Source organism: Pinus tabuliformis, chromosome 5_2 (genome assembly GCF_031772625.1).
Source record: "Pinus tabuliformis cultivar Carrire ecotype Pingquan chromosome 5_2, CPIR1, whole genome shotgun sequence".
Classification (NCBI taxonomy): domain Eukaryota; kingdom Viridiplantae; phylum Streptophyta; class Pinopsida; order Pinales; family Pinaceae; genus Pinus; species Pinus tabuliformis.
Window position 1 is genome coordinate 116,417,576 of NC_142306.1, and position 72,089 is coordinate 116,489,664.

Genomic DNA, 72,089 nt, shown 5'->3' on the forward strand with positions numbered 1-72,089 from the left:
AGTTTTGTGATTCTGTTATGAGCCCTGTGTTTCATGGTGGACTTGTGAAAGAATATGGTATTTCTCTCCCCTTCCTTAATCCAATTTACTCTAGATTTCTGTCTCCAGAAGATTTCCTCCTGCTGACATCTATTGTCCCATTCTTGTTGCAGAGAGTCTGCCTGTATTTTCCTTTCCTCTGTGAATCCTTCCTTGATGAGAATTTGATTAGTTTCTTGTAATTTTCTTTCTACTTCTCTTTTGGCTTCAAAAATGTTGCCAAACTCATTTCTGTTCCATTCTTTGAGCCTATGTTTGATATGTTTGAGTCTCTGATGCAGGAGGAACATTTTCATGCCCTGGGTGGGCATGTCTTCCACCCACCAATTTCTAATATTAGTGATGAAATTAGGGTGAGTGAGCCATGCATTTTCGAACCTGAAAGGTTTGTTTCTTGGGGTTCCAATAAAAGAAGCTTCCAACTGGACGGGCCAGTGGTCTGAGCCTCCAAAAGGAAGGATCCAAGTTGTCATAGTGTGACCGGAAAGAAGGAGATCCTTCGAGATTATGAATCTGTCTAATTTCGAGGCAACTTGGGTGGCTTCCCCTCTCCTGTTATTCCATGTGAAGGTGCCATTTATTGTTTCCATGCTTACTAGTCTCATGTTGTATAGGAAGTATTGGAATGCAAGTGAGTCTCGTCCTAACCTTCTGCTTCCCCCTTTTTTCTCAGAGAGGGATCTGATCATGTTGAAGTCCCCTCCCATAATCCAGGGGATAATAGAGTGTCTCTCTCTTAGATATTCTAGAGAAGTGAGAAGCTTTAGTTTTTCTTCTAGTATTTGAGGACCATAAACATTTGTGATAAAGTAGCACTCTTTGTCCCCCAAAGGTTGTATTACCATTGAAAGGTGATTTCTGGATGCTTCTACATCTATGCTTTCAAATTTTTGTGGATTCCATACGGTAAGAATTCCCCCTGCTGTGTTGTTTGCTTTGACTTCAAGAAACTCATATTTGTTGAGCCATTTGCTGTGAAGTACTCTGATCCTGTCTACTGAGCATTTAGTTTCCTGTATAAACACCATGTCTGGGTTTTCCACTTTTATTCTGTTACTGAGATTTCTTTGCTTTCTCTTATTAACTAGCTCCCTAATGTTCCAAGTTGTGAGCTTCATAATGATGTGCTTGTGAAAGAGTAACAGGTAAGATCTTTCATCTTACCTGAATTAATTAGGAGTTTCCCACATTCTGACAGGAGATCATTCTATCTCCTTCTCCCTCTTTTCTTGCCTGGGTTTTTTGTGGAGTGTCCTGATGTAATCTCCATTTGTTTGACCCCTTTATTCTCTTGGCTATCATGGTTCCTTTTGACTCCTACAGCCTTTGATTGGGACCTTCGGAGGAATAGCTGTTGCATTCTATCAAACTCCTCTTGTAGTAGAGAGTCAATCCCTTTGTTGGCCCCTTGTTCTAGAAACTATTCTAGTTCAAGGTTCTCCCTATCAAGAGTCTCCTGTAGGTCTTGGTCCTCTGTTTCTCCTTCACTTGGGGTCATCTCCTTATCTCTTGCAAGCCCTATAGTGCTTAGTGGATCCTCCTTTAGTTCAGTATTTTCCTGTGTGATGTCCATGCTATCATCTTTTCCTTTCTTTGTTGAAATATTCTCCAGGTCCTTAATCCTCTTCCCCCTCTTCTTCTAAAATCTCAAAACTGTTGTGACTTGGTAGCTTGTTCTCACTAAGTTTCTTTTGGTGTTTTCTCCTCCCTCCTTCCCCTTGCCTTCCACTTTGGTGTATCCTTCAGGGTCTTTTCTGATGTTGCTTTTCAGGTTGTCCTCTCTTTTGTTGAGTGGGCATTCTTTGAAGTGGTGCCCATGTTCATGACATTTGCGGCATCTAAATGGGATATGTTCATAGTCGACCACCTGAACCCATTCCTCATCATAAACTTCCAGGATGATTTCATCTGGGAGTGCTCCCGATAAGTCCATTTCTACACATATGCAGGCGAAGGAGGTGTATTTGCCTTGCAGAGTCGCCTCTAATATATTTATAAAATGTCCTAATTTGTTACATATAGCTTTTAAGGATTCCGACAACTAGTAATCTAAAGGTAAGGAATATAATCTAATCCATACTGGGACCGATGTGAAAATTTCTCACTCCGGAACAAAGTTCATCGTCCAAGGTCGCATGTAGAGGCCTGCAACAGCATAGAAGTATGGTCCTCCTTTGAAAATTCTATCTTTATCCTCCAGGTTCGTGAATACCATGGTAAAAAAACCCTTAGACCCAAGATGTATATTTATCTCTCCTTTTGGTTTCCAGGAGTTTTTTATCCAAGTGTATAGTGCTTTCTCCGTGGACCAAATGCCCATAAACTTGCATATGACCGCATAGGTTGCCATGTGATCTATGTGCACCTGCAGAGCAAGATCATTCAGGACCACCCGTGGTTTAATATTAGACTTGGGCTTGTAGGGTCTCGTTGTAGCTCTACCCTCCATCCTCTGACCACTGTCTCCAGCTTTCGTATCCTTTCGAACCTCCTTGTGGGTCTCTTCCTTTTCCTGGGGTTTGCTGCCTTTCGTCTTTTGGGAACCATTAATTTTTGTCTCATTCTCCGAAGAATTTTGGAGCTTGTTTCAAGTTGTCCCTCTGCCTCTGTTAGAAACTACGTTAATGTAGGAGGGAGTGGAGCTCCCTCCTCCTTGCCCCTCCATAGTTACCAACTCGCTTCTGTCGCCCCCTATTTCAAACCCTAGTCTTCCTTGCTCTCCTCCGCTCGATAACATTCCATCACTTCATTATAACATATAGATCCAATACATTCTTACACTCAGGATAGGAATATGAGTTGATCATAAGAATGACATTACAAAAGCATAAAATCCTATTTTCAAATGACATAACAATTGTATCAATACTTAGTCCTTGAACAACCAAGTGAGTAACCACGATTCATAGCCTTCATCACTTACTCATGAATTATTCGTAGTAGTCATTTTTTTGCAATACTAAAAACTATAATGTAACTAACTTAGCTGACTTCGTAAATACAATTCATTACATGATATAATTCGAGGTTGAACTAGGCCACCAAATAGGGAATCTTCCCCATCTTCCACACAACTAAAATTCTCTCCACATTCAGTTATTAGAGTTATCCAAGTGTCATGTTTTGTTTCCCATTTGTCACTTTATACATCATCTAAAAATTAAAGGGGCAACAACATGGCCCACACTTGTTTCCTCGTCCTCTAGTCAATTATTATATGCTTTGTTGCACCATATTCTTATGCATGCCCTTCAACCAAAGCAACCAACTCAAGTACATATGCTAAGGTGTGAGCTCAAAATTATTGAAAGTTTTCAACTTAGTGGTTCATTTACCCAACCGAATTAAACCCCAACAATAAAGGCTTGGACCTTACTATTATCCAAGTTGAGGGGCTACATTTGCAAAATAGTATGCCACTCTATATTTGCAAATGATCCCATCTAGGTGAGCAGTGTACGTAAGTGGATAATATTCTTTGAAAGTATCATTTTCAGTGAGCACAATATCATGTGGAGTTACTGGGTAATCATCAATAACCTATATCTCATTCAACTTTGTTACCCAATTCAAAGAGTTGATGATCATGTGGGCTTCAATGTTCATTTATCAGATCTCCTCCTGTAACTCTTGAATTGGCCTCACATTGCTAGAGGAGCCTCATCCAACACTTAATTATATTATACATCATCTAGCTCTCTTGTATGGCTATCTACAACTAAGCTTGTGCATTCTAACACTCGACTCTAAAGGGAGCTTCCTAGTGCATGAGGCCCCGCAATTGCTAGTCATCGTGACTATGATCAATATTTAATTGTTTCTATTTAGACAATTCTTATTATCATAGTTGCCTCTAAGAAGAATAAACAATATACAATGTTGTAGCTAGTGGACAATTTATACAAAGGCTTTTAGCCTCAAGTCAACCTACTTTAGCTCAAGTCGTAAGTTCTCTAAATAGGCCAACATCATCTCCAACAAATATTTTGAATATTGCATGTCTTCTCACTACTTGTCTCTATCGGAAGTGACCTCAACCAATCAGATGTAGAGTTGCTAGTGAACATGTTGAAGCTCCTCATTGTTGAATTTTGTAGCTACGGTCGGTCTTCATAATTAATATTTTAGCCCTTGAATTATGTAAGACATGTTCTTTGTGTCATTTTTATTTAACCCTTGAAATATAATCAATATAAGACATGTTCTTCATGTCATATTCAAAAGATAAACTTTTGAATTTTGAATATTGAATTTTTGGCTCCAAAGTTGTCAATTCGGCCCTCCCTCAAGTCAAGTCGTCCCTAGTTGAAGAGACACCCATTCAAGCCAACTAGAACACTATATATAAGGCACTTGACCTCCTCATTCCAACACAATTTGATCACACACATAACAAAGTATCTTATGGGCATCCAGACGAAGAAAAGAAGAGGAAGAACAAATACTTTTCTCTCTCTATCTATTTGATCTCACTTGTGTGGTTCTCTTTCCTCCTGCAACTTTGCACGTGTGAACTTCTGGGAATATTTTGGTAGTAGGTCCAAATTTCTGGCAATTTCTGGGAGGCTAAATTTTGTCTTAGACAAATAAGAGAAGGTTGGGTTTGTTGGGTAGGAGATTGACTTCACAAGAGGGAATTTTGACTATGTTTGACCATCATATTTGACTAGTAGAATTAGGTGTATATCTTGTTGAATTGAATAATTTCTCTAAGGGAAAGGTTTTTTTGTTTTCCCCCCAAGTGGGTTTTCCCAAGGTAAATCTTGTGTTATCTTTGTGCATTTTTATCTCTACTATCCTTGTGCATTTATGTTTGAATTTATGAATTGTAATTGCTTAAGGATAAACTAGAAGTGCTAAAAGAATATCTACATCATTAGAAGTAATTATCAATTTTCATAAATTAGTGCTTGTATCCATTGCACTTGAAAATTCAACATGGTATCAAAGATTTGGTGAAGGAAAGGGCATTGAGGGCACTCTGAAAGAGACCTACATCTACAATCTAATTTCTTAAGCTACAAATTTCAGGGCCTGGAAGACAAGGATTGACCTCATTCTTGCGAAGAGTGATGTCTTGATTATTGTGAAGGGTTAGGTCAATAAACCTTCAAATAATGAAGGGAAAACAAAATATGAGAAGGATGACATCATAGCTAGAAGTATTATTGTAGTTTCTATTAGGGATCATTTGATTCCGCATGTCGCAAATCTTGACACCTCAAAGAAGATGTATGATGCCCTTGTTGGATTATACACCATCAACAACATTGGTAAAGCAATGAGTTTGAAGAATGAGCTTCGTGATGTTAAAATGTTAAGAAATGATATTGTGGCCTTATTTCATGAGGATCTCTCCCCAATAGATCAACTTCAAGCAATTGATGGAATTATTTCTTAGAAGGAACTTGTGACTACAACACTTAATAGTTCACTTGATTCATGGGATTCACTTGCATCTAGTATATGTGGCAGAAAAGATACTCCAAGTTTTGAATAACTATGGACCTCATGTACTCAAGAAGAATCTAAACTCATATCAAAAGTAAGGATTCAAAGATCTCAAGCAAGTGACCCTCAAGTATTTGCAACACGATCCAAGAAGGTTGGAGGAAGAATTAAGTTTGGCTTCCAAAAAAGAAATGAAGGTAAAAGACCTGCTCCTCAAGGGAAGAATAATATGCCGAAGATTCAATGTTATCATTGTCACAAATTTGGCCAGTATAGAAGCCAATGTCCTAAAATATCGAATGATAAAAAGAGAAAGGGAAAGCAACATGCTACCACAACAGATATTGATGAACACCCAAAGAAACCCAAGAATGAAATCCAAGTGACAAAGATTTCTTCTATTTTTCTGCCCTTACATTTTCTGTTACAAATAGCAATGACTTGTGGTTAGTATATAGTGGTGCCTCAAGACACATGACAGGGGATTGTGACAATATCACAAGTTTGATGGAAAAGGGACTATCTCAAAAGGTAGAGCTTGTAGATAAAAACAATTATGCAGTCAAAGGCTTTGGGACAACATCCATTGAGATGGAATCGAGTGAAAAAAATCATCTTAACAACATACTATATGTACCAGGTTTGAAAAAGAATTTAGTTTCTATTTCATGTTTGGAACATAAAGGATCTAGAGTAACATTTGTTGATGGTCAAGTCCTTGTATGGGCTAGGGGCTCAAGTATAGACTCTGCTAGAGTAATATGAGTTCATGAAGGAAGGTTGTATAAACTCTTGAAACAACTAGCTTAAGCATTAATGCATAATGATATCAATCCATGTGAACTATGGCATAGAATATATGGTCACCTTCACTATAGAGCTTTGCCAGCTTTAAATTAGATGGTTTTAGGTGTTCCGGAATTACAAATGGAGCATGCACTTGGGAAGAATGCCAAAAAGTATTTTCCAAGCAGTGAAAGTAGGTCAAAGGAAATCTTGGATCTATTTCATTTTGATGTGTGCGGTTTGATGCAAGTAAAATCCCTTGGAGGCTCTCTGTACTATGTAGCTTTTATTCATGACTTCTCTCGAAAGATGTGGATTTACTTTACGAGGACCAAGGATGAAGCCTTTAGAAAATTTCAATAATTCAAGGCTAAAGTAGGGAGCTTATCAAGAAAGAACATCAAGATTCTAAGATCAGATAATGGAGGAGAATACACTTCCAAGGGACTCATTGCCTTTTGTAAAGGAGTTGGGATTAAGAGGGAGTTGATAGTCCTTTACAATCTGTTAACACTCAGGTCGTTCCCTTTGACTCCCAAGGGAATACGGCCGAGGTAACCACTAACCAATCTTTGGACTGCAGGTTCTAGCCCACCTGCAATCAGAGAGGGCTCTCTCTTAATGATTTAGCATTGTTGATGATGATTTTAGGCTAGTTATTGATTTTAAGGGGTTTTGTTTAAGTTTTGGTGGGAAGGATGATGCTTCCAAGTAGAGAGGTAGGTATAGTATGAAGTTTCAAACCATTGGGCATGGAGTCAAGGAGTAGGACTGCTGGTGCGTTTTCTTGGTCACAAGAGGAATATGGAGCAAGATAGCAGCACATGAAACAACATTCAAGCTAAATGGAGATGGATTGAAGGCTAAGGAATGAGAGGTAATTAAGAATCTCTCATTCAGCTTAACAGAGGGAAGGTGAATGAGCTCTATCTAGGAGCAGTAAAGAATCCCTAGATAACTGTCAAACATGGGTGAATTAGGGGAAATATGAGCCAAAGGGAATTCATATTCATTACCAATTCAAATGAAAACATAAAGAAACAACAGAAATTGAGCATAGAGTGTGGTTAAACAAAGTCCAAGCTATTCATTTTTTCTACTATTTTAGATGGTAAACCAGAGATTCTGGGTTCGTTCCCCAGCGGAGTCGCCAAGAGAAATCATAATTCTTCTCCATTAACAGACCATGAAGGTCCAAATCAAGATGATAATGGTTGTAGTAGACAGGCCCTACAGTCACCCTACAGTCAGTTAAAATATCATCACAAACAACAGTTGAAAGCATGAAGGGTGGTGAAGACAAGGATGATATTTCAGGTTCATGGCATGAAAGCTATCCAAAACATTTGCACAGTTGTTTGATTCAGCTCAGGAGTAGTGTATATATTTTGCAAGATCCTTTTGTACAATTTCTAGATTCAGCAAAGGAGATCAGGAGTTTCCTTATCTTCTCAAAGTTCAACAAAGCCAGATTTGATTGTAAGATCTCAGTTTTAAACACCATCAAATACAGGCAGCACAGAGCACTGATGTTTATAATGCTTAAGTGGCTGCATTGGCTATTTCATTTCACCTAACCAGCAAAGAAAGTGCTGATTAGAGTAGGTAGGTAGGATTTCAGTTTTCTGTCTGGATAGCAGCTTCCTGTAGTTGAAGCCCGAAGTGAAGGCCCTAAGCTCTTCAAGTCTGCTGTCATATATATAAATAAAGCAGCCAGCAAAGGGAGGTTCTCAGAGTACAACAACAATTGAAGATCAAGGCAATCTGACCTGCTGTTCTTGACTTTTCACAAGGAAAATCCATCCCCAAGTGGAGCCACTGTTAGCTTCCTATACCAATAGGTTTCATATTTCATGATTGACAGTGGAAGTGCCAAAAATGTTCATCTTTTCCATGCTGCAAAAGTTCCATTTTTGAAAGATTTCACAGTTAAGGGAAGGCCAAACAGCTTAATCTTGGCCTCCCTAGGTTTCAATTTCTTGTTGTAGAATGTAGAGAATGGATATCTGTCCAAACAGCCTAATCTTGGCAGATTTGTAGATAGGTAGAGAAACAAGGGTGCTCAACAACTTAATCTGAGCCCCGACAGAAATAAGGATTGATTTAGATAGGAGGACAGCAAGAAGAAAAGTTGAAAAGCTGGGTATGCTAGTTCAAGTGCACCCAAACCAAAAATAAGAGAAAATGCTAGGTGAATAGCCCGGGTAGGTATCTTTGTGGTTGCAGAATCATGGCTTGTGATCCATTTCATGTTTTCAAGTGTCATATCTGTTCAGATCACAAGTTTGAAGCAGTTGTCCAATGGCAGAACTCTGGTAGCATGTCTAACTCCCTTTCACCCTCCCCCTCAAAAGTTTCTTACTAACACCCCCTTGAGGACCTTGGGATCTCCCCAACAAGTCCTGCTTTCAGTTCATGTTTGTAGAATATCAAGTCAAGTTTTAACTTCCTTCAATGAAAAGAAGCCACATTTCTTGTGCAAAAATCACTCTTCTACTTTTCATTCACTTCCTATGACTAAGCTTCAGTACATAAACTTAGCCTCTCCCCTACTCCTTCACCTCACAAACTCATATTAACCTCTAATTCTATTACATAGCTCCCTAGTCACTTTCCCATCCCTATTACTACAAAAACTATATGAAATTCCAAAAAACATATTAAATATCCCACCCTATGGCATTATAGCCATATAATACAGTCTTGGGGAATAATAGTCCATCTGGGACTACTATTAACCCTTCCGCGTCCTAAAAACCTGGAGTTAGTTTAACCCCTGGTTAAATTAATAACCATCGCCCACCCCTTTACCCTTAAAACCTTACTGTTCTACCATTTCGCGCTCACTGTTTAAGGTTCAGTGTTTAAAAGTTTCAATTAAACATTGAACGTTACCCCCGCATAACACATAAACCCACATTAACCAAGGTTTTGGACCCCCCACGGCATATTATCATTTAATATTCGCGCGGGCCCCGCTCCAAAGTTGCACGCCACCCCAATTAAGCCGCCAGCCGTCCGATGCCCAGCACTTTAGATCCAACGGTGGGCGGGTGTTTTCATATACCGATCCGCCAGAGGTTAACGTCCGGGGGATGGGCGGTTTCCCTGCCGTACCCCCGCCACGTGTCGGCCTCCCGGCGTGTTCGGAGCCCCCTCCCCCAACACCGCCCATGCTCAAAGGTGGTGCAGGGAAAACCGGACACCGCCCTCCGCCGAATGACGTCAGCGCCACGTCTTCATGACATCATCAACCTGCGTCGGCCTCCCGCCATCGTGTCCTGTGCCACGTTGCTGCCACCGTACTGCCACGTAATCACCATGCCGTACTGCCACGTCACCATGCCGTACCGGGACCCATCACTGACGTCATCACCGAAAAAGGCGCGAAAGGCGAAAATCGCAGCAAAGGATGCCCGGAATGAAAAACTGAGGCAATTTTCGAGCATCGCTAAGAAAAATTGGTCAAAATGGAGGACCTCTCGTGGCTTGGCTACCTGCAAAACCCAAAAATTCGCAGTTTGACCAGATTTCTTCATTTATGTTCATATTCAGATCAGCCAGCGCCGATATCATTCCAGAGGCCACGAAAAGCATTTGCAGCAGCCATTTTTGCCTTGAAAGGGCAGAAAAGGGGCGACTTGATAGTTTTAACACAGCAAGGGAGAGAAAGCGGCCCGATTCGATTGTGAAAGAGTATCAGAGGAAAGATGAAGCCCTGATCAAATCAAAGAGTATCAGTGAAGCGGCAAAGAGTATCAGATCGGCAATACCAAAGCAGGTGAACATTAAAGGCCCCCAAGCAAAGTCAAAGAAAGTGGTGAAGCCATTTAAGGCTCTCAAATCATAGTTAATGCACATCAAAACCACTCAAGAGCAGGGGATCAAAACCCAAAGCATAGTTATGGCTAAATGAACAGCGCAGAGCCATAAGGACACCATATTAACTCATTTTGATACAGCTGCCTCCAGCGCAGCTCAAAGATATTTTCTTGCATTAATTTCAGGACAAGATTAGGTTAAAAAACTCGTTTCCCTCAGACCTGTTTAAGGTCTGCTGTAATAGATATTTTTGAAAATTTTCTCTATATAAACCACCCTAATTTACTGTTTAGAGGGTTGGTTGGTTGATTCGCTCCACTAGAGACTCACTCTGTATGTTTGATGATTTCTTTAATCAAAGACTGCTGAAAGTTTGGAAGATGGACTGTCTGCTGTGTTATTAATGTTTTGAAGAGTGAATTATGGAATTCTTGTGCTGCAACATGACTCAATAAGTGTTTCCTACCTCTGTTTTCCATTGATATATGCTCATATCATACATATGTCACCATCTAAAATAACAGAAAAAATGAATAGCTTGGACTTTGTTTAACCACACTCTATGCTCAATTTCTGTTGTTTCTTTATGTTTTCATTTGAATTGGTAATAAATATGAATTCCCTTTAGCTCATATTTCCCCTAATTCACCCATGTTTGACAGTTATCTAGGGATTCTTTACTGCTCCTAGATAGAGCTCATTCACCTTCCCTCTGTTAAGTTGAATGAGAGATTCTTAATTGCCTCTCATTCCTTAGCCTTCAATCCATATCCATTTAGCTTGAATGTTGTTTCATGTGCTGCTATCTTGCTCCATATTCCTCTTGTGACCAAGAAAACGCACCAGCAGTCCTACTCCTTAACTCCATGCCCAATGGTTTGAAACTTCATACTATACCTACCTCTCTACTTGGAAGCATCATCCTTCCCACCAAAACTTAAACAAAACCCCCTAAAATCAATAACTAGCCTAAAATCATCATCAACAATGCTAAATCATTAAGAGAGAGCCCTCTCTGATTGCAGGTGGGCCTGAACCTGCAGTCCAAAGATTGGTTAGTGGTTACCTTGGCCGTATTCCCTTGGGAGTCAAAGGGAACAACCTGAGTGTTAACACAATCCATAACAAAATGGATTTTTTGAAAGAAAGGGGTCCATTGAAGAATTTTTTAAGGCAATGATGCATGATCAAGGCTTGCCCATGTTCTTATGGAGTGAAGCATCCATGACAATAATCCATATTCAAAATAGAAGTCCTCTTCGAATCTTGGAAGATAAGACTCCTGAAGAAGCATTCACCAGACATAAACCAAAGGTTGGAAATTTGAGAATCTTTGGTTGTCTAGTTTACATACATGTACCCTAAGATAAAATGAGAAACTAGAGCCTTGAGGAAAGAAAGGAATATTTTTTGGATATAGCGAGTCATTAAAGGCCAATAGAATTTATGTTCTTGGTCAGCGACAAGTTGAAATTAGCAAGGATGTTATTTTGAGGAGAATGTTGCCTATTAAAATTGTATATAAGTTTTCATGGATACTAATGATGATGAAGAACATGAATCTCCCAATGAAGAGGATTTAGGTCTATCGAAACCTTCAAAACATCTCACACATCATCAAGAAGAGCAAGAATGGCATAGTGAACCAATGGATCCAATTGTTGTTCTAAAAATCAAGAAGAGGCCAGCTTGGCTTAGATCCACATTGCAGGAAGTAGAAGGACACGTAGATTCATGTGGCACCTTCAGGGAAAGCAAGAGACCGAAGAAGTATTTTGGATATGTAACACTGATGACTAATGTCATTGATTATGAACCTTCCAACTATGAGGAGGAAACTACCCATCAAGTTTGGAAGGATGTAATGATGGAAGAATACTAATCTATTATGAAGAATGATGTATGGGATATTATGCCTAGCCCTGAAGGGAAGTTAGTGGCGACTTCCAAATGGATATGCAATATTAAGCATGTAGTGGATGACAGTATTGACAAGTATAAGGTGAGATTTGTGGCTAGAGCATTCTCCCAGAAAGAGGGAGAGGATTACGTTGAGACTTTTTCTCCAATTTCTAGGTACACTACTATTAGATCTATTATTTTTATTGCTTCTTCTATGGGTTGGAATTTACATTAGATGGATGTAAATACTGCTTTCCTCAATGGTGTGATTGAGGAATAAGTGTACATAGAACAACCTTAAGGTTTTAAGGTTCATGGGAAGAAGTCCCACGTTTGCATATTGAAGAAAGCCTTGTATGGACTTAAGCAGGAACCTAGAGCATAGTATTCTCAAATTGATGGCTACTTGGCAAGACTTGGCTTCTCCAAAAGTGATGTTGATCCAAATATATATATATATATATATATATATATATATATATATATATATATATATATATATCAAGGTTAATAAAAATGAAACTGCGATTTTATTATTATATTTTGATGACTTATTTCTAACAGGGGTAGAGCATCTCATTATTTAGTGTAAGATGGAGCTGGCCTCTGAATTTGATATGGAGTATCTTGGCTTGATGCACTACTATTTGGGACTAGAAGTATGGAAAAAGCCTGGTGAAATCTTCCATGGTCAAGGAAAGTATATTGTCAAGATCCTTTAGAAGTTTGGAATGATGGACTGCAAATCTATGGAAACTCCCATGGTGACTAATTCGAGGAAGTTGAAAGACTCTGAGTCAGATTTTGCAGATCCATCCATGTACCAGAAGTTGATTGGCTCCTTATGTATTTGGTTAATACTGCGTTAGAAATTTGCTTTACATTGAACATTCTGAGCCAGTTCCAAGTGGAACCAAGACATGATAATTGGATTACAACAAAGCATGTATTGAGACATTTATGTGGTACAATTGATTATGGTTTGAGATATGTCTTAATTGGTGATATACAACTGCAAGGATATATATATATATATATTCAAATTGCGAAGGGAGTGTTGAAGACAAAAAAGAGTACTTCTGGAGGTTTCTTTAGTTTGGGCTTTGCTATGATTTTGTGGATGAGTATGAAGCAAGCTTCTGTTGCACTCAACATTGTCGAGGCTGAGTATATTGCAACCAGCTTAGCGAGCATGAAGCAATGTGACTTCAAAAGTTACTTGCATGACTATTTGATCAAGTGTTGGAACCGACTGTGATATATTGTGACAATCAAAGTTGTGTGAATCTTTCAGATAATCCAGTTTTCCATGACAGGTCGAAGCACATTGAGATCAAGTATGACTTCATTCGTGATATGGTGCAAAAGGGAGAAGTGAAGCTCCATTACATCTCTATTGACGAGAAAATAATTGATATTCTTACAAAGCCTCTGTCTAGAGTGAATTTTGTATACTTCAGGGGCAAGCTTTTACCTGTTGAGAATGCCTCCATGAGTGAGAGGGAGTGTTAATGAGATAGAATGAGGGACAAACTTTCTTCTTGTGTCAAGTGTGTTGAACGGAATTAGAGAGAATGGCCCGACAGAGGATAGTCATTCTTCTTATGTCAAGTATGTTGACTAGAATTAGGAAGAATGGTCTAAGAGGCCCAAAATCACTCAGTTGAGTGGGTGCCTTTCAACATCAGGCTCAAACTCTCCAGACAGGTTGAATGAGGACATTTAGCATCAGAACCAACATTACTCATGAAGAGTGAGGCCTTTGGAGATTCACCATGAGTCAAAGATATTGACTGGGATGATGACGAACCAAGACTAGTTTGTATACCATGTGTCAGAGGGACCAGAATTATGGTGACTAGTTGATGCTAATGATGTACCATGTGTCAGGATTACCGACTAGGATTATGGTGATGATGCACCATAGTTCAGAGGTACTAACCAGAATTATGGTACCTAGCAATGTTGTAGATTTTACCATGACTTAAAGTTTTTGACCAGGATTATGATAATTGAATGATGTTGATGTTGATTTTGAATCATTATAACCTTTTCTTGGAGAAATTTTCCAACAAGAGAACATCTAATACTCATTATGAATACCTCCCTAGCTAAGAGGGAGTGTTGAATTTTGTAGCTATGGTCGGTCTTCATAATTAGTATTTTAGCCCTTGAATTATGCAAGACATGTTCTTCATGTCATTCTTATTTTAGCCCTTGAAATATAATTAATATAAGACATGTTCTTCATGTCGAATGGAAAAGATAAAAAATTGAATTTTGAGTTAAAAAGACACCCATTCAAGCCAACCATAACACTATATATTAGGCACTCGACCTACTCATTCTAGCATAATTCAATCACATACATAACAAAGTATCTTCTGGGCATCTAAGTGAAGAAAAGAAGAAGAAGGACAAAGAATTCTCTCTCTCTATATCTCTTTGATATTGCATGTGTGGTTCTCTCTCCTCCTACAACTTAGCATGTGTGGTTCTCTCTCCTCTTGCAGCTTCACATGTGTGAACTTTTGGGCAGATTCTAGTAGCAAGTATGAATTTTTGAGTAGTTTTTGGGAGGTTGAGTTTGTTGGGTAGAAGATTGACTTGACAAGAGGGAATTTTGACTAGGTTTGACCATTGTATTATTGGTTAGTTTTACCATCATATTTTACTAACAGGATTAGGTGTATCTCTTGATGTATTGAAGAATTTCTCCGAGGAAAAAGTTTGTTGGGTTTTTCCCCCAAGTGGGTTTTCCCTAGGTAAATCTGGTCTTATCTTTGTGCATCATGATCTCTACTGTCCTTATGCATTTATGGTTGAATTTTTGAAGTGTAATTGCTTAATGATAAACTAGAAGTGCTGAAAGAATATCTATATCATTAGAAGTAATTATCATTTTTCGGGGTAACTCTATGGTTCACAGACTCGAAGAGAGGAGCTCGCGGCGATGGTGGAACCCTAGCTAGGGTTACGGTTCTGGACTCCGATCCATGGCGATAGGCACCTGGAATTACACGGGATCGACAGACCTGACTGTCTGAGCACCGACAGTAGCATTGGTTACCACGAGGTTCCATTTGTCGTTCACTGCAGCGGACCCCCCACTGTTTTTACCTGCCGATAACTACCCACCGCTCATTCCGCTGGACGACTCCGTTTACGAACACGGTTACAGACTACTCCCCGGCTGTTAATATGGGCGAAGAGGATTTATTGGATTATGAGGAGGACCCCATGCCCCGACAGGATATCTGGGCACACACCAGCAGACCGTGCCTTATTCCGAGAAGTGTCGCGCTCAGGGTTGAGACAGGTGCTTCATCGAGGAACCCGCAGTTGCCGCACAAAGGTAAAGAAAAATTTTCTGATTTCAACCTCCCCGAGGCTTCCCCACTGGATTGTCCGCCTCTATCTCCCGCTACTTTACAGCTCCTGGGTCCTTGTCTCCAATCCTCGCCAACTTTCGACGCTCCGCTTCAGACCCACATTAGACCAGAGATCCCCGCGCCCCTACCTCCCCCGCCCCCATCCAGCTCCCACTCCCTCTCTGTCTCCTTTATGCCGCAGACCCAACGGCTCCCCCCCCACTCCTCCATCCCCCAGGGCATTTCTGCCACGGCCCCTCGCTTCCCTATACGGTCAGGTGTTTTCACTCCGCCGTTACCTGCTCGCCCTGTGGGATCTGCTCAACACAGCTCCTCGGACTCGTGCCGCAGACTATTGAAGGAGACCCCATTTGGCAAGCGCACTGAGAGAGTTAAGAAAGGTAGATGCCTACGGGCACTTGATCCTGATATTAGCGTTATTTTTGGGCCGGAACCGCCGATGCCAGACGTGATGGACGCCTCCCGCAAAGTTCTGGTGGGTCGGGTTCGTGGGCGCACCTACACGGCCGAACGATTAAAACTTTGGGTTGAAGAGATTTGGGGTTCATTACTCAAGGACCTTCCAGAAGTCATGGTCCTCACCCGGGGCTGGTTCGCCTTACATTTCAACCGGCCAGACCTCACTCAGTGGATCCTCTCACAATTCTGGCACATTGAGCTAGCTCCTGTCATGCTCAAGCGTTGGGATCCCCTTTTTGATCCGGAAAGAGAGCAATTGGGGGCCGGCCCCATCTGGGTTCGTCTCCCTGGACTGCCATGGCAATTTTGGAACACGTATGCATTTATGAGGATTGGGAACGCTCTTGGCACATATTTGGAGCACGACCGTTCATACGAGAAGACGGGCAATAGATCCATGGCTCGTATACTTGTTCACATGGATATCAAACCGGGCCTTGTGGAGAAGATTACTCTGCATCATGGTCATGTCTCCCGAAAACAGCTACTGGATTACGAGGGCGTCCCTTTCCGCTGTCGTAGATGCCATAAAATTGGTCATCTATACAAGGATTGCCCATTGGTTACAGGGTTGACTTCGGCGGATCCGAATGGCCCTCGACAGCAGACTACAGGGGCCCAAAATGCTGGAGACAACATCCCTACTACTGGAGGACCTGCACCGCCGGAGAGTTCTACTAAGAAGCAGGGAGTTGAACCGAACAAGAGCACTCGAAGAAAGGCTTCATCTACCACAGAGCCGCCGCGTACACGATCCAAGACTGCTGAAGCTGCACCAAAATCGGCGGAGGCTGCATCTACACAATCGGGTATTGATCCATCTCCCCTCTGTAATCCTCTTATTTCTGATGTATTGCAATCTACTATGCACTCATCTTTTCGGTCTTCCTGCACTGATCATGATCCCTTCCCATCCTTACTGTGCACTATTGCCCCGCCTCCACCTAATTTTTCTACCACACCCCCATCCTGCAATCCTATATTGGACTGGCCTGACTCCCCCCCCTCACCGGTGGCATCTGGAGCACATCATTACCATCTACGGTCTCGGGCCCGTACTAATTTGGGACTAGGATCATCCCCTGGACGCCATCGCAAGCTAAAGCGTGGCAGACCATCCCAAATCTCCTCAGCTAAGCTTAATGCGGTTGCAGACGTCGCCATGGGCCGACAAGCTACTATTGAACGGGCACTTAGAGCAAATGAGCCCCTGACCTGTGTTCCCCCATGATCTGGCTCTCCTTCAATTGTAGGGGACTAGCCAACCCCAAAAAGCGTTTGGCGCTGAAGCGGCTTATACATGAATCTAGATGTGACTTTATTCTCCTACAGGAGACCCTATGAACTGCAGAGATGGCGGTGAAATCTCTACAAGCTATGCTTCCTGGATGGATTCTACACGGGTTGGATGCCTGTGGTAGATCTGGAGGGCTTCTTATTGGCATAAACCCTAGAAAATGCAGACTTATCTCGGCATGGGGGGGCTGTGGTTTTCTTGGGATGGATATTATTCTGGGAGAACTCGACATCCCGATCAGATGTATTAATATCTATGGTCCTAATCAGAATCGGTTCACCTTCTGGCAACAATTCCTGTCTGATCACCATATCACTCAGAACACTATCATTGGGGGTGACTTCAATTTCTCTTTGGGGGCTGGGGAAACCTGGGGTCATCAGGCGCAGTACGACCCTCTGACGGATCAGATGAGCATGCTACTCGATGCTCACCACCTTGTGGATATTCCCATGAACAAGAAGTCCCCCACTTGGCACAACCAAAGAACCGGTGAGGCTGCTCTTGGAAGGCGACTTGACAGATATATGATGCATGAAGCATTGATTCAGATGTTTCCCTTATACAGGCAGTGGGTCGGTTCTGGGGGCCTCTCGGATCACCACCCGATTCTTCTACAGATTAGTGATAATAATCCTAAGCCGCGCTCTCCATTTAAATTTTTTGCTGGGTACCTCCAAGACCCGGAATATCACAAGATGGTTATTGACTTCTGGGCAACTCAACCTCCATTGCGTGAGCAGAGGAAAGCGATGGATTTTTGCACTCGATTAAAGAAGCTCAAATCTATGACCGAAACTTGGGCAAGAGCAAAACGGGTCAGAGATGATCAGTCCCTAAAGCAGCTGGAAGAGCAGATTGATAATATGACTGATGAGAGTGGTGTGGGATTTCAATCCGATGCCACAAAAGCACTATTGTGCCAGTTGATGGAGCAGAAATCGAAAATATTACGGGAAAAAGAGGAACTATGGCGACTCAAAAGTAGGGCCATCTGGCTCAAAGCCGGAGACAATAATACAAAGTACTTTCATAATCTTGCAAACGGTAGAAAGGCATCCAATACCATTTGGAAACTACCAACGGAACCAGATGGGTGGGCAACTACTCATCATCAACTTGCTAGATTGGGGGTTGATCACTTCAAGAGACTCTTCACGGCCCCAAATAATGTCAATCTGCCTGACATCATTAGACTTGCCGGAAAGTTCCCTCGTTTTGTTGGGGAGGAAGACAGAGAAGATCTTGATTTACCAGTCTCGTCGCAAGAGTTAGAAAGTACTCTCAAATGGTTCAAGAAGGATAAGAGTCCTGGGCCTGATGGATGGCCTGTGGAATTTTATCTGGCTTTCTACGACCAGATTGGAGCGGACCTATTGGCTGTCGTCGAGGAGAGCAGAATCACAGGGCACATACATCCTCCTATGAACCATACCTTCATCGCCTTGATACCCAAATCAGACGACCCCACATCCTTTAATGACTTTCGGCCTATTTCCCTCTGCAATTGCCTATACAAGATTATTGCAAAAATCATAGCAAACCGCATCAAACCTATCCTATCTGCACATATCTCTGCTGAACAATTCGCATTCCTCCGTAACAGACACATCCAAGAGGCCATTGGCACTGCACAGGAAGCCCTTCACTCCATAAAACTGAAGAATCTTAAAGGTATCTCATTAAAGATTGACCTTGCTAAGGCATTCGATAAAGTGAATTGGCTATATCTCAAGATGATCCTTACACATCTGGGATTCCCACACCTTCTTATTAGCTGGATTATGGGATGTGTCTCCTCGGTCTCCTTTGCCATCCTTATCAATGGTGCAGCCTCGGAAAGATTTTCTATCGACAGAGGAATCAGGCAAGGATGCCCCCTCTCTCCTCTGCTTTTCCTCATTGTCATGGAGGGTTTGAGCAGACTCATTGTGGAAGCTAAAAGAAATGGTGATATATGCGGCCTCAAAATCACAGAACAATTTACACTCACCCACCTCTTGTTCGTTGATGACATATTAATATTCCTCAATGGCAGTGTACGCGACATCATTGCTTTGAACGAAATACTACTGCTATTTTGTAAAGCCACGGGTATGGAAATAAACCGGGACAAATCCACCAGATCCCTGATGCGATGCACACAACAGGAATCTTTGCTGGCGGCTCAGCATTTTCCATTCACGGAAAGCCAGCTGATGGATGGTATCAAATACCTTGGTTTCAGATTAAGACCGGATGGATATAAAGTGGCCCACTGGACTTGGCTCATTACCAAAATTGAAAAGAGGATTATTGGCTGGCAACACCGACTACTTTCAAAGGCGGGCAGACTCCTATTAATCAAATCAGTGCTTGAGGCTACACCTGTCTATTGGATGTCTCTCTCTTGGATCCCTAAAGGAATTCTTCAAAAAATTCAACAAATTTGTAATAGATTTTTGTGGAATGGCAACAAAAAGGGCAAGATTTTTGCTTGGGCCAGATGGGCTATTGTTACCATGCCGAAGAGATGGGGAGGATGGGGGATAAAATCCCTGTCGGAATTTGCACAGGCACTATCGGCAAAGCAGGGTTGGTCTCTCATCAAAATGGATAGCTTATGGGCGGAAGTTGTTCACCACAAATACATCTGGCCTTCCAGTATTACGGAATGGCTTCGCAGACCCACCTGGCACCACTCTGGCATATCTGCTATATGGAAGGCTACTCTACAAGCTATGCCCCTAATTCGTGACAACCTGCTATGGAGAATAGGCAATGGCGCACAGGTTCGCATCGGATTGGATCCATGGCCCGGCTCTGGGAACGCTCATCTACTGCCTGAAGGTTTAATCCGACACCTCAATAACAGAGGCATCCAATATTTGGCTCAAGTTGGGGACCCGCACCGATCTACTATTTATTCTCAAGCTTGGGTTACGGGTCGACATTGGCTTCTGACAGAGGAATGGTCCGCACATTGGCATGGCTACATTCGGGCCCTTACCGAATCCCATATCAAGCTTAAGGAGGAGGCGGATGAATTAATTTGGGCCCCGGCCAAATCTGGTACATATGCCCCTAAACTCGGTTACATGAAGCTAATAGAAGCTAAAAAACCAGACATTCTTAACAAATGGTGGAGGGATGTTTGGCAGCTACAGGCTCAGCCCCGTACCAGACTCCATATGTGGAATATCCTAGCGGATAAACTCCCTACAGGTACCACCCTTAAAAAGCGGGCTTTCACAGGTCCAACTTGGTGTGTCCTCTGCAAACATGAGGAGGAATCGACGGCTCATCTTTTCCTTCACTGTGAAGTCACCATGAACATATGGACACAAGTCACACAGATGCTTAATCTTAACACTGTCTGGCAAGGCGCTGATATTCACACTGCTTGGGATCATTGGTGGACTGCGGTGTCCTCTGAAAAGGCCAGGAACCTTCCGCTGGTGGTCTCCTGGTACATTTGGAACAGTCGAAATGCCATTATCTTTGAGGACTATAAAGTCACCTGGCATCTTCTCCCGTCTTCTATCTGTGCGGCCTACACTGAAATACCCTTCGAGCATAAATCTAATACTCCTCGCAACATTCAGCCTGAAATCATAAACAAGGAACAGCCCTGGGCTTATTTTGATGGGGCTGCGCCCCTACAAGGATGTGGGGGGGGTATCGTTCTCCATGTAACTGACACACATTACTATCACTTGAGACTGGGATTGGGAATGGGCTCAAATAATTTTGCTGAGCTGATCACATTGAGACATCTTCTATATTTTGCTCTTACCAAACAGTGCAGACAAATTCAAATATTTGGGGATTCAAAGATTGTTATTGATTGGGCAAACAACATTTCTACTTGTCATGCATATACTTTGAAACATATCTTGGAAGAAATTGTTTTTCTAAAAACACATTTTGACCGGATCACTGTTTCTCACATCTACAGGGAAAGAAATGCGCTTGCTGACCGGCTCTCGAAAGAAGCGGCGGATCGTCACATAGGAGATTGGCAGATTGAAGAGTACACTCCAGAAGGCATGCACAGCTACTACCACCGCCCATATATCGACGGCCTTCAACAGGGGGATCCCCCTGATACATAGAAATTTTTTGATATACATGGGTTTTATTGTATACATCAGTCACCAATCGGCTCTATGTCTATAATTTTCTGTACGAGGATGTATAAGCCTCTGTTACTTGTTATATTTTCCTGGTACATAACTCTGATATATTTCCGGCACTTTGTGATGTGGATACTGTTTCACAGTATCTACCATTTTTGACATTACAGGATGGATTATAAATCCTCGGATCAGTGGTTTATGCCACATTACAGCATATGCTTCGGCATCAACAACATGTAATCTCTGTTATTATCTTTATAATAGAAATTGCGAACTCTATTTCTTCGGAAAAAAAAAAAAAAAGTAATTATCATTTTTCAAAAATTAGTGCTTGTACCTATTGCACTTGAAAAATCAACACTCATGGATTTGCTTAGCCCAAACAAACCATTCTATACTTTCCTCCATCATTAAGTGAGTCAAACATAATAAGTCCAACATAAATAAGTTCTACACATTGATTACTTATCCTCACACACCAAATCAAAGACCCTTAGATGGGCACTAAATAAATGGTAACCAAATAATGATAGACTAGTCAAACCATGCCAGTGTACCTACTTCTAAATATTTGTTGTCTTGCGACCATATAAAGGACTGGTGATTCTTTTCTATGTGACATTAATCAAGTAGGGTGTAAGATTTGTATGCTCATGGGAAACCCTTAGTGTGGCCTAACAATAAGTGGCATCATGTGTCAACTACTTAATATGTTAGAACCAATAAGTGGTTTAGTTGAGGGGGAAATATAATGGTGGTGGTGCTTGGCATGGTCTCTGTAGGTGTAGAGACGACCTCTTTTATGTTGGAAATGTAACTAGTGTCAGTCTTCATAATGTAATTCAAATGTACTATTGATGTATTTATTATATTCATTATTATTATTTTATTTCTAGTCAAAGCATGTTCTTCATGCTTATAGGGTCAATTGAGTCAAAAGAAAATTTATTATGAGTCAAAGAAATGTAATTGAGTCAAAGTCCCATTTGGACTTCTTGTAAGAAAAGGAAAATTATTTTTATCTTGAGTTAAAAAGTCAAAATGTCATCCACAAGACCAAGTCGACCCTCCTTGAACAAGTTGGCCCAGGGGGTAACTATTTGACCCTCCTAGACATGTATAAATAAGACATGCTCGACTTTTTATGTGCATGAAAAGGAAGAAAATCAACAAAAGTCAAAGGAGATAGAAAAAAACTGTTTGTGCCCTAATTATGTCCACACGTGCAAGATTTTATCTGATTTTTGAGGCTGTTACAGGGTAGAAATTTGGCCTTCACTGCAGGTCCGAGACTTTCAGAAATTTGACTAGATTTCAGAGAAGTTTAAATAGCGTTGATTTTTGTTGACTTCAATTTGTTGAGGAGACTTGGAGGAGGGCTGACTTGGGGCATTTGTGGCAGTCTTGGTCTTGGATATCTCACTTTGATATGATTCTATAAGAAGATGATTTCTTGGGTTTCGCCCTTCTCGGGTTTTGTCCTGGCTTGGAACCTAATTTCTGTGTACTTTGTCTCTTTGTGATTGTTGTGGCTAAATCTTGAATCTACAGCACAAGTGCAACAGGAGGCAAGGAAAGCTCCCTAGTGACTGCTTATGGGTTGATTGTAGACCAGCGCCTAGGACATCTTGGGTAGAGGAGTGCTTGTGAGATGTTTTGAAAGGGGTGTGTAACACTCCAATTGTCACGAAATTGAGATGGTGGTCAGAGGGTTTAGTTCTGGTTCTATGTGCCTTTAATGAGGGAATTTCAGGCTAATTTAAGGATTTAAGTGCAGGGGCTGTATGGGACAACTTCAAAGAGGGATGGCTTCTTCTTTTGCTGGCCTACACATGGAAATGGAATAGTTTAAACTGAAGTTGAAATGATGATGGAGAAGAGTAGGAGAAGGAGGAAATCAACTGTAGAAGGCTGAGAAACATAATCTTTAGCCACTAATTTCCAATAGAAAGATGGAAGAATAGGAAGGTGGGATGACAACAACAGAAGGATTTGTTTGAAGGTTTCACTGCATATTAATGGGTATCATATTCTGTTCAATAGTTGAGGCAAGTCTGGGCTACCACAGGTACTGTAAGCTATTTATAAGCACTAGTAAATCTGAAATAAAACAGGTACTAAGTGCATATAAAATAACTGAAGTAAATCTAGAGGTTCGCACAGGTATATTCTCCTATCTATTAGCGCAGATAAATCCATTAGCAACCAAAAAAATGACAACAACCTTGATACTGTTTTGAGGAAGAAATACGTAATGAAACGAAGTTACAAAAAGGGAAAGACTTGCTGGCCATAACAAGTTTGGAATCAACAGAGGAAAAAACTATATGCTTCAAAGCCCAATATCCAGTCCTTCATTTAGTACTCAAATCATTGAAACCCCCATTACAAATAGATAGAATTCAAAGCGGTATTACAGAGATCAGCCATCTCGGGTCTCTGAATCTTCGTAATAGCACTCCCAAACCAACCCACTGAACCAACCCCCCTTCATTACATATCGCTTCGACCCTTTTATAAGAGGAGAAGGGGAGGCTTTCATTAATGTTTACAAAAATCCAAGTTTGAGCCCTCAACTCTCACACAAGACGAGCTATTGTGGCTTTGTCAAGCTCTGCCCCCCGAAAAGTAATTACAACAGGGTTAAATCCCCCTTTAGAAAAATTCAATCATTAATACAAAGAGGAAGAGGATTGAGAAAGGAAGGAGGAGGTGTCTTGCTGATGTTTCAGTGGAAGCCACTTGTTAAGCCACGTTCTTGCTGTTCTGAGCTTCCTTCGGTGGTTTGATGGACGTTGAGTCATTTCAGCAGTGAAAACTCGTTCAGTGCCAACTAATAAGGCATGACAAGCCGTATTTCTCTTGATTATGCCCATACTTCATTAATTTCCAGCGGCCGTCCCCTCGATCCGTGAAAATCTCTCTGTGTAGTGTTTTATCTTGGTCACAGGCTTTTAATTTCGAAACAGGCAGACGGACAACTTTGAACAGGAAAATCGGGGAACAGGGTGATTTTTTCTTTTAAATAAGTCTCAGACCCCCTTTGATAGCCCCTTTTATGAATTTATTCATATGACCATATGCGGAGACCAAGAACCCATTTGTAAAGAGCTTAAGGATCTCCATAACGTGCGGGGAATGATTTTTCCTTATATCACAATGAAACCCTTATTGGTGGATTTCCCAGACCCGAAATATTTATAGATTGCAGCTTATAATTTATCGCATCTTGGAGAAACCTCGCATACCGCAATATCGGCCCCCGTTTCGGTCTTTGAACTCTTATAAGTCGTCGATTGCGAAATGCGGGATCATAAATCGCAATCGGACTTCCTAACCACTGATAAATCTTAATTCTGAACCCTAGGGAATGCTGATATGTGGGATTGCGATATTGTCGATAATCTGGATGTGGGGGCCTTATTAACCAAACTGTGATCTTTTATCGCGTCCGGGGGAAATCTCGCAAATCACAATCAGCCCTAGCATTCACTGATAAACCTTAAGTGTGTGCCTCTTGATTTCGCCGATGGTCGATATGCGATCTCGCTGGTGGAGCGACACATGGAGGAGAGAGAAGGAATGGCCCGGGCCTTGTTTTGCAGTGATTTTTCTTTGTATTTTGGAAATTGGCCTCCCCCGACAGTTTGGTCCATGTTGTAATCAACCTTCGCCTCCACCGATAAGTCTTAAGTGAGTGCATTTTGACTTCGCCGATAGCCGATATGCCGATATGCCTCCATTGTCTCGATTGTGATCTCTCCCTCCAACACTTAGCCATTTTTCTCATTTTCATGCTTTCAGGGCTTTCCAAAGGGATTCTTCAATTGAGTGTATCTTTTGATCCAGGAACCCTTTTATGGACTTCTTTATACCGTTGGAAATCTCTTTTCGAGCACTAGGCATTGGTGGGGGGGGGGGGGGGATGATCAAGCTTTGAAAGCTTCTGAGACTCAGGAATCAAACTCAAACATCACTGCTATTTGACTTTCTAAAGCAACTCGTGACTAAATAGTAGTGAGTGACAACAATGATCTTCATGTTTTGTTCAATTTTGGTAATTTCTTGATGAAGAGAATATCAATTCAATAAGAAGCCAACAAACATTCACAAGTAATTATCAAGTTAAGAGAAATCAGTCCTAAGCTACTAGCATATTGGTTTCTCAACATGGTATCAAAGCTAAGGTGAAGGGCAGGGCAACTTGAAGAAGACATTTTGTTGGCACATTTGAAGATACTTCTACAGCAGTTATATCACTCTTAAGACACACTTACAATAGCTACATTTGAGGACACTTATTGCTACAATTATACTTGAATATATTCCTCTTATTAGTGGTAGAAAGAAGAAGATCAAAATATCATCATTTGTGTAGCAGTCGTGACTCACTTTTTAAGAAGACCATTGTAGCAACAATCTCTCTCTTGACATTATTGACGGATTTTGGAAACTTTGTCAAGATATTTCTCATTCATCACCCATCATTGAAGAAGTCATTATAGCATCTCAAAGACGTTATTGTAGCAACCATCCTTGAAGGCAACATTATAGCAACCACCACTAAAGAACATCTTTGGAGACTCTTGGAAGCATATCAACGTTCTTGGAAGCACTCTTATTAAAAATTATTCTCCTTTGACAAATAAGTACTATTTATACTCTATGTATCAACCTCCTAGTCAAATGGAATCTATTTGTAAGGAAGGAAACAAACTTGATGGAGCCTTTAATTTCAAGGCTTGGAAAAATAGAATTGATTTGGTTCTCATAGAAAATGAAGTCATGGATTTCGTACTAGAAAAAGTTCCAGAACCAGACAAGGATAAGGCTCAAGAAGTGGCCAAGTACAATAAGGGATAAATTAGGGCTCAAAGGATCCACTTTAACTCTATCAAGGATCAACATCTCTTTTGTTTCAAAACTATCCACATCCAAAGAAGTATATGATAAATTGGTCAAACTATATTCCATCAACACTATAAGTTAGAAAATATATTTACGAAATCAAATTTATAGAACAAGGATATCAAAAGACGACTATGTGGCCTCATACCTTATGAAAATCTAAAAATTGAAGGATCAACTTCAAGGGCTTGGAGAAGTCATATCTGATTTTGAATTAATCACTTCATTACTCAATGCCCTACTACCATATTGTAGTGGTTTTGTAAGTAGCATCTATGCAAGAAAAGAAACTACAACATTTGAATAACTTTGGGCATAATGTGTTACAAAAGAAGCAAGGTTAAAATCCAAGAACGACACAAAACCCAATAATGAAAATGCTCAAGCTTTTGTTGCTAGATCAAGGAAGAAGTTTAGAATATTTGGAAGATTTGAACCTCATCGTAGATACAATAACAACAAAAATAATTAGCCACATGGAAACTGAGACATGTCTAAAGTGCAATGCTTTGGTTGCAATGAATATGGACATTATAAAAGAGATTGTCCCAAAGATCCTAAGAACAAGAAGAACAACAAGAGGAAAGAGAGAAGTGAAGCTCACATTGCAGAAGATGAAGAAGTCGAGAAGAAACCGAAGATTGAAGACAACAAGGACCTCTACTATTGAAGAAATTGATAAATACTATGTTTCTAAGCAAATTGTTTTCATTTTTAGGGCATTTAGAGTAGCATTTATAGTTACATTTATAGTTACATTTATGTAAAAGATTCTTGGGATTCACAAATTATAGTGTCATGGAAATTAAATTTTGAAGAAGCATATAACATTGAAAAAAATAGAGTCTACATGGAGTTCTAGAAGGGACACTCAGTTGCATATATTCACAAAGAGTTGAAAGCAGTCATCACATCATTTCGCTAGCCATAATAGAAGATTTTGGGTCATCAAAAGTTATCTACACGCCATTCCACGGTCACAAATATTCTACAACCACTGAAGCAATTAGTTTCATCATGAAGATTTAGAAGCAGTCATCTAGCAAGGAAGAACTACAAGATTCACAATAGAAACAGAACAATAGCAGAGTCAAGGTCATTATGCAACATCATACAAGTCTCTCTAGCATTATATTTTGTTTTGAGTACCAAAACTAATGATACTACCAAAGTTTAGCATTTGAAGATTCAAAGGAACATAGAAAAAATCTATTTATTGAATAACAATCTAGATGCAACATAAATGAGGTTACTCTCATCACAAAGGAGGAATCTCATCATCCTACATTTCATGGATATCACTTTCAAAGAAGTTTGAAGAAGTAAGTTTTGGTCAAAGAAATCAATTAATTGGCAACTTGGAAGGAATAAGTACACTTATCTCGGAGGAAGTTTTTATAAAACATCTTGCAATCAACTATCTCAAAAGAGGAGTCATATCTTTAGAGGTAGCTCAAGGAAGAACATGATGCATTTAGATTAGAAATGTACTTGGGCAGAGAATTAATAGCAAAAGCATGATATGTCTTGGTCAAATAGTTGAAAAGGAAAGTCAAGACTCTTTTAGATGGTTGTTTGACACATGAGAGCCAAATAGATTATTGGCAAAACTTACGTTGACACTACTATTGGTTGTTATTCAATGTGAAGGCAAGTAATACAAAGGAAGACCTTGGAGGGAGTCAATAGCAAGGATTGATGTAAAGAATGCTATTGAATCAAGGATATATATATATATATATACTTTGATAATGAGGAATGACATCAAATATTTTGATATGGTATGGCTTTCAGGAAGAATAAATAACATAAGTATACACACTATAGAGGCAGAAAAGGCAGTGAACTGATATAAGAAGTCAAGAAATAGTTTGTTGATCACTTGATGATATGTTGGATTCAATATTGATCAAGAATAAGTTCACCCACCTCAGTTGGAAAGAGGGTGCTATAATTGGTTCTACATTGATTGGTTTGACAGGTACTATTGTTGATAGAGATATTACTAATGATAATTGGATGTTGATATGATTTCTTGGAAGAACACAAAGTTGAACTTTGTTGCAATATAAAGGAAGAAGATGTGAAGGCTTATGAAGAAGTTTGACTCCACAAGGTGTAGAAATTAGGTTGTAGATTTGCGATTGCTCATGAAGTTTTAATCAAAATCACAAGACAAAAATCTACATTATTGCTTTGCGGACATTAATTCACAATTTAGAACAAAAAATTCAGACATGCAAGAAGGAATAATACACATGCAACAAATATTTTTATCTAGGGAAATAAATATGCTAAAACCCTAATGCCTCTTGCATTAATCATATGAAATAGAGATGTATTGCAATTTCTTTGCTCAATTGAGCTCACCATGCAAGTGCACAACCTATCTCTCTACTCACTGAAGGCCTCTGACCCAGACTTAGTCAAATTTTCCCTCGGCTTGAGCTCTTATTTCCTTGCATTGTTCCTTAAGGAATTAGCAACCATTATTTAGTAAAATTCCCTCAATTGAATTGCACAATTCCTTTAGGATAATCATCTGACTGAATGTAACACTTGTACACTCAAGACTAGTCTACAATTGATGTTACACTACCTTGGAATCTCCACCTCAATTGGGTAGCTCGAATTCTCTGCATGCACTAGCTATTTTGGGATGATTGATCATTTAACTGTATGATCCCTGAGTTTGACTGAAGTCTCACTACTTAACTGACCTTCCACTAGTTCCTCAAAAAGTTGGAATTAGTTTAACTGAAAACATCCTGAGATAATTGATCTTGATTGCTACAAATTAGCAATCACACATGCAAAACTGAACTCTAACTCCTCCAACTCAAATTTACTGAGTAAAATGTGTGACACAAGCCATGTCACACAAGTTAACATCATCCAAGTTGTTTGCTGATGTGGAAATTCAATTTTTCTCAATTTAATCCAGGAAAAATCAACTTGAGAATTTCTTGCTGCATTTTTCAACATAAGACACTTGATGAACTATTTGATGACACGTGGATTTGATATAAATATTTTTAGGAAGGTCGAAGTGCTTTATGATTCAATATTATGATACATATAGGAGTCGAGAAGCTACAACAAGATCTCCACAGAAGAACAAGTAGCTGATGATTTAATGAGTATTTTTGAGACAATTTTAGGCTTGTGGTTATTTCTCCGTGTTTGAGAGGGAGTGAGGATCTCCTCTTTGGTTGAGAGGGAGTGACGGTGGACACCGTATTCTCCATGTGTCATGCAACATGGACAGGACTAACAACTGTAAGCCTAGTGAAGGAACTAGTAGGGAGAATGGTGGATTGGATAAGCATATGGGATCGATATCCTTTAAGGATTTGTATCCAAGATAATAATAGTCCCGAGGATCAATATTATTTAAGGATGTGTATCCAAGATAAGGATATTCTTGTGAGGACATACCTTGTGAACATTCAGATCGGGTATGTGCTTAGAGAGGTGGTAGTGTCCAAAATTTATGCCTCCTAGCACTGTGCTCTGATCTAGTGGAGAGATAGAGCTTGTTAGTAAAGGCCTTGCTATTTTTTCACAATGTTGGTTATGTTGATGCTTATCAATCTAGATCCCTTCTTGTGAGAATATTTCAACTTGAGAGTTTCCTATTGCATCATTATGAATACCCTCCTAGTTAAGTGTTGGAAATGTAACTAGTGTCGGTCTTCATAATGTAATTCAAATGTATTATTAATGTATTATCATATTCACTTATCATATTCATTATTATTATTTTATTTCTAGTCAAAGCATGTTCTTCATGCTTATAGGGTCAATTGAGTCAAAAGAAAATTTGTTATGAGTCAAAGAAATGTAATTGAGTCAAAGTCCCACTTGGACGTCTTGTAAGAAAAGGAAAATTATTTTTGTCTTGAGTAAAAAAGTCAAAATGTCATCCATAAGACCAAGTCGACCCTCCTTGGACAAGTCTGCCCTAGGGGTAGCTATTCAACCCTCCTGGACATGTATAAATAAGACAAGTTTGACCTCATTTGTCACCAATCGAATCACATCAATTCTTGTGCAAGAAAAGGAAGAAAATCAAAGAAAGTCAATGCAGAGAGAAAATGAATTGTTTGTGCCCTAATTCTATCCACACGTGTGATATTTTTTGTGATTTCTGAGGTTGTTACAGGGCCAAAATTCGACCTTCATTGTAGGTCCAAGATTTTCAGAGATTTGAACAGATTTCAAAGAAGTTTGACCAACATTGACTTTTGTTGACTTCGATTTGTTGAGGAGACTTGGAGGAGGGCTGACTTCGGGTATTTGTGGCAGTATTGGTATTAGTCTTGGGTATTGGATACCTCACTTTGATCTGATTCTATAAGAAGGGGATTTCTTGGGTTTTCCCCCTTGTGGGGGTTTTTCCCTGGCTTGGAGCCTAATTTTTGTGTCCTTTGTCTCGTCATATTCATGTTTTGTTCAATTTTGTTAATTGCTTGATGAAGATAACATAAATTTAATAAGGATCCAACAAACATTCACAAGTAATTATCAAGTTCAGAGAAATCAATCCTAATATACTAGCATCTTGGTTTCTTAACATTTTACTTCCTCTTTAATATTCTCCATCAATGTGTCCTCCGCCCATGATGATGCATATATTATAAGAACATTTGAACCCAGGGAATGATGATTTGGATCCTCATTATAGACAGAACCAATATTCCCTTGACATATATTTAGACCTCTAGTGTGTGTCAACACACTCTCTCATAAGTCTCCCTATGACATGTCCATAATGTAATCATATGGTTGTGATTATTCTTAGAGGGGGGAAGGGTTTGTGGTGTTGTACACTTCATGCCCAATGAAGACACCTAGAGTTAAACCAAGGAACATGAAGTATCATTCTCAATATGGATCACTTAAATGGTAGAGCCTTGCATCTCCTCATACTTCTAGAAGGATTTTAATGTACCCTCGATAGAAAAAATCCCTTATTTTGTTGTGAACTATGCCAGTTTAGTATACAAAGGCTTGTCTGCATCTTCTTGTAGTCAACCAGAATTTTGAATGATGGAATTGATAAGAGCTACGACAAGTGCAATGTTACGACATTGTTACCCACAAGATTGTTGTACAAAATAATGGGTTCCTAGAGGTCAACCGCTACTTGGTTTGGCTAGTTCATCTCTATTGAAATGAAAATTGAAAGACCAATAGTAGCGACCCTTTCAAAAGTTGAATTGAAGTGGTTTATGGATAAATTGTATGGGCCAAAGCATGAACAAATGCAAGTTATTTACCTAAAAATGATAACAATCAATCAAGCCTCTTTAATGAAATGGATTATGTCTCCGTGTATCAGAACAATGAAGGAGATAGCATGCTCATTAGAGATGTACCTTGGGAGATGTATATGAATATTGTGAAGAGATTGCTTGTAATGAATAGTTGAAATACTTGTCATCTAGCAAACAAGACCTGTTTTTTCCCAATTATCTAGTGTTATTAGAATTAAGAGACCCTAATACGATTATCTTGTAGTGACACTAATAAGGGAGATGAGCCTAAGGTTCCATTTCTCTAAGAGAATTCATGAGTTCTTGTATCCACATGCATTGTGGACTAAAACTTGAGAGGACTTTTTAGAGTATATATTGGACAAAGGAACAATAGATAAGCATTGTATGATTGAGTTCATTGAGAGATAAGTAATACAAGTTGAGTAAAATAAAACAGAAAATGGTGTAAAGCTAGCTGGTTTACTCTAGTGAGATCTCGTTTCATTTTTCTTGATGTTGATTATACCACCTTATTCAATTATTGGATATTCATGCCTCCATTAAATTATTTTCATTCAAGATATCGTGTTTTGGTCAATGATTCTATGACATTCAAGAGATTCACAATGGTTTAGAAATTTTCATGACTCGAGTGAGAGCCTATAAATGAAGTGCCTTCTAGTTTTGAGGTAGATTGAATATCCAACTATTTTGTTGTGTCTTTAATCATTTCCCCTGAAGTTGAAAATTTTAAAGTGATGAACCTAGAGTTAGAAGGGTGAGCTAGTTGAATTGATGGAATAATGCTTAAAGCATCTAAAATTTTTACAATGTGGTAATTCAAGATTACTAAACAATGTTGTTGATATGATATAAAGATGATGCAGAGACAACACATCTATACTCTATAGTGTGCAAAGAATACGATTTATAGAGCTGAAGGTGAATGAAAGGTGTTGAAAAGTGTGCAACAAGAAATGCTTGTTGAGAATGCAACAAGATGATGGAGCTTAGTGAAAAGAGTCGCCTTCACTAAGTGGGCTCGCAGGCAAATTATGGCGCAAGTTCTATTTTTGATCACAGTGTGGATGATCACAGTGTGGGTGACCACAGTGTGAGTGATCACAGTGTGAGTGATCACAGTGTGGGTGACCACAGTGTGGGTGACCACAGTGTGAGTGATCACAGTGTGAGTGATCAAAGTCTATTTTTAGACTGGCTGTCAAAAATAGAAAAGTCAAATATTATTGTCTCATAATAATATTTGGACTATAAACTTGATCTTATTCTCTTGGAGCACTTCAGGATGAGCTGCGGATGTGGTACATGCAGATCCCAGAAGGAAATACGTGGTTACCTATGGGATGACTAATATTTGCATGCAGGACTTCAGTTAGAACTCAAGTGAGTTGAGTTTAGTGGACTAGAGGTGCAGTTGATGGAGTTGTGTTCAGTTTAGCCTTGTTAAACTGGTTGTATTTAGTCTAACTGATCAATAGACTAGAGATGAGTTGGGTGAATTAGTTATTAATTAATTCACAAGTTATTAACTCATAATGCAACTATAGAATACATCAGTTAACTCAGTTGCATGTCAGTGCATGTTCAGTTCAGCAGGGACAGGTGTTAGAGGATCAGATTGCTATCAGTTGTGACTATAGCTGTGCATGATGATTTGCACAATCAGAGGGATTGAGTATGCCAATGAATTGGCCAATATCAAGAATTGTAGCCTGTGCTCACATCCAACAGAGTGTGAGTGATTATTTGCAGGTCAAATATGAGTTTGGTAAGCCATTCTCATCAATTCTTGAGCAGGTATTGAGCTGTGGAGGCAGGCAAGCAGCGGGGGAGATTTGGAGATCAGATCTGAGCTGTATTGTGTGTAACAGGTGGAGCTGGTACTAGATTGCTTGTGATAAGCATTGTACTTTGAATGTTACATGATTCAATCAATATAATATACAGATAGTTGGGGTTTTTAGCGAGATGCTTTCCCCAGGATACATATTGTGTTAATGAGTTTGATTGATGCTTCTATGTGCACTTGTGAATGTTTCTACTTCTGTAAATTGATGATAAACGTAGAGGAGATTATGTATTATACATGTTCCGCTTATAATTGTATGATCAGGATAATCTCTGTGAATATGTGTTAAATTATTCAAAATTTCTATAAAAGGGCACCAAGAATAGCAAATTATAGTCCTTCCTATATTTACATTCCAGGAGTAACATTTTAAGTCCCTCCTTTAAGGTGGATGACATGCATATATATGGTTTATGCAATGAATTTTTGAAAAGGGATGGTGAGACAACCCATATTAATGTGGAATTGGCATAAACTTATAATTTGAGTTGCTTTCAAGTATGTGTGAAAGATGAGAATCAACCTTTGTTTGTGTTTATCATTAAATTTATAAAATGGTTGTCTCAATGTTGAGGGGTTTCTTGTTGTTTAAAGAATGAGTCTTCAACTTTGGGAGCCCATATCTGCCTCTGAAGAAGCCTAGAAGAACCTTGTGGGTCTTGTTGAAGGCCCAGTTATCTTAGGGCTTCATTTGCACAATTTGTGGAGGATATAAGCTACTTATAAGGGATAATTGTGTGTTAAGACAACCCTTCTTATATTATGCTTTGGATGTTGGTGGGCTTGTGAACCCACATTTGAAGCGATCTTGGAGGATAGTTGATGGTAGGCTTGTTTAAGTATCCATGCATGTTGAAGGGCCTTTGGAGGTTGGATGATATACTTGGAAACCCTTTTTATGATGTGTTTTAACGTTTAGGGTGCATGCCCCTTAGATTTTATATAATTGCCTTAAAAAATCCCCGCATTATAATATTCCAGATTAATTAATTGTACAAAGGGATTTTTATCCCTCCTTAGGTTAGATTAGGGGTTTTCACTTAGGAAATCGATTTTTAATTATAAGAGTAAGTTGAGTCTCTGTTCCTATAAATAGAGAGACACTTCCTCTCATTTTATCGTTGTTGAATTATAGGAGAAATCCCTTAGCAAGTATTAAATTTCTAAGATTTTATATTCTTATAATTTGGCTATGGAAGGATGAATTGAGCAACCTCTTAGAGAGGCCTTATTGATGTGGATTTCACTCTTTTCTAGGATGGTTATTAGTGAAACTTTTATGAATGCATGATAATCCAAGTAAGTGGACTTTCTTTGTCTTAATTATGTTTATGAATGATGGCAATTAAGTATTTAGCTAGTGGACATAGTATTTTAATTTCATTGTCCTTTTTAACCTAACCATTCTTCCTAGAAATTGAGGAAGGAATAGGTTGGCTCCTTCACTTGTCCCATAATTTAAGATTAAAAATTGTAGGGATAATGTGTGGACTCACGCCTAGCCTATTAAACCTAAATCTACTCCAATATTCCTCAAGTACCTTGATCATTGACTCCATATGCCTCGAAACATATGTTGGAAAGCTAAGTAAATGATCTTCTATTCTCCATCACCTTTTACCTTTTAAAATCCTTTAAACCATTTTGTTGGGTTTCACTCTCTAAAATTACCTCGCAATTCCTTAATTGTGTGTGTTTGGGGACCTTCCCTTTGAAATCAAATATAGAAATTACCCTAAAAACCCCAACAATCATATCTTTAAAATCCACCTTAAACCCTAATTATTTGATCCTTTGATTGGTAGTGATAGAAGCAAAAGCCTTAGGGGGCTCTGGACATGGTTTGACTAGGCCATTAGATCCCTAATATTTACTAGGGAGAAGCCCCTTGAACAAGAAGAGGGTTGGCTAGAAGTAAGAAGAACATTGATGAGGTGGCAGTGGCCTCCTATTAATTACACAAGATATTACATTTTAGCTTTGGGACTTTATCTCAAAAAGTGTGAGATTTTGTTGTAACATGTTGGCACCATTGTTGGGAATGAATTCCATTTCTTGGAAAATGACATTGGGCAAGATTTCACATTAATATCTCTTCTTGGTGATACCATTGGAAGAACGAAGGCATTGTTCTTTGAATATTTTGAAGACTTGATGTTTGTGAGGTGAGATAAGCATCATTATGAAGGCATTGAGAACTCACCTTGGTTACTCCATTGTGTAAAAATTATGAAGTCACATTTATGATCAAATTTGAAATTTCATAGAGGAAAACCATATGTGGTTGAGATGGCTTAATGAGAATTCCATGAAGTTTATGAGGCTATTGATATTAAGAGTACTCATGGATACCCTAATCACTACAATGTTGATTTGTTTAAAGAAATTCCAAAACATGATGATGATCCTTCTTCAACTATTCTCCATGCTATAATTTTCTCAAATTTGTATCAAGATTCAATATGGTACATCAGGACATGTTGATGATGCTATTCACCTATTCTCTTGGAGAAAAGCTGAAAAAATGGTTCATGTGCTCATACAGTCAAAGGATCATATCTTCTCTCAAGGATTTATTGAAGAATTTCTCAAATGGAGGGGCCCAATATTTCAAAAGTTTGAAGAAACCTACTAGGACACATTGGTATCTTTACAAGGGGAATATCTTCCTGGTTTTCTTAAAGATATCAAGGGTGACATGGAAGAGAAAAATACCACACATCTGTACCAAACATAGCCCCATGATCCTCTTGATGAACTAGGTTGCAATAAGAATGAAGTATTTTTGGAACAACATAAGATGAAAGATTCGTTGCTCTAGAACAAGTTTTTTTTCCCAAAAATTGAAATTGGCACCCACATAGATGAAATCACTTGTGAGTATAGGGATCCAAATCTGGTTATGGGCAAAGAGTTTAAAGAACGTAATAATTTTATACAATTGAAACCAAGGAGACGCACGATGATGATACAAAGCATCGCCTCCTGCACCACCACAGAGAAACCCTTTGTGTCAGCTACCCCCTGTTTCCTATTCTTCCATCGCTGCAGCCCCTCGCACCAAGGTTCCAAATATCATTTCCAAAGATAGACTAAGACTTGGCCTAAGGGAATCAACTCTGTAGAGGATAGATAGGCCCTCCAAGCCACTGTCGCATCTCTACATGTCACAAGAATTGATGATTTTTTCCTCACGTTATGGCTGAGATGCTTCAGAGAGACCCTAATTTTGGGGTGTCATTGCAATTTAATCAGCAACCTAAGTCTTCTCGCATAGTGATTGATGAAAATTTTGAGCAACTTCTTAAGAGTGTACCGTTGGTTCCTGATTCTTATGTCATTCAGCTAAGGGAAGGTTCTTGTGCTTTTGATGATCAAGGATTCCCAATATTTGTTAAAACCCTATCCGGAAAATCATTGTGCCTCAGGGTCTATGAACAAGAGGCTATATCTTCAATTGCAAATGAAATATTTCACTTGATAGGTATCCCATAGGGGAGTACAAGAATCCTCTGTGAGGGTAGGGAATTAAAATTGACAAATGCTTTGAGGGATTATGGCATTAAGAAGGATGCCTTTGTCTCCCTCACTGCCGCACTGAAAGGAGGTGCCAAAGGTTTTGACGTGGACTGAATATCCACCTATTTTTTTGTTTCCTCAACCATCACCCCTAAAACTAGATGTTTTAATGTGACGAATCCAAGGTTATAAGGGCTAGTTTTTTGAATTGATGGGAGAATGCTCTTGGGAATCAATTATGTGATAATTGAAGAATTACCAAACAATGTTGTTGATATGATATAAAGATGATGTAGAGACAACACATTTGTACTATATAATATGCAAAGAATAAGGTCTACATATTTGAATATGTATGAAAGGGTGCGTGAATGATTTTGGTAGCAACTTATAGTCCTCCATATATTTACATTTTAAGATTAACATTTTAAGTCCCTCCTTCAAGGTGGGTAACATGTGTATATATGGTTTATGAAATGAATTTTGAAAAGGGATAGTGACTTTACCAATATCAATGTGAAATTGACCTAATTTATGATTTTGAGCAAACTTCAAGTGTGTGCAAATGAGGAGGGCCAACCTCTATTTGAGCTCATCATTTAATTTGTAAAATAGATGTATCATTGTTGAGGGGTGTCTTATTTTTTGAAGAGTGAGTAGTCTACATTTGAGAGACCACCTCTACCATAAAAGGATGATTGAAGAACCTTATGGGTTTGGTTGAAGACCTACCTACCTTAAGGTTTCACTTACACAATTTGTGGAGGAGACAAGCTACTTGAAAAAGGGGTACTTGTGTTAATACAACCCTCTTGGATGATGCTTTAGACATTGGTGGGGTTGTGCACCCACATTGAAGTAAGGCTATAGTATGGTTGATGGTAGGTCTATTTAAGGACACGTGCACATTAAAGGACCTTCGGAGGATGGATGTTATTCTTGAAATCCATTTTCATCGTGTGTTTCAACTCTCAAGGATCATGCCCCTTAGATTATGTACACATGTCTAGAAAATCTCGTGCATTGTAATATTTTAAATTAATTAATTGTGTACGAAGGATTTTTACCCCTCCTTATGCTATATTTGGGGCCTTCACTCAGGAAATTAATTTTAATTTTGAGAAGTAGTTGAGTCTCTCTCCCTATAAATAGAGACACACTTCCTCTAATTTTCTCATGGTTGGATTGGGGGAGAAATACCTTAGCAAGTCTGAATTTTTTGCAATTTTATTTTCTTATAATTTGGATGTGGATGGATGAGTTGAGTGACCTACTGGAGAGGCCTGGTTGATGCCAATTTCAGTTTTTTCTTGGATGGATACTAATGAAGCTTGAATGAAAGCATGATAATTTAAGTATGTGTACTTTCTTTGTCTTGGTTATGTTTATGGATGATAACAATAAAATAAGTGGGCATGGTATTTTATTTTCATTATCACTCTTAAACTAACCCTTCTTCCTATACATGGAGGAGGCAGTAGGTGGGCTCATTTCCTTATCTAGTCCTTGAAGGTTAAAATGTCTAGGGATAAAGGGTGGACTTACCCTAGCCTGGTGAATATAATCTACTCTAATCCTCTCCAATTGTGTTGATCCTTAAACCCAAAAACCCCAAGTAATGACACTGATAAAATGACCTTGAGCATATGAATAGAGAAGGAGAAGGAGAAGGAAATTGCAGAATTGTTTGATTCAAATGAGAAACATATATTCAATGATCCTAAACTTTCTAACACCTATGTTGAGAAAAATCCCATTAGGATGAAAGAAATTAAATCATCTTAAGGTTTCCCTCTTACTAGATCCCAAGTATATATTCATAAATGTTTCATCTTATTTATGAAGGGGCATATTGTAAAAAAAATTGACACATTGGATATTAGGAGATATCTTATTTTTTCAAATACTAAAAAGAAACATTCGCTAAGAAAATAAAGTAAAGGATAGGTTAGTTAGCCTTGGTCTTTAAATAAGGAAATCTCCCATGGATTTCAAAGAAAAATGATCTTTCTCTCATGGAGGATGTTATATTAGGCCTGGTCATATTCTTTATAAAAGTTAGCTCAATGACATTGCTTCACCATAAAAGAAAATTTGTTGGCATGGAAACTACATGACCATCTTAACCTTCTATGGGCATGTATTTGATGACACACTTATATTTTTTAAATCTGGGTTATAATATGCTATGCATTCATAGTTTAATGCCAATTAATTATGTACATGTTTATTTTGTAGTGTCATAATCCTTTTCCCATGCATGGTTCTGTGAACCATGACTTCACCCAAGGCTTATGATGTGCCATATATACATTATTTGTATTTATGCATTGTATTACATAAAAGGACATTTACATGGTCAATATTATACATTGGCATCAAGAGATAGCTAAGATTGTTAGTATGTTTTGGAAGGAACAACCCTTGAGTTTCATGTACTTGTAGGTCCATCTCTTAATTCACTTAGCTAATAAGTTTGAATTAGTTCAAATGGTCTCTCATCATTGAATGTTTTTCTTCGAGAGGCACATGAAAAAGTTGAAGGGTTTTATTTGATGAAAGGAAAAACCCGAGTATATAGTAGAGGGGTACTTATTATATGGATCATTATATTACGCTCGTAGTTATATCAATAAAATACAAAACGCAGTGGTGGGATTTTTTGGGACAACCAATGGGATTAGGACAAATGGGAAGGGGAACTACTCCAAATGAATGGAAAATTGCATATGATAAAGAGTAAGCCACTTATCTTTTGGCAATTTTCTACAAAGTAAAAGTTTACACTAAACTTCATAATATTAGTTGATCTCTTTCTATTTGTTTGTTTCCATGAATACATCAATGAATTAAAAAATAAATGTCATCAATAAATTTATTCTTTACAATGTGGATGAAATGAAACCATGGGTTGTCTTGTATGAATATAAAATAAGGACATAGGACAATGACATGAAAGAATTCAAATGATTGAAAGGTAGAAGTGTTATCCTAATCATTTCATAGAAAATATGCTAACAAAGTCTATCCTAGTAGTTGAGTGGCTAACCAAATCAAAGATAAATATGGTGCATCTGATCATTACCCATGTGGTGAAGAGGATGTACTAAATGCAAGAATTGATCATAGTGGTCCTATATTAATATCTCTATGTACAATTTTCATTTTATAATGCACTTTTAAATTATAAGATGTATTGTGTTTTTATTAATGCTTAAGTTATTCACATTTTAAAACATGCATTTTTTCCCATATATGCTGACATACATTATTTTGCACTGACAATTTTGAAGACATGCATACCACACTTGATTACAGGTTGGCTATCGACGAATCTAGTTGTGCTAGCTACCGTGATCATATCCTTATATAGGGAAAGTTAAGTTACATTGGAAAGATGTCAGAGATCATGAAAGTGGATTTCTCATCTTTTCAATGTTGTTTGAACAAAGTAATGCAAAGGGATATCATGATAGTGGGCTAAAGATGTGGAATGAAAAGAAGGAATGTTATGTTTTTTCCAAAACACCACAACAAATGTTTTTGTTGTTGTTATTGTTGTCAAATTTGATGTGATGGATAAGGATTGATGGTTCATAATAAGACACAATCTAAGATCAAAACATCTTTTTGAGAACAACAATGTTATCACGTTAAGTGATGAATATAATCAAGGTGATGTCAATGAAGAGTGATATGTGCATGTTTTATTTCAATGTTTTTATTATGGACATCTTTTATTATTCATTTTATGATGTTGGATATTTAAAGTTAACAACCATTTACAACCATCATGTTGATATATATATATATATATATATATTTTTGGAATTTTAAGCTCTTTAATGAAATATGAATCACTTTGAATTGTAAGATATGCATGTTGTCTCTTTTTGTAAGACTAGTATTAACCACTAAGATTTCATCTTAATGAATTAAGTCTGTGCTACCTTTGAGCCCTCCTATAAGTGATTTTTCTCAATCTTGGTGAGCCCTTGGTGTCGACCATGGATTTGGCTACTAGAGGGGGTTGTCCCCCCTTTATATCCTAAAGTTGTAACTTTTCAAGCTCTCGTTTCTACTATTGGAAATGTTGGAAAATTAAGGCATTAGTAGATTTTCCTTACTTGATAATTACTTGTGATATTTGTTGGCATTTTATTATTATGTTTTACTTCTTCATAAAGAAATTATCAAAACATTAAGATCAAAAACATAAATAACACAAGGATCACGCTAGGGAAAAACTCCATAACTGGGGAAATCCAAACAATCCTCTTCTTGTAGAATCAGATCAAGATGAGACCTCTAAGACCCAAATACCAAGACAACTTCCTACATAAGATCCACAAGTAAACCCTGCTCCCAAGTCATAGTCAAAGGAAAGCTTCTTCAAACTTCAATCAAACTGCAAAATCAGATCAATGTCCTATTACCAACTTCAGAGAAATTTTGACCTTGCTACAAATTGCAAACTTCTTCAAATTTTCGGCCATGACACAAAGTTGTGGACTACTTCAGATTTTCGGCCCTACCATAAAAAATTCAGAGAACTTGTTTATCCTTCCACAAAGACTCACATATCCTTTCCATTGTAAATCACATGTCATTATAGAACCTGAATGATTTGCCTCTGTTTTGGAGGAGGATTCACACCTATAAATGGTTATTCTCACATACGAAAATGCATGTCCATTTGAGTGAGTCGACTTAACCATCTAAAGGGACGACTTGGTCTTATGGAGGTCAATTTGACTCTTTTTTACTAAACAAAAATTCTTTTTCGTTTTTCTTACAAAGAGTCCAAATGGACTTTGAATCAAATTTAATTCTTTGACTTAATAAAAACCTAGAAGCATAAAGAACATGCTTAATCTAGACTTGAGCATCAAAACCATCCTTGAACAATTAAAATTATTTTTCTTCTTTTACATAGAAATGCAAATTGATACAAGAATGAAGATTGAACCTATTTACTTTTTCAACACTCCCTCTTAACTAGGAGGTATTCATAATGACTCTACATGTCTATCTCAAGTTGAAATATTTTCATAAGAAGGGATCCAAATTGATATGCATCGATGATCATCATAGTCAACATTGTCACATTACCAAGGCCTTAAGAGGTACACTCTATCTCTCACAAGATCATAGCACAAAGCTGAGAGGCATTCCATGGGACACCACACTGCCTCACTGAGGTACATACTCCACCTAACATACTCAGAGTATATCTTTCATTGGACCATTTCCCTCAAGGAAATGTTTGTCCATCATACCATTCTTATCCAAGTCCATGTACTTGACTTAGGATTTCCATCCTAATCCATCATAGGACATGACTCAAGAATGTTTTTCCAAGATGATTATCCAATCCACCATTCTCCTTACCCACGTCCATGTACTTGAATTAGGATATAAGTCCTAATCCATCACAATTCCTATCACAAGGAGAACCATGCTAATTCAAATCATCATTCTCCCTATCTGTGATGCATGCACTATATTTATAGCTATTAGTCCCAGCCTAATACCTGAAATAGGGAGAACTAGTGTCCAAACTTACTCCCTCTCAACCTGACAGGAGAAATCCATGCTCACTCCCTCTCAACTAGGGATAATACATCAACAAGCCTCAACTTACGCCAAAAGTACTCATACTTCCCTTACCTTAGCTACCAGTTATAATTGTAGCTTCCTTAACTAACCCTCTTATCACTGAGATTACTCATCTTGCAACTCCTAGGGCTCCAAATCTGCCTCCTAATAGGTCATTATCCTGTACTTAAGGTCTTCACCTATAACATCCAAAACCGTGTCCAACAATACTTCCTTCACTGCTTCTTTTCTTGAAGATAGTTCATCACATAGTTATGATTATCACAATACTAGGTCAGCCAATCCATTGTTCAGTAAACTTGGCTAACAACACGACTCTATAGTCTCACATGGTTCTGCCCTCTAGCTGCTATTTTCATCTTTCCAAAATAGACAACTCTTAAGGTCTTCAAATAAACCTTCTTGTCAGTTCTACCTCTAGGATGACTCTCCTTAAGGTTTCTATGCACATCCCTCAAATTGACAGTCCTTAGGACACTAATCAAACTACATTCTAATATCTCCAAGATTTATTTCATAAGGTCTTCCAAACACAACCCATTTTATAGTGAGTTTCTACTACTTTATTGTCCTTACAAATATGTCTAATTATTGCACTTCACTGTATAGAGAGCTTTTTAAGGTCTACCCTCTAAGCATCCTTCATATTTTGAAAGACTACTTCTTAGGGTTTCTTCAAAAGTCAATCAATGTACAACCCACTTGATGTGAAAAGTTTTCCACTTGTCCACAACACTTAGGCCTTAATAATAAACCACTTACAATCCTCTAATTATTGTACATATGTTGTTTTTTATCCTTCAGAAACCAGATTATGCAAGCCCTAGCTTGTTGCTCATCTGCATTCACTACAATACATTCTCTCAGGCTAAATATGGCCCACTTGAAGATTAGGATTCCCTCAAAATAGTGTGGTCATACATCTCTTCATTTATGGACTTGACCTCAAATTCTATGCACTGTTCACATAGTTTAGGACAACCATTTTGTAACAACCCTAGTGAAAATTCCATGTAATAAAAGTTAATAAAGGCAAAATAAGACCACATTTAAGGGACATTTGTTCCAAGCTTAATGTTAGGCAAAGATATCCTAGTGGGCATCAATGGATGTGTTTTTGGCTAAGGAAAATTGGCAAAGGCTAAGGCAAAGGCATTATAAGGATAAAAGGCATTTTGGCACATTTATTTATGATAATAAAGGAAATTAGGAGAAAAGTAAGATGAAAGGTCACAAGTTGCACGTGAGGAGGAAATTGAAAGAAAATAATGGAAAATGAAGAAAATAGAGGCCTCATTAATAAAAAGGTTTCTAAGGATTAGTTGGTAACCTTTTGTTAGTTCAAGTTTGGAGGTCTCTCATTATTCTCTCTCTTTCTCACTCTTGGTCACTTAGAGTTTTCTTTGAGCACTCTAGATTTGGATAAAGGAAGGAAAAGCAAGCAAAGGGAAAGGAAGGAAAGCAAAGATCAAGGAAGAAGAGTAGGATCAGGAAGCTCCAGTAGGAATACATGCATTTAAATTTTGCATGTGTGATTTCCTAGTTGTTTTGGACATGCATGTCTTTGCATGTTGGTGTATGGTTCTCTTGCTGTTAGTGGCATGCTTTTGTCGGGTTATGACACTAGCTTTTTGCCTAGCCTTGCCTTTTTCCCGATTCCAAGGTGTTGGGATGTTTATTTTGGTTTTTGACCTTTGGTTTGCTGGATGGATTTCAGAATCTGGGGTGGAGGTGGTCTCAAGTTTCATTCCCAACGGCCTAGGAATCCCTTGACCGGTTTTGGCGGGATAAACTATAAAGCTTGAGGGAGAAGTCTCGATTTATGGCCTAGTGATTCAGGTTTGGATTGCGGTAAAGCCCAAGATACTGGCCTCGATTTAAGGCCTAGTGATCCAGGATTCGATTGCGATAAAGCTTGAGAGAAAACGAAACAGAAAATTCCTCAAGGATAGTGATGGATTCTGGATGGCATTCCAAGTTTAGTTCGGTTATGATAAGGGCACCAGTTTTGGCGTGATCATAGTTTGATGAGGTTGGGGGTGGTTTAACCTTTGGATTTCATTGGTTTTTCTATGAGATCCCACATTCATGCTTGGAATATGGCATGAGGGTGACTGGATGGAAGAGAGATTTGGTTCAACCATGTCTATGGTAGGGTGGTATGTGGAAGTCCTGAACCTGGTTGGATTTTCCTATGATTAATGAAAGTTAAGTTTTCTTAATTTTGCACTGGTTTACATGTGGATTTAATGGCTATCATATCTATGATATTTATATGGTTTTATGCTGGTGATAAGAATGGTTAAATGACCAATTTATGTCATGGTTATTTCTTGTAATTACTTGTAATTTTTGAATTGATGGATGAAAGACCTAATTGATGATATAATAGTTCAATGGAGAAGGAGGTGATCCTTCTGGTTATGTTTCATAAGTTCTTTCAGCCATTATGCTCTGTCTTGTATCCTAGACCTGTAGGTTGCATTGATGCCAAGTGTTTGACAGAATGTCAGTCTTGGTTGGGGATGCTCGGGCCTAGTCCCGAGGTTTATTTTTGATTTGTTTATATTGTCACCATGTCTTTGATGGATTCTTAAGGTTATAACAAGTTCTGGGCAGAGGCCAAGATTCTGGACTAGAAAAGTGGCTCAAATGTTGGCATAGGTTTGCTGGAAAAGTCCAGGGACACCGGCACATGGGCCTGTGAGAGCGACTTTGGCTTTTGGTCGTTTTCTTGCCTAAAGCATGAGTGCAACCAGGGGTTAAAAGGCTTAAATCATTAGTGGGACTCAGGGACAAGATGTTTGAGTGGCTGACATGTCCCATAAGGGTATTTTTGGTGATGTGGATGGGTTTGTTTGATATGTTCCATCGGTTCCATTTCCTTAAGGTCACTAAGGAAGTTGTATCCCTATAGTAGCCTCTCTCGTCACATGTTCACCCTGGCTATCTGGTTGCTTTGGTGGACCTGGGAGGAGGGGTGTTACAAATTGGTATCAGAGTGTGATTGCACTCTCCTTGGGTGAAAGTGTTGGTCATGCATGCATGTCAGTTGCATGTGTGTCTCTTACACTTGCACTCCATGTGCTTGTTGCATTGCATCATGTTGATCATGATTGTAGTAAGGTTGTCATGAGGAACTTAATGTGATTTTGTGGGATGCCTCATCAGAAGTATATGACCAGATGCATATGGTTATATGTTGCTTACATGTTGATTATATGTCGCTTAACTACATCCTTGTATGTCAGGTGCATTCTTGAATGTTTTGATTACATGTATCAGTCTTGTAGGTTGATTACAAGAATTGATCGCTTATGCTCGACTACATGCGTTCATACGTATGTGTAGTTGATTAGGCATTTCTTATGCATGTTGATAGTTGCATGTGGAAATGTGTGCAATGGAGTAATGGTTATTGTCATGCATGAGGTCATAGCATGCATTGTTGATATGGCCTTGCATTGATGACTGGACCCTAGCTAGAATGATTTTTATGCATTGATACATTTATTCAATATATGTTTATATGCTATTATGATTGTGTTATACATGTATCATGCTGATTTGTTGATCTTGAAAACAAGGTATTCTCCCTGAATTATGCTAAGGTATGTTGGTTTATTGTTATTTGGTTTACCTGACATAATACACCTTGCAAGAAAGAGATCAGGTGGCTAGCAAGGTGGTAGACTACATAGAATCTCCCTATGCATCAGATGGGCAGCATGGTGCGGGGCACTCTTCTGATTTGGCAAACATATTGAGAAGCCTAAAGGAAGAAATAAGGAGTTGCAAAGCAGACAATGACAAAATCATGCAGGCACAAGAGAAATAAACAAGGGTGAATGCGATACTACTTTGGAGTTTGTCAAATTTGCAGCGACAGGGACCACTTCGGATCAACGATGGCCATGAGGACATAACTAATGGGCCATATGGCAATAGATCTTCTAGTAGACACAGGTCGGATAGATCTGACATGATCAAAGATGGCAGGTTGTTGGACACTCCGGATAGGAGAGGTGATCGACATAGGTATTATTCCAGTTCTGGTTCTGACAGGCATCATGATCGTCATCGTTATCATCCTTACAGGAGGAGTGATAGGGGATACTTTCTAGATGAGTTTAAGAAGGCAAAGCCACCTACCTTTGATGGAGAAATGAAAAAATCACAAGATGCAGAGGCTTGGTTGCTTGGTATGAAGAAATTCTTCCGATTACATGAATATTCAGAAAACATGAAAGCAAAGATAGCCACTTTCAGTCTCAAAAGGTAAAGCGGATATTTGGTGGGAGGAAGTGAAGAATTTAAAAGGTATACATGAAGAAGGTTTGACTTGGCATGCATTTGAAAGGATCTTCAAGAAGAAGTAATTTTGGACAGGTACCATGATGACAAAGCTAAGGAGTTTTATGAGTTGCGAATGGGTTCTATGACAGATGATGAGTATACTAGAACTTTTTTGGAGTTGTTGAGATATGTGCCTTACCTCAGGGAGGAGAAGGCCAAGGTTCATAGATTCATCAATGGAATTCCAGTTGAATACATAGTCCAGATTGAGTTTAATGAGCCTAGATCATTGGAGGAGGCCATCCAAAAGTTGAAGCATTGTTATGAGCAATCAAAGCACAAAGTTGAGCCTAAGCATGACTTGAAAAGAAATGAGAAAGATAAAGGAAATGGCCACTAAAGAGAGGAAGACCTCAAGATGCAAGTGAGAAAGAAAATGCAATTCCTTAAAAGAGATTCAATACAACTGAGAAGGGACATGGAGAAAAACAAGCTAGAGGCGGTGGTAGGGAACCATTGCAGTGTTGGATATGTGGTAAGGATCATCGTAAGAGGGATTGCCCGCAGTATCAGAGTGATGGTAGATGCTAGATCTAAAGTGCTCAGGAGGTGCATATAGTTGGTGATGTTGGTCATAGTATTCCTCGAATCTATGCAGATGTAGACAACAGGCAGGTGGATCATCAGGCATCGATCATTGAGATTGACGATAAACTTTGTGACCAAGTTGTTTCTATTTTGATTGATCCTGGATCTAAATATAATTATATTAATCATGACATGGTGGATAAGTGTGGTTTGAGAAAAGAAGTGCATGTGGAATGTTGGTTGGTACAGTTGGCTACAGGTATGAAGAAGAGAGTTCACCATTGGGTGAGATCTTGTGCATTTGAGTTAAATGGTATGACTACAACAACACATTTGAATGTATTGCCATTGGGATCATATAATATGCTTTTGGGTATGGATTGGCTATACCTTCACAGAAACAAAGTGGACTGCTTCGACAAGTCCATTGAGTGTGTCGATGATAGTGGGGAAAAGAGGACTTTGTAGGGGAAGAATAAGCCTACATCAGTGAGGATGGTTACCGCTATGTAGGATAAGCGTAGTTGCAGAAAAAGTTGTGTGATGTTTGCAGTACACATTTCTAGTGACAAGGGTAAGGAGGTTGAGGATGCCGATGTGTTAATTAGGTACCCAGTTTTGCAGCAGTTTTAGGATGTATTTCTTGAGGGCATTACAAAGTTGCCACCTCATAGGGAGGTAGACTTTTCTATTGAGTTGGTGCTAAGGGAATCTCTAGCATTAAAAGCACCTTACGGGATGAGCACACCTGAGTTGGTTGAGTTAAAGTAGCATCTAAAGGAAATGTTGGACAAGGGGTACATTAGGCCAAGTGTATCACCTTGGGGTGCACCAGCATTGTTCGTGAAGAAGAAAGATGGTACTCTTAGATTGTGCATTGATTATAGGCAGCTAAACAAAGTAACGATCAAGAACAGGTACCCATTATTGAGGATTGATGATTTGTTTGATCGGTTGAAGGGAGCAAAAATGTTATCTAATATCGACTTGAGATCGGGATACCATCAGGTACGCATCAAGGAAGAAGATATCTTCAAGACTGCGTTCAGGACTAGGTATGGGCATTATGAGTTTGTTGTTGTTCCATTCGGTTTGACTAATGCTCCAACTACATTTATATGTTTGATGAATAATGTGTTGCGTCCTTATCTGGATAAGTTTGTTATTGTATTCATTGATGACATATTGGTATATTCTAAGAATGAGGAAGAACATGTCGAGCATTTAGAAACAATGTTGAGATTTCTAAGAGAGCACCATTTGTATGCTAAAATTAGCTTGTGCAACTTCTTTCAGATCGAGTTACATTACTTGGGGTGTGTTGTCTCCAAGGATGGCATAATAGTGGATCCAGAAAAGGTAAGGGCCATCATGGAGCGGGCAGCTCCTAAGAAAGTGGATGAGGTGAGATCATTTATGGGATTGGCAGGTTATTGTAGGAGGTTCATCAAGAAATTCTCATGCATTTCATATCCTATCACACCATTACAGAGGAAAGGAAAGAAGTTCGAATGGACAAAAGAATGTGTAGTTAGCTTGGAGCATCTCAAGTAGTTGTTGACACATGCACTAGTACTAAAGATTGTAGATTTGGACAAGGAATTTGTAGTGTGTATAGATGATTGCAAGAGATGACTTGGTGGAGTTCTCATGTAAGAAGGATAGGTAGTATGCTATGATTCATGGAAATTGAATGAGCACAAGCAAAACTACCCATCACATGATATTGAGCTAGCAATTATTATACATTCATTGAAGATGTGGAGGCACTATCTTATGGGCAAGAGGTTTACATTGATGAGTGATCACATTGGGTTGATATATTTGTTTGATCAGCCGAATATAAATGTCAGGCAAGATAGATCATTGGCTACTGTTAGTGAGTTCGAATTCGAAATCAGATATATCAAAGGGAAGGAGAATCGGGTTGCAGATTCTCTTAGGAGGAAGATACATGTAAACCATATAACAACTATGAGCTCTTATGGGACAGAGTTACATGATAGGATCTTGTAGGCATGACAACAAGATGATAAATACATGGAGATCATGCACAATCTACAACAGAGCATAGGTACAGGTACAGGTAGTGGTACAGGTGCAGGTGCACAAAATGTTGATTATTGCCTTACAACATATGGATTGGTCAGGTTCAAAGATATGATATATGTGCCAGACAATAGTGAGCACAAGAATATGATCTTTAAGGAGTTTCATACGAAACCTTACTTGGGTCATCCAGGATATCATAAGACATTGACGTTGGTGAAGAAGTTCTATTATTGGTTGAATATAAAGAAGGAAGTGGCAAAGTTCATAGCTATATGTTTATATTGTCAGAAGGTCAAGGCAGAATGTAAGCATCCAGGTGGTTTACTACAGTCTATAGCGATTCCAGAATGGAAATGGGAGGTCATTTCCATGGATTTCATCACAGGTCTTTTGAGGATAGTGAGGCAACATGAATTTATTATGGTTGTGGTTGACAGGTTGAGCAAGGTAGCTCACTTCATTCCAGTAAAGACTACATATTCATCCAATGAGGTAGCACAAGTGTTTATTAGAGAGATAGTGGGACTGCATGGTGTTCCAAAGAAGATTGTGTCAGATAAGAATGCGAAGTTCACTTCCAAGTTTTGGAAGGAGCTATTTGAGGGTTTTGGTATAGAGTCAGTCTTCAGTACAACTTATCATCCACAGACAGATGGAAAGACAGAGAGGATCAACATGATCTTGGAGGACATGTTGAGGATGTACGTGATGCATCAACAAAAGAAATGGGAGGAGTATCTTCCATTGGTTGAGTTCACATAGAACAATGGTTATCGGGAGTCATTGAGGATGAGTCCTTTTGAGGCATTGTATGGGAGGAGTTGTAACACTCCCATCAACTAGAGTGATCCAGTGAACAGGGTACTTATTAGACTAAACATGTTGGCAGACATGGAGTAGGAAATGCAGGTTATAAAGAAGAATCTAAAGGTAGCACAAGATAGATAGAAGAGTTATGCGGATCAACACAGGGCATTCAAGGAGTATTTGCACATCAAGCCCAAGAAAATCTCTTTGAGGATTGGTTCATGTGCCAAGTTGGCACCATGGTATTGCAAGGCTTTCGAGATCCTTGAGAGGATTGGACTAGTGGCATATCGACTTGCACTTCCTCCAACAGTGAAAGTCCATGATGTTTTCCATATTTCATGGCTTAAGAAGTATATAAAGGATATTGATCATGTTATTGATTGACCTATATTGCAGGTGGAGCAAGAAGGAGAGTTCCAGCCGGAGCCTCAGTGCATACTGTAGCAAAAACATCTCATGCTCAGTAGCAGAGCCATAGAGCAATTTAAAGTGTAGTGGAAGTACTTTGGGCCTGAAGAAGCTACATGGGATATGGCAGATTAGATGCGGGCCTTGTATCCTTCATTGTTTGCGGGTTGAGGCAAAGCAGTTTTGGTTTGATGTTGGTACATGTTTGGCATATGTTTTGTTGATGTTTTGGTATATGTATGTATATGTATACAAATGTAAATATCACCATGAGCTAAGTTATAAAACTCCAATAAGGGGTATGGATGTCATGTTATTATGGTTGTTATATTTTCATGTTGTCATGATGTTTTGCTTTTGAGCAGGTCTTTCATTGTAAATACTGCATCGGGATAAGTTATAAAGCTCCATGGGCAGCATGTTTGATTTTCAACGAATTTTTTGAGGTCATGGTGTGGTTTAACATTGAGGATAGTGTTCCCTAAGGGGGAGGGTTCTGTAACATCCCTGGTGAAAATTCCATGTAATAAAAGTTAATAAAGAAAAAATAAGACCACAGTTAAGGGACACTTATTCCAAGTTGAATGTCGGGCAAAGATATCCTAGTGGGCATCAATGGATGTGTTTTTGGATAAGGAAAATTGGCAAAGGCTAAGGCAAAGGCATTAAAAGGCAAAAGGGCATTTTTGGCATTTATTTATGAAAATAAAGGAAATTAGGAGAAAAGTAAGGTGAAAGGTCATAGGTTGCATGTAATGAGGAAATTGAAGGAAAATAATGGAAAATGAAGAAAATAGAGGCCTCATTAATAAAAAGGCTTCTAAGGATCAGTTGGTAACCTTTTTTCAATTCAAGTTTCGAGCTCTATCATTATTCTCTCTCTCTCTCTTTATCACTCTTGGTCACTTAGAGTTTTCTTGGAGCACTATAGCTTTGGATCAAGGAAGGAAATGCAAGAAAAGGGAAAGGAAGGAAAGAAAAGATCAAGGAAGAAGAGCTGGATCAACCAACTTCAACGGGAATACTTGCAGCTAACCTTTTTCATGTGTGATTTGCTAGCTGGTTTGGACATACATGGCTTTGCATGTTGGTGTATGGTTCACTTGTTGTTGTTGGCATGGTTTCGCCGGGTTATGACAGTTGTTTTCAACCTAGCCTTTCCTTTTTCTGGATGCCATGGTGTTGGGATGTTTATTTTGGTTTTTTAGCTTTGGTTTGCTGGATGGATTTCAAAATCCGGGGCGGAGGTGGTCTCAAGTTTCATTCCCAAAGGCCTAGGAATCCCTTGACCAATTTTGGCGATATACACGGTAAAGCCTGAGGAAGAAGTCTCGATTTAGGGTCTATTGATCCAGGTTTGGATTATGGTAAAGCTTGAGGGACAAGGAGACAAAAAATTCCTCAAGGATAGTGATGGATTCTGGATGGCATTCTAAATTCGGTTCGGTGGTGATCGAAGTAATGGTTTTGGTGTGATCACGGTTTGATGAGGGTGGAGGTGGTTTAACCTCTGGATTTCATTGGTTGTTCTTGGATTGATTGTTCTATGAGATCCCACATTCATGCTTGGAATATGGCATGGGGGTGACTGGTTGGAAGAGAGATTTGGTTCAGCCATGTCTATGGTCAGGTGGTACGTGGAAGTCCCGAACCTGGTCAGATTTTCCTGCGATTAATGAAAGTGAAGTTCTCTTACTTTTTCACTGGTTTATATGTGGATTTAATGGCTATCATATCTCTGATATTTATATGGTTTTATGCTGGTTATAAGCATGGTTAAATGACTAGTTCATGTCATGGTTATTTCATGTAATTACTTGTAATTGTCGAATGGATGGGTGCAAGACCTAATTGATGATATACTAGTTCAATGGAGAAGGAGGTGATCCTTCTAGTTATGTTTCATAAATTCTTTCATTCATTTATGATTCGTCTTGTATGCTAGACCTATAGGTTTCATTGATGTAAAGTGTTTGACAGAATTTCAATCTCGATTGGGGATGCTCAGGCCTAGTCCTGAGACTGATTTTTGATTTGTTTATATTGTCATCATATCTTTGATGGATTCTAAAGGTTATAACAAGTTCTGGGTAGAGGCCGAGATTCTAGGCTAGAAAAGTGGCTCAAATCTCGAGGACGCTAGCACAGTTCTACTGGAAAAGTCTAGGGATGCTAGAACACAGGCCTGTGAGAGCGACTTTGGCTTCTGGTCACCGTCTTGCCTATAGCATGAGAGTGACTAGGGGTTAAAAGGCTTAAATCATCAATGGGACTCAGGGAAATGATGTCTGAGTGGCTGACATGTCTCCTGAGGGTGTTGTTGCTAATGTGGATGGGTTTGTTTGATATGTTCCATCAGTTCCATTTCCTTAAAGTCGCCAAGGAAGTTGAGTCCATTATAGTAGCCTCTCTCGTCACATGTTTACCCTGACTGGCCAGTTGCTTGGGTGGACCTGGGAGGAGGGGGTGTTACACCTTTAAGGGCATCACATCATTTGAATGATCCTTCAACTAGGGCGCAATTAGAGACATCTTCTTGCTACCTTCCTAACAACCTTAAGATGCTCAACAACAACTATCCTAAACTAGGAAAACACATCCTTTAACAACAAAGCAACTTGAAGACATCAAATACATAAAGTTTTACACCTTTCTAGGTTTGCGCATCTATTGTATAAACTTGTCCTGGTTAGGGATTCTTACCAGTTCACTTCACCCCTACCAATCTGCTCCAAAAGTCCCTCTTCTAGCTACAACCCTCCTCTTCCTTCAAACCACTTTCCTTCACTAGTTCCTAGGCTACTTTCTAGCCCTTGTTTAGGCCTGTTGACCCTTTTCAAACTTAGGTACAAGGCTCAACCCTCTTCCCAACAATCACATATGTATGTGGCCTGCTAGAGAGGTATGTCCCAGAATTGATTCTCTCCTACTCGATTCTAATCCTGATCAACTCAGTCCTCAAGACAATCACAAGAAGCACCTAAATAGACCCTTCTCACCTTCGCTTGAACTCCTCCTGACATGTGAAATATTTCAGATGTCTTTGTTATGAAATGTTTCACATGAATGTATCATATTATAGCCTCCTTAGTAGCCCATTTTGACCTTCAATCTTGACCTTCACATGGATCACATCCCATTTTTATAAAGAATTTGTATATCACTAAAGGTGACCCACACGGTCTTGCTCAGATAGAACAATTTGAATCTCATTATAGTTAGAGTAGCCTCATATCATATGCATGTTTTTGAAAAAGACAACACATATGTTGTAACTTTGTATCAAATCTCAAGAGAATGTTTGTATTCACTTAAATGAACCTAAGATTATAGGATAAGGGAACCACCGTAGTCTTAGATGCCAACCATAGGTACAAAGATGATCTTTGAATGCCTCAGAGTGTGAACCATACATCATTTTGTTCTTGTAACTCCATATTTGTTACCTCAAAATTCAAAATATTGCCTCATAGAACCTTTGGATCTGACTTCAGACTAAATTGCTTATCATAAGAAACTTCAGATTATACAAGTGTCTTGTATCACAGTCATAGAACCTTGCATCAAAGTAAGAGTTTAATGTATCATTTTGAGGATAACATGCATCGATGTTTTAGGCTTGAATCATATATTGGGATTTGTATTGGATCATAACTTCACATCAAAAGAGAATTCTCAAAGTAGTCATCAAATCAAGTCTTCCACCAAACTTGGATTCTTGGATAAAGATCTTAGATTGCAGTTTATATAAAATTGGCTTCATTTTAGAGGGAACATAGAATGCCTAGAACAAGAACTTTTATATCATCTACTATCTTCATAGCTTGTTGCTTCTTCCAGATCCTTCTTGTAGTAGAACAATAGTCTTTCTTCCCTTTTCAAAATGCCAACAAATTGTGATCTTCAACCTCCTTCTACCAACCTAAGCTTTGATTCTATTTTGGAAAATCAAGGCATTTGTAGATTTTCCTTACTTGATAATTACTTGTGATAATTATTTGCATTTTATTATTATGTTTTACTTCTTCATCAAGTAATTATCAAAACATGAAGATCAAAAAACATAAATAACATAAGGTATAGGCTCCATGTCACGGAAAAACCCCACAACTGGGGAAAAACCAAACAATCCTCTTCTTATAGTATTTTATCAAGATAAGACCTCCAAGACCCAAAGACCAAGACAACTTCCTCCATAAGATCCCCAAGTTAACCCTCCTAAGTCATAGTCAAAGGCAAACTTCTTCAAACTTCAATCAAACTGCGAAATCAGATCACTGTCCTATTACCAACTTCAGAGAAATTTTGGCCTTGCTACAAATTGCAGACTTCTTCAAATTTTTGGCCCTGTCACAAAGTTGCAGACTACTTCAGATTTTCGGCCCTATCATCAAAACTTCAGAGAACTTGTTTATCCTTCCACATAGACTCACATATCCTTTCCATTGTAACTCGCATGTCATTACAGAACCTGAATGAACTACCTCTGTTTTGGAGGAGGATTCACGCCTATAAATAGTTGTTCTCACATACGAACATACACATCCCTTTGAGTGAGCCGACTTGACCATTTGGAGGGTCGACTTGGTCTTATGGAGGTCAATTTGACTCTTTTTTACTAGACAAATTATTTTTCCTTTTTCTTACAAAGAGTCCAAATGGACTTTGACCCAAATTCAATTATTTTACTTAATCAAAACCTAGAAGCATAAAGAACATGCTCAACCTAGGCTTGAGCATGAAATCCATGCTTGAACAAATAAATTTATCTTTCTTCTTTTACATAAAAATATAAATTGATACAAGAATGAAGACCAAACCTAGTTACTTTTCCAACAAGAAAGATCGTAAAAACCTGAGCCCACCATATTTGTCAAGAAGCTATATTAAATTTTTGAAGTAACCATCCTTGTTGAACAAAATTTTATCATTTATGTCAAAGTTCTTATATCTTGATATTATATATATGTATCCTAGCATATTAAAAGGGGGTTCTCATAAAAAAGAAGTCAAAAGTGAAATGGTGGTTTCAAAACCACAGTTAAAGAAACCCTTGGTATTTTCCCATGGTGTTTGGATACATGAAATAAAAAGGTATTTTCCCATGGTATTTGGAAAAGTGAAACAAAAAGGGGAATCAATCATTTAATTAATGAATTACGATGCCATTTTGAATTAAAATGTATTTTCATGAAGGATTATGATAATGTATAAAAGGAGAAAGCATTGGAAGTAAAGTGTGTATGGGAAAAAATGTAATTTGTGGAGTGAACAAACCATCTTAGCATTTTCGTTGTAACTTTTTCTGGGTTGCTTCAAATAATATATTTTTGAGCATATTGAGGAGAAATCAAGAAGAACATCAAATTAAATATTTGGATCTTGCTTAATTATACTTTTGGAGATATACATTGTGGAAATTAGGGTTTGTGATTGGTCCTGAAATCTGCTTCAATGAGCCATCTTGGTATTTTTGCTATGTAATGTTTTAGATCATGAAATTTTGTGGAGATGAAGGCAAGATCTCTGGGTACATGTAGGAAAAATTTTAGACATTAGTTTGTTGTACTTTACGATATATGCCCTATGAAAGTTAGGGTTCTCGAATGCTCTTAAAATCAGTTTCAAACAAGGCAATTTGGCATTTTTACCATGACATATTTTTTGGGATGTTTCTGATGGTGAATTTTTTAAGAAATGAAAGTGATATTTTTGGGTACATGTGATCAAAATTTCAGATATTGGTTTGTTATACTTTATGAGATATGCCCTATGGAATTTAGGGTTATTGAATGCTCCTAAAATCAGTTCAAATAGGCTAGTTTAGCATTTTCACTTTAACTTATTTTTAGGGATATTTCAAATTGTGAAAATTTTAGATATATGTGGAGATATAACAATAATTCAGGGAAAATTTTCTAAATGGTCTTGAAATTTCAAACTAATTTTTTAGAGATTTTAGGAGACATACTAAAGGGCCTTAGGTTAGAATTTCATAATCATATTTGCGAAATTAGATACGTGGCATGCCATGCAATTTCAACCTAGGGAGGAGGACAAAAACAACTTTAGGGATATTTCAAATTGTGAAAATTTTAGATATATGTGGAGATATAACAATAATTCAGGGAAAATTTTCTAAATTTGGTTCACTTTAATTTCAAAAATATGCAAATATGCCTTTTGGAAGGTTTTTTGTTTTTTGTTTTTTTTTTTTGTTTTGTTTTTTTGTTTGTTTGTTTTTTTTTTTCATGGTCTTGAAATTATTTTCAAACAAGTCAGCTAAGATTTTTGTTGTAATTCGAGACTTTTCAAACTAGTTTTTTTAGAGATTTTCTGGAAGGTTTTTTGTTTTTTGTTTTTGTTTTTGTTTTTGTTTTTGTTTTTGTTTTGTTTTGTTTTTGTTTTGTTTTGTTTTTGTTTTGTTTTTTTATTTGTTTGTTTTGTTTTGTTTTTTTTTTTGAATGGTCTTGAAATTATTTTCAAACAAGTTAGCTAAGATTTTTGTTGTAACTTCTTCTTCGAGATTTTTCAAACTATTTTTTTTAGATATTTTAGGAGACATATTAAAGGGCCTTAGGTTAGAATTTCATAATCATATTTGCAAAATTAGATACGTGTCATGCCATACAATTTCAATCTAGGGAGGGGGACAAAAACAACAAGATTTGGGAGAGTCACGACAAATTTCTTTTGGAGATTCAAATTTTGGTTAGACTTGGTGAAGACAAAAGTAGTGAGTAGACCTTGTGAAGGCAAAGTAGCAACCAGACCTAGTGAGGGTAGAAGTTGCAAGTAGACTTGGTGAAGGAAAAATTACTAAACAGATTCAGTGAAGGTAATGTGAATGTTATCATCTTTTGAAGCAGTAATATACACTAAAGAATATATGTAATTGAGGGTTTTACCTCAAACAAAGGGATTGGTTTCTCTTTCTAAGTTGGTGCTTAGCATTGGGGATTGGTGTCTCAGGTGGTTTGGTGCCCACAATACTTCTAGTAGTGGGGATTAGTGTCTCGAGTAGAATGATGTCTACAAATATCTATATAAGTAAGTTGGTGCCTACCAAGGTTTGTAATAGTGGGGATTGGTGTTTCTAATAGGTTGGTGCCTACAAATAATTGCCACAATAGGTTGGTTCGTACAAAGAATTATAAAAATAAGATTTGTGGTTTTCTCCTAAAAGGGTTTCCACAAAAATCTTGTGTTCCATGTTTTGCAACTAATAAATCTCATAGGTGATTATTTTGTTATGGCTCATGAATGTTTAAATAAGTAAAAAATGTCTTATATTGATTCATTTATGTTGATTCACCCCACCCCTCCACTCTCTATATCTCTATTTCCATTTAAATATTTGTTTGTCTCTCTACCTCTTCTTCCCTCTTTATCTTTATTTCTATATCCCTCTCTCCTTCTCTCTATCCCTCACTCCCTCACTATCTCTCTCCCTCTTCCCCCCATCACTCACTATATACCTCTCACTCTCTTCTTTCTCTCCCACCCACACTCTATCTCTTTGTTTGGCCCCCCTTGAATCAATGCAATCATGTGCTCAACACTCCCAACCTCTTCCTCTCAGCATATATTGTTTTTTTTTGGCTAAAAGAGTACTAGTTGGAAAATTTATAGGGATATGGCCTTCACTTAGAGCGATGGAAAGCTAGTTTCCAATTAAATGGCAAGTGTCAATAAGAGGAAATATCATCCATTATTTATGTGAAAGAGACTTCTACGTCTTCCTTTTTCAGGCCAAAAAAGATAAAGATCTTATTTTTGAAATGGGACTCAATATTTTGCTTTAAGGATATGTATTCGAGTAAGTGGGCTCCAAATTTCAATCTAGAGAATGATGTCCCATCAATTTTTTTCTTTCTTTCTAGTGTGGGCTCATTTTCCACATCTCCCTTTACATTATTTGAATAAAGAGACAATTCATTGCATAGGGGACACCATAGGTAGGTACATTGATATGGATATATCTTAACAAAAGGGTGGTATGTTCACTAGTGCTAGCATATGTGTCGAAGAAGACCTCAAAAAAGGCTTACCTAAAGTATTATGACTATCTTTTGATAATTGGAAACACATATAGCTTGTGCATCATGAGAAATTTCACTTCAAGTGGAAGTCATATCATGAATATGGGAATATCACCAACGATTGCAACAAAAAAAAATCTCGAGTGGAAAAAACATCACAAGAAAAGGAAGAGAAATGGTAGTAGGTAAAAATGAAGAAGAAAAAAAGTGAACTTGATGCAAAATGACTTATGAGTTAGTATCATTAGAAATAGATCAGTTGAAGCCCTTAGGGTTAGGGTAGGCAAATGGGCAAGTTAAAATGTTTGATCCAAGCAAGATATATCATCATGAATCCTTAATAACTCCCCATATTGATCAAAGGATTAGTAATTCCAAGGGAAAACATGTTGGAAATTTTATGACAAGATGAATTTACATCTTTTCCATAGGTTTTAGTTTCTTCCTAGTTGAATCTAGTGATTCCCTCATCAATGCCAGTGTTGGAAGAAAATATAGAAATGATGCCCTCTCTCAGAGTAGAATGTAATGTTTTATAACATGAGGAGTAGATTGACCATTCTCTAAAAAAGATAGTATGCTCATTTAGAATCTTCACAAGGAAAAATTCTCATTATCAATTTTTTTTGAAGAAAAGGACAAGAATGATAAGGAAGAAAAGTTACTCAGAAAAGTAGGAAGGAAACAACCAAGGAAAATAGGGAAAGGATATAAAACAAGGAGAAACTATTGGGAACCCTAATGATTATAGAAATATCTCTAGAAATGAGCAGAAGAAATATCAATAATCTAGAATCCTTGGCTTCATTGTTTGGTGGGAATGCAAAACCAACCGATACGTAATAAGTAATGTCTCATAGAATTTTAGAGGCATGGGTAGTAAGTTTGAGATAAAAAAAATAAAGGATCTAATAAAAGTATAAAACATCACTATCCTCCTCCTCGATGAGACTAATCTAAAGGTTATGGAAGTCATCAAAACATGTAAGCTGTAATAAAAAAATAACAAAGAGAAGGAGGAGTTGTGGAATTCATTAAAACATGTAAGTTGTAGTGGAAAAATAGCGAAGGTTAGGTAGTTCAAGAGATGCACATAGAGGCCTATGCACCACATGGAACAACCTCCCCTTGTAGCTAGAATTTTCACATCAAACTCAACATTGTTATCAATAGATTTAACACAAAAAATGGGGAGAAAACAAATATTATAAATGTTTATATGCCTACAATATAAAGAAAATGTGTACCAGTAGGAATTTCTTTCAGTATTAAGAGGTTCAACATATTGCTACAACAACATCATTTCAAGTGACTTTAATGTAAGTCTCAGTCACAAAGCGAAAAGGTGAGGGACTGTAGTTCAAGACCCCTTATGAGATAGAATGGGAGACTTGATATTTGACCAGGACCTGGTGGACATCAAGAAAATTAGGGGGAAGCTTACTCAATCCAACAAGGGAATAGGACTTGGGGATATTGTGACGCAGTTGGATAAATTCCTATTTAAAAGTGATTTCTCATCAATAACTCTTCTGTCTATTCTAAAATTCTCCGCGAGAAACCACCAACCACAGACCCATTGCTCATTTGATCCAAGATTCACCTAACTACATTCCCATATAGTTCCACTTTAATCCTTTGTGGATTTAAGATCAATCAACTATAGGAATAATCTTTGAAGATCAGGGTAAGTGGGTGATAGGCTCCACTTTTTTTTTTTTTTTTTTTTTTTTTTTTTTTTTTTGCGATCAAAGCTTGAGAGTTGTTAAATTCACTCTCAAGGGAAAAAATGTCTATTCCCCTCCTAAGAATGATGAAGAGGATTCCAACTCATAGATTGGATCTTTATAGGGCAAAATGGAATCCAAAATGATAACTACCAAGTAAATTAAAGAAGAGAAACTGGTCTTCCAAAATTTTCGTAAAAAATAAGAATGGAAGAGGAAATGTGGAGGTTCAAACCGCATAGATTATGGTTAAAATTTGGGGATAGAAATGCCACATTTTTCCATATGTAAGCAAGAGACATGACATGGAGAAACAACGCCAAAGAAATTAGAATGGAAGATCAAATGATTCTTATAAAGTTTGAGGAAACAAAAGAGGTACTATAATTTCACTATGAGGATCTATATACTAAGAGGGAAGGGGAAAATCTAGAGGATACAGAGTCTATACTAGAAAATATTCCCTCAACTATAATCCTAAGTAAGCATCTAGATTTGATGAAGAAAAATATTAAAGAAGAATATCAAATATCAATACGAGGAATAACTCTTGACAAAGCTATGAGGCTAAAAGGTTTTCACTTGTATATGGAATGTTGGCTATTATAAAATTTGATTTCAAAATAATGCTACAGGATGTTCAAAAATCATGTAATATTAAGGGAAGCATCAACTCATCATTCCTTGCTCTTATCCAAAAATAGGCCAATTCCTCCTCTTTCTCCAAGTTTCATCCTATCTTGCTATGTAATGCATCTTAAAAAGTGTTGACTTGGGTTATTACAAATACGTTAAAAAATAGATCCTCCTACAAATCATATCAAAAAATTAGGGAGCGTCCATGAAAAAAGGAAAATAGTGGATAATATCATAACGCCACAAGAAGAAATATATTCCAACCAAGAAAAGAGGGATAAAGGTATGCTCATCAAAATAGTCACATAAAATATTTTTGATGGGATTCGACATTCCTTTCATTTTGATGCTCTTTTAAAATTTGTCTTTTTTATTGTTTTAATTCAATGGGTTTCTGAATGTATATGTAATCCTTGAATTGCCCACCAATAAATGGAAGATTTACCCTCTTCTTTAAAGGAAGTAGAGGTCTTCATCAAAGATTCCCTCTATCCCCTTTGCTTTACATTATAATGGTTGAATTCTTTAGTAGGAAATTGGAATTAGAAAGACATGCTATTAATCTTCTAGAAATAAAATTGGTAAGGGGTGTCGAAAGCATTAACCACCACAATTTTTGATAAGCCACTATTAATGGTTGATGCTTCTACCATCATGGTGGCAAGATTTTAAAAATTATTGGACCTCTTCAAAAATGTATATAGGGGAAGAATCAATAAAAAAGGAAACCAAATATATGGATGAAATGTAAGCCTGCCTAATATAAGACATCTATAGAATACTCATGTTCCCTTGTCATGAATCATGAACCATGTTCAAGCAACTTCAAATGCCAATATGCCTATCCAACCAATCGACTCAATATTAGCAAAGTGTTTTAAGTAAGATGCAATCTAATTTTTAGTGATGGGGGACATAGTGGTTGAAACCTGCTAGAAGGGTAATTCTCATCAAGTTAGTTCTTTTTGCATTTCCTATATTTCAAATTTCAACTATGCTAGCCCCAATGAGAGTAATGCAACAAGTAGCACAAGAATCAAGGAACTTATTATGGCAGGGGGAAAAGACTAGCACTAAGAGATTTCATTTGGTCAACTAGACGGATGTAAGAGCTCCTATGGAACATGGAGGCCTTAGAATTGAACATTGTGTCTTAATAAACTTGGTGTTGGGAACAAAGATTATTTAGAATGATTTTAGGTTAGTAAGTCTAGTGGAATAAGTTTTCACATAAAAAATACTTTACAGGGGAGAAATTGCGATGCCTTAACAATATTTTTGAAACAATAAAAAGTTCTCCCATCTGGAATTTGATAAAAAAAGTAACCCCTATCGTCTAGGCCAATTAACCTAGGTTCTAGTAAATTGACAAGATATTAATATTTGGCATGATGGTATTATGGGAAAGAAGGTGCCAAGCAACATTCAAGATATCCAACCTCTAAAAGAATGGTGTAATAGTAAAAAATAATTGTTTAATGATATCTCTTCCTAGTCTAATATATCGGGCTAATGGTTGGGGTGGAAATTTGGTTCTTCCCCATCCTATCTGCTTCCCCTTGTTTCTTTTCATATTAATCACCTTAAAGGATATGCACTACATGACTCCATTACTTTAAATCATAGAGGATGGGACCCACTAACTTCAGTGTTAAGCGAGAGTATCTATACCAATGACATTCTTCAGCTCTTCACCAAAGGTCTATAACATGGAACCAAGTATGGCACTCACATATGATTCTCAAAGTTAATGTCCTTTTTTGGACACTATTACATGATAAAAATTTAACAACAATTTTTTTCTAAAGTGAGGATTCAAGGTCCCCCAAGATGTGCTCTTTGTCTTTCTAAAACTAAAATAGTTCACCATATATTTATTGAGTTTGAATATATAGTTAGAGATTGGTAGTCAACCTTTACTTGTCTAAATCATAGAATGAGAATATAAAACTCTTGGAAGAGCATGTTATCCCATTGAGAAAAATTACGAAAGGGGACATTAAAGGATAAACCAATTTTCAAAAGAATATGTTTAAGCTTGCCAAAAACAAATATGGCTAGCCAAAAACAAATATACATTTAAATAGGAATTAGAAATCCATCCCTAATAGTGATAAAAGTTGAAGGAATGTTGGTGGAATATATCAACTTTAAAGGAAAACATCTCAATATCCATTAAAGTTTAAGCGAGGATGAAGATAAATGGTACCATCAATTTCATATAATTCCTCAATTCATAGGGCTAAGAATGGATAAATTTAATACTAGACCATACTGGTAGCTTTGATTTTCATGATTGTTAGAGATGGAGATCTACTCAACACTTTCACATTTTATTTGTGATGGAGCATCAGAGGGATTCATGGGGTGCAAAGTGAAAGGGGAGTCATCACAAACCTTCGAGGAATACTTGAAACAATTTTCACATGGGGACTTGGTATCTCTTCTAAGAATAAAGCATAATCTTATGGATTATTACAAGGCCCATGGATAGTCAATGACTCCAGAATCCAATCATTGATAATGGTGGGATGATACAACCCAGGTTCTGTAGCTTTCACAACACCTATAGAATCTGAATCGATGTTACAGAGCACACAACCCATGCCATTAGAATTTGGTTTCTATATTAATTAATTCAAGGACTAAAACACAAATCATAAACAAAGAGTAATTCAAGCCTGCTCATGAGAACACAAAAAGGGATTTAAATATATTTTATTTCATTCAAAATGTGTTGTTACAGAAAAGAATACAAATCTGAGAGTGAAATTCTCGGAGTACTTGAAATTACCCATGTTATTACACAACAATACCATGCATAACAACTAAACACCCTCACTAACTCATATAGTAGCTAGTCATGCTCTTTGAAAGTCATGCAGTAGCCAAAACCAACGCCAGCAGTCCAACATCCAAAGTCTGAGAGTAGAAGCGAACCCACAAAAAAACATCAGGCCAAAAGAAAAAAAGTCCCCTTTCTTTCGTGTTCATGGAATTTATCCTCACGTTGTTTACCTCTTCGCATTCCACTAAAACAAATTGCTTCCCATGTTGTTGATTGCTTCGCCTTCTAGAACTGAGTTGATTTTCTTCCTCTTAGTGTGCATGCAACCAAATTTGTAACCTCCATATTATCCTCATAGCGTGTCCAATAGTGGTTGTCATGTAACAGTGCAACTAAATAACTTCTGATTTTGGATGTGTTAAAACTCCATGTAACACATGCTCCTAGGAGTGTCAACAACTTGAGAGCAGTTGTTGCTTTGATAAAATGCAACTACAATAGTAGCAACAACTACCATTTGGGTGTATGAGCAATTTAAAACACATGGGAGTAACAACACTAATTATGAACTCAACATAAACTTGTTTTTAGTTGATGAGGATTGCCCGAGGCCAAGGATGTTCCTACATCAAAAACCCTTGGTGAGAAAATATGAGCTACCAGCTCATGTCGTATTTTATTTAGAGATTTAAGTCCCTTATAGGTGTGCTAGCTCTTGGCCAGCCACCCATGATGCATCTTCATATCCCTTGTTCTTCCATTTGACCAAATACTCCAGATACTCCCTGCGACAAATCTTCTTTCCAACCCTGGTGGAAAGAATTTCTTCCACTTATTCAACAAATTTGACTGGTAACTATTCCTTCCACTCATTGGGAATACCTATCTCTTCACTACTTTATCCTTCACAAAACTCATATAGATTAGATACAATGAATATCAGATATATATCCAAGTCTCGTGGTAGCTCCAACTTGTAGGCATTTTGAGATTTTTTTTGAAGAATTTTGCACGGGCCTATTTTAACTTACTATAGGTACCCCTGAGAAATCTCTCTTTCCATAGATGCGCCATTAATAGTTCTCCTTCAGGGAAAATATTTTCTTGTCTTTTCAAAATTTACTTTTCCTTATATCTATCATTACTCCGATACAATCGTTTCTTCACATGTTCATGTACCAGTTGCATGTTGTCTGCAAAATCACTTGCATCAACACTCTTTCTTTCCTCCAAATATGGCAGCTGTATTAGGTCCACAATACCTTTTAGTGACCACCCATTAACAATCTGAAATGGACTCTTACCAATGGATCTATTCACCAAATCATTGTACATAAACTATGCCTGCGCCAAGACCATATCCCACTGATTGGGATTTTCACCACTCAAGCTTCTCAACAAATTCCCAAGGATCATGTTCACCACTTCAGTTTATCCATCTATATGTGGATCATAGGATGAGTTGTATAACTATTTAGATCCCATCTTCTTCCACGACTTCCTCCAGAAGTGGCCTAGAAATCTTGTATCCTTGTCTGAAGTAATGGTTCTTGGAAACCCATGAAGTCTCACTACTTATTTGAAGAATAAAACAACCACTTCAGTGGATCACTTGTCCTCTTGCATGTTATGAAATGTGCCATATTTGAAAACCTATCTACAACTACCGTCACTGAAACATGCTTCTTCTACATCCTTAGTAGTCCCAAGACAAATTCCACACTCACATCTTCCCACGCTTTTCCTAGTATCGACAATGGAGTATAAAACCCTGTATTTTGGCTTCTACTCTTGGCTAGTTGGCAAACTCTGCAACACTCAACAAACTTTCTGACATCCTTGTTGATGCTAGGCCAAAAATATCTCTCCCTTACCAATGTTGTGGTCTTATCCAAGCCAAAATGTCTACCTTTACCACCACCATGTAACTTTTTAATAAGATTCAACCTCGTTGACCCTTGAGGAATGCACAATAGTTGACTTTAAATAAAAACCCTTCTTGGATATGGTAATCCAAGAACATGGTTCTATCCACACTCCAAGGTGCTTTACAAGTTGTCTAAGCTTCTCCAAAATCAACATCTTCTACATACAACTCCTTCATGCTTTCCAAACCCACCACTTCTACTGACAAAGTGTTGAGTAACATCACTCTCCTACTCAAGGCATCTACAACTTTGTTTGAATTTCTAGACCTATGCTTCAAAACAAATGTATAACTTTGCAAAAATTCAACCCATTTAGAATGCCTTTGATTCAACTTACCTTGACTGTTGATATATTGTAATTCCTTGTGATTAGTAAACAAGACAAATTCCTTGGGAAACAAATAATGTCTCCACTTCTTCAAAGTCTGCACAATAGAATATAATTCTTGATCATATACAGAATGCTTCTTATTATCATCATTCAACTTCTCACTGAAGAATGCTATTGGTCTACCTTCTTGACTAAAAATTGCTCCAATTGCTGTCCCACTTGCATCACAGTCAACTTGGAATACTTTATCAAATTTTGGAAGCACCAAAATAGGTTTCTTTGTCACCCTCCTATTCATATTTGCAAATGCCTTCCCTATTTTTTTGTCCATTTAAAATTCCCCTTTTTCATGCACTCAATAAGAGGTGCACAAATATGGCTGAAATTTCTAATGAATTTTTGGTAGAAGCTTGCTAATCCATGAAATCTCCTCACCTCAAAAGTAGACTGAGGTGTTGGCCATTCCAAGATAGCCTTCACCTTCTCAGAATCCATCTTCAAACCTTCCTTGGAAATCACAAATCCCAAGTATACTAACTCATCCTGCATGAATGTACATTTCTTCAAGTTGATCAACAACTTCTCTTCCTTCAACCACTGCAACACTTGCCTTACGTGTTCCAAGTGCTCCTCTTTGTTTTTGTTGAAAATTAAAATGTCATCCAAGTATACTACAACAAATTTTCCCAAGAATGGTTTCAATACCTCATTCATGAGCCTCATGAATATGTTAGGGGCATTAGTTAGCCCAAATGGCATAACCAACCATTCAAAAAATCCATCCTTCATCTTGAAAGTAGTCTTCCACTAATCACCTTTCCTTATCCGGATTTGATGATAAACACTCTTCAAGTCCATGTTTTTGAAATATGCAGCCCCACTCAAATAATCCATAATATCCTCCATCCTTGGAAAGGGAAATCGGTACTTGATGGTTATCCTATTAATGGATCTAGAATCCATACACATTCTCCATTCACCTGTCTTCTTTGGAGTTAATACTGCTGGTACAACACATGGACTCAAACTTTCTCTTATCAATCCTCTATCAAGAAACTCCTATACCTACTTATTTACTTCCTCATTCTCTGCTGGAGTCATCCTGTAAGGTGCCTTGTTTGGTAAGCTCAATCTAGGAATCAAGTCAATTTTATGAGAAATACTTCTCATGGGAGGTAGTCCTTTTGGAAATTCATCAACAACAATCTCCTTGAATTCATCTAACAAGGATTTAATTTCTATCAGGATGGTTTCTAATTTCACTTCCTCTAGCACAACCTTTGGAATCATTGCTAAACATAATTTCACCTTTCATTCCTCATGTACAAACTCCTTGGATGAACACAACATGATCTTGTTGTTACTCGTGCTGGTACTTCCACAACTTCTTATTGCTATAGTTGTATGTTCCAGCATTGGGGTGAATTTGTACTAATGCCCATCTTTCTTGAATTCATATGTATTTCCTGGGCATCATGGTGAACTTGTCTATCAAACAACGACAATATTCCCATAAGTATGTGGAATTCATCCATATCAACCACATTACACAATACTTTCTCTTGAAGACTGCCAGTTTGAAAATTCACCAAGCATTGCTCAGTCAAACACCTACTGTCCCTTTTGTAACCATGAGACTTTATAAGGATTTGGATGGACTAAACTCTTGAGTTTCAACTTGTCCATGACTTTAGTGGACACTAAATTCTCTGTACTTCCTCCATCTATAACCAAGTTACAACACTTTCCTTGGACCTTACATTTAGTTTTGAAAACTTTCCTTCTTTGCTCTAGTTCTTCCACTATCTTCTTCTCAAGCTTGAGCAATACTTTGTGAAACATCAAATTTTCTCCTTGTTCTTGTTGAAGCACAATCACATTTTCTCTAGTAATATAAAATTCATCAGCTTGTGTAACTTGTGTTCTAGCTTCACCTTTTCTCCCTAAATTTTGTCCTTCTAGGCACTCAGATTTCTTATGTCCTTCAACTCCACAACGATAACAAGTAATTACATACTTGCCCTTTCCTCTTCCGATACTTCCTCTGCCTCTTCCAACATTGTTTCCACCTCTACTACCTTTACCACTGGTGTATTCTCTTCCTTTTGACTGCCTCTAGCAGTCCTCGCCTTACTTGTAAAATTATGGTGTAAAATTGCAACTGCTCATGAAATTTTAATCTAAATCAAGAGACACAATTCTACTCTACTACTCTGCGAAATTCAGTTCACAATTTAGAATAACAATATGAGACATGAATTTTTACAGCGCGCGCGTCTGAGCGCCTGAGCCTCCATCGATCAGAACCGCCTCGCACCAGCGATCCCGCCGGCTCTAGATCCCCATGGATCCCCCGGATCCACCAGGGGGGGATCCAGCTTTGCAGCAAGCCTTCTCGAACCTGATCAAATCTCTGCCTCAGCAAAGGCCAAGGCCGACGGCTACCAAGTTCGTTAAAAAACTCGATGTGCTTCAAGAAGTTCTTCTGCCCCCGACCATCCCTCGCATGGCAGCAATATCTCTTGCAGAGAAAGGATTAATCGGCCAGTTTACAGGTTTATGGCCCTCACCCAAAACTGTTCAGCGGTGGGTGGAGAGAAACTGGGCAGACAAGATTCAGGGGAAAATCTCAATAAGGTTCTGTGGCAGAGGTTATTTCACCTTCCACTTTGAAACCAAGGAGGACAAGGACTTGATATTTAGAAATGGGCCTTACTTCATGGACTCCCGGGGCCTCTATCTCAACAAATGGACCCCGGACTTCGACCCAGAACTAGATATTCCAAGCGCTGTCCCTGTCTGGGTCAGGCTTCCTCACCTCCCTCTTCATTGCTGGGGAGATGACTCGGTCAAGGCAATAGGAAACGCGGTAGGAAAATATATAGACCGCAGTGAGCCCAAGGACAACATGCAAGCCTGTGCGCGAATTTGTGTCGAAGTAGATCTGGGACGCGGCCTACCGGAAGCAATCAAATTGAAGGTGGACGACTGGTGCCATATCCAACAGCTGGACTACGAACAGATACCCTTCAAATGCAAGGTATGTCATGAATACGGACACTTTGCTAACAGATGCCCAAAACTTATAAATGTTGAATCATCAGAGCAGGAGGACCAATGGGAAACAGTGAAAAGAAAAAAATCTGCCTCATCCTTCAAACAATCTGAATCTGAACAACCGGGACCATCCCATCCTCCCTCATCTAATCAGCGCCCACCCTCATCCTCACAGCAAGCCCCTCCTCCTTTCCCCACCTCTCCTCCTCGTTCTTCTGATCCCTCCATCCCTCCTTCTTCAAACCCTTTCGCATCCCTTTCTGAAGAAGAACCTTCTCAGGACCCTTTATCAGATCAGCATATCCCCTCATCCCCTCATCCCTCTCCGCCCTCCCCGGACACTACTTCAACAAGAATCACAAGAAGCTTATCAAAGGATCTAGGAGCATCTAGTGAGATTCCAAAAAAACATGGGCCAGGAAGGAAGTCGGCAAAACAGCAAAGAGAAGAAAGTGCGCAGAAGGATATAGCAATGGGATCACAGACACCGATTGAAACCTACATTCTAGGAATCTCGGACAAGGAAAACAATATCAAAGGCAAAGAGAGGCGAGCACCTCTGCACACCACTGGTAAATCATGATGAAAGTGCTGTCTTGGAACAGCAGGGGATTAGGGCACCCCTCCAAAAAAGCTGCCCTCAAGGAGTTAATTCAAAGTGAAAAGCCTGATATCTTACTCATCCAAGAGACAAAACTAGAACAGTCCGAAATCAGCAGATTCATTGGCCAACAAAAACAGTATGGTGGCTGCACCAGTGAAGCAAGAGGAGCTTCAGGAGGTATTTTAACAATGTGGAATATAAGCAAATGGAGCTGTAGCCTCGTCAAAACACAACAGCATTGGATAAGTGTTAAATTGGAAAGCAAGGACAATGGCACTGAAGTAAAAATCTACAACATCTACTCTCCTAACCACTACAGGGAAAAAGAAGTTTGTTGGACTACCTTAGAGGAAGATTTAGAAGAAGACCATGGTAACAACCTCATCCTAGCAGGGGACCTAAATCTGGTCATGCACTCAAATGAAAAAAGAGGAGGGAACTTCGGCGTTGATCATTTCCGAAACCGGCTGGAACACATCATGCAAGAAAAGGACTTGGTCGATTTAAAGCCCAAGAATCGCAAATATACTTGGAGCAATAGGAGGTTGGGAGCAGGTAACATTATGGAAAGACTTGACCGCTTCCTTGTTAACATCGCCTTTCTGTCCTCCTTCTCCAACGGGCAGTCAGACATCCTCAATACTTCCGCCTCGGACCACTACCCCATTACTCTTACCTTGCAAAGCCAAAGTCACCTCGGCCCCCTCCCTTTCAAATACTCCACCCTTTGGAACCAAATTCCAGCAGCCCGCGATATAGTTAAGCAAGCTTGGTCTCAGCACGTGGAGGGCTCCCCAACTTTCATTTGGGAAACAAAGTTGAAGCAAACTAGGCAGGCACTCAAGACTTGGGCAAAGATCAACTACAAGGAACCCGAGGTATTAAAAAAGGATATCAAACAAAACCTCGAAAAAATTCAGCAAAGTATTGAAGCGGAAGGACTCACTCAGCAAGCAAGACAAGAAGAGATCAGATTGTATGCAGAGCTGCGCCAAACAGCTAGAGATGAGGAGATCAAATGGAGGCTAAAATCTAGGCAGACCTGGCTGCGTGAAGGTGACAAAAACACCTCTTATTTCCATAAACAAGCCACAATCAGGAAGGCAAGAAACACAGTTAACGCAATCAGAGATAGTGAAGGGATCAATCATGAAACCCAAGACTCCATAAAAGCTGCTGCAACCTCCCATTTCAAATCTCTCCTAACAGAGGACAAAAATGAGGAGGATTACTCAAACTTCCTCCAACATATGACCAGAGAAGTTACTCAAGAAATGAATAACAGCCTCACCCAAGAAGTCGAGGAGGATGAAGTCAAAAAGGCTGTCTGGAGCCTCCATCCGGACAAAGCCCCAGGTCCTGACGGGTTCCCAATCAGCTTCTTCAGAGAATATTGGCCAATGATTAAAAAGGACCTTCTCAAGATGATTCGTTGGGTCCTTAGGAAAGGCAAACTAGGGGGCTATACCAACTCAACGTATTTAGCTCTCATCCCAAAAGAGAATAGGCCGACCACCTTCTCTAGATTCCGGCCCATATCCCTTTGCAACTCTGCTTATAAAATAATCACAAAAATATTATCCTCAAGACTCAAGCCTCTTCTTTCTTCCTTAATTTCGGAAAATCAGGGAGGTTTTTTAGCCAACAGGCACATTTCCGACTCCATTCTTTTGGTACAAGAAGCCATCCACTCTAGTCTTAGTCGAAAGGAAAAAGGATTCATCCTTAAACTTGATCTTGCCAACGCCTTCGATAGAGTCAGACACTCCTTCCTTCTTGCTGTTTTGAACAAAATGGGATTCAATACCTCCTTCATCAATATGGTCCAAGCTTGTATCTCTAACCCTTGGATTTCACCTCTGGTGAATGGAAGACCTTGTGCAGCCTTTCAATCCTCCCGAGGCCTCAGGCAAGGCTGCCCCCTTTCTCCCTACCTTTTCATCCTCATGGCTGAATCCCTCAGCAAAGCCTTGGATTACAACCGAAGAATAGGCCTAATTACAGGTATCCAATTTGAGCAGGGCACAAAGAATATTAATCATTCCCAATTTGCTGACGATACCCTCCTGATGGGTGGAGCTTCGAACACCATTGCAAGGCGCTTCAAAAAGATCATGGACCAATTCATGGACTGCTCTGGAGGAAGAATCAACCAAGTCAAAAGCTGCATCTATGGATGGAATGCAACAGCTCACACCATTCAAAGTATTGCAAATATTTTAGAGGTCTCTTACAAGCTCGATTGGAGTCATTTCACCTATCTAGGGATGCCGGTGAGTAAGGGTCCCCTGAAGACTGAAACTTGGAACGAAATCCTCGACAAAATCAAAAGGAAAATCCAACAATGGGGAGCCATGTGGCTGAACCCAGCAGGACGTC